Source organism: Neolamprologus brichardi, chromosome 22 (genome assembly GCF_056152115.1).
Source record: "Neolamprologus brichardi isolate AB-2024 chromosome 22, ASM5615211v1, whole genome shotgun sequence".
In the NCBI taxonomy this organism is placed as follows: Eukaryota; Metazoa; Chordata; class Actinopteri; order Cichliformes; family Cichlidae; genus Neolamprologus; species Neolamprologus brichardi.
In genome coordinates this window covers 28879740-28951828 of record NC_142124.1, presented here as the reverse complement: position 1 = coordinate 28951828, position 72089 = coordinate 28879740, and the positions used below count along the sequence as shown (strand labels likewise).

Below are 72089 nucleotides of genomic sequence, written 5' to 3'. Positions count from 1 at the left end.
ACCCTCAGATTTTTGGGGTTTTACTGTTTAAATTTTTAAAAAGCACTCGATACATTCTTTTTTTTTTTTTTTTGCTTTCAGTTATTGGTAGTACACGGGTTAGTGCTGAGACCTGAGGAAATGTGTTCTGGGTTTGTGGTTATTAAGACTAGACAAATGAGAGGCTGTTTCCAAGTGTATAAATTCTATTAATTAATGGACTGACATAACGACACTGAAAATCTTCTGGAGGAGAACCCCCACATCTCCTATCAATGTATTCTGCCCGGTGACCGATTAAAACCCACAAAAGGAGGTTGTGACGACTTTTCCACTGCCTCCAATGAAGTCCTGTCCTACCCTTGCTACTACCAACATGGTACTCATACAGCGCCTTTCTATTCTGAATACTCAAAGCCCTTTTTATTACAAGCCTCAATCATGCAATCACACACATTCACACAAGGGATTCCTCGATCACTCGACTGATAAAACACACTTGTGCCACCGTCTTGTCGCCCTCTCTCTCGTTTACCTGTGTTGTTCTGCCTCAGCTGACTGTGCTCTTATGAGTGTTGCTTTCATGTGTTGTTGTTGTCTGCTGTTAACCGAGCCTTAGATAACAAAATACCATCTAACTAGTGGTCATGTGAATTTTGTGGCGCAGAATTCAGATTTCTTAAAGTAGAGTCAGTGCCTTTGAGACGTGCTGCTGAGATCGAATTGAAAATGAGCTCATATTTATGTTTAAATATTTGATTTCTGTTTTCTATTGTGAATAAAAATTTTATGAGATTTGCAAATCATCTTACTCTGTTTTATTTTACGTTTTACATAAAGTCCCAGCGTTTTTGGAATGAAGGTTGTTGGTAGGGCATACAAGAATTTTTGAGTGTTAGCACTGTGCTTTGTGTTAGCATTAAAGATTGTGATTAAAAGAGGTTAGCACGTTGCAGTTACAGATGCTTATACAGCTTCAATGTCACATTCATGGGATTGGGTTGTTGTTCCTGGATTTAGCCACTAGGATACACAGCCACATCCATTTATATGTTTACATTGCAAAAAGCCGCTGCAGTATTCTTCGAAGCAGGTGTCGCCACTCAGACAAAACCTCTGGATCATTGCCGATACGGGACGGTAAGAAGTCCAGATTTGTTGGGGGGGTTTTTTTTAGCTTTATTTATGCCAAGGCACCATTAATGTTAGATGATAATTATTTTTTAGTTATATTTATAGGTGGATGTTTTCAAACTGTTGCAACATCTTTCTCTATATAATATGTCACTCTCTGAGCTTCTGCACTGATGTGTCATTAAAATGTCAGTAAAAACCAACACAGTCAAACGCTTGTGTGTTTGCAGGAGGTGCATGACTGGTAGAAATGGCGGCTCGCGACAATAGACGTGACGACAATTTTGTTGTATGCAAGGTGGGTATAACGGGGCCTTTTCTTAATAAAATAGAAGTAATCAACGCTCCTCAAAAGTTGGACATCGCTCTTCCAGTTTTATCCTATTTCGTGATCCATTGTCAAAGGATTGTAGTGCAAATGTGCGTCACACTGCCTGACAGAGAGATATGCTTGGTCAGGTGAGCGTGGGCAATCTGTGGTTAAAATCCTTGAAGCAAAGTTCATAGAGTTCATGTGGAGATAATGTGGAGGCCGGCATGCTCCTGTCCTCATACGTCATAGATTGTGAAGTGATTCACGCTCTGCATTACAGGAACCGAACTGAGTGTAGGTCTTTCCGTTTAAACACCCTCATTATTTTTTTCTGAACACAAAAGCTCGAGTCCAGCTCCACAAAACATTCAGCTGACGCAAAGACATGCAAGATAACTGAATTTATAACACTTCACACTTGTCACCTTGGTAAAAAAAAGTGTCCAGATGTGAGGTTGGAGTAATGGCGTTCTGTCTGAGAAAAGATTGCAGCTTTGAAGCATGCTCGCATCGCGTGTGGTAAAGAAGAAGAAGATAGCCTTTCAGGTTTTTGTCTTTTCGAACACCCTTTGAACCTCTCGTCATACTGTTTTCACTGCATTTTTGAGGTAATCAAACCTGTGCAAGAGTTCCAGTTTGCAGTCTTTTAAAGCTGTTCTTGCTCTTAGTCAAACTGATAGTAGGTGAGGTGTTTAACCACACTTTTATTTACACTCTGCATCACTAGTTAAAGTAGATTACTCTCAGCTACCAGGGTTAGACAAACATTTCATAGGAAGTAATGAGTGCGTGTGTTTGAGCAAAATAAAGGCTGACTACAACTTTATTTTTATATTCATGCTTATTTACTGTGAGTACTGGGACCAGGCCTTCACATGAAAGACTATATGTGTGTTTGTGTGTGTGTGTGCACTGGGCTGTACTTTAATGTGCCACAGTGTTCTGCACCTCGTCCCCGAGTGTGACAGAAGCAGATGTTAAACTGAGCTCCGGCCGCGGGGTTTAGAACAAAACTCCCATCACATAAAGCTATTTCCCCCTCCAGACAGTGGCTCTGCAGGCCAGTTCAGCGCTTTTATCCAGTGTTCACTCCCTTTGTTCATCATAAATCCTCTGCTGATGCCAGAAGGGGGAGGAAAAAATAAAAAAACAGGAAAATGTCAACGGCCAAACTGGGACAAAAAGTTCTACTTGCACTGCTGCAGCTCAGGGATTTCAAAAAGGCTGTTTTATTTATTTATTTATTTTTCCCCATCTTCTCTTGATACTGATGTCATTGCCTCCTGAATGGGCTGTCAGCACATTTAGGTCACTGTATAGTTTTTGATGGACAGGTGAGAGGGATGATGGGCAAACACCAGGAAGCCAGGATTAGCAAAGGGCGGACAGGTGTGCTATTTAAGCGCTTCACCGAGTGCTGTGAGTTTGCGTGCCATTGTTAAGTGACACAAACTCTACTATTCCCTAACCTCACTGACATACAGCCGCTGTAACCCCTGCATGCCGGTTTCAGACAAGGGTTTTGAACTAGCAACCCGGCAGACACTTTGAGAGCATATTTCGCTCAGAGGCATTCGGGTCCAGACCTCTTGGCAGAGCGTTCTGACGGAGAGCAAACACATGTAACCAGTGGGAGTCAGCCCATCTGTCTCTGTCTCGGCTGTAGCAGCACGCACAGCCGCGCGCACACTCGCAAACACAATTCTTCATGAAAGTGAGACATGAGCCTGTGCCGGCAGTGACAAACGAACTGCACAGCGTAGGAAAACCGGTTAGAAGATGAAGTGACCAATAGATCAGACAACCGAGACTCTCCCTTTCTCACTTGCTCTGCTTTCACTCTCTTGAGTCTCTTGCTAACAGGATCTTAGTTCAAATCTGCAGTACTTTCTGTAACACACAGGACCCATTTTCATGCATTCTTGCCTAGCAATATCTATCATGCGCTTTGTTTTTAAAGATTTCTAGCTTTACTGCAGGTTACAGTTACAAAGTGTGAAGAGCTAATGGCCACAAAAATGTTATGTCTTTTTTAAAGAAGATTTAATTTTGTAGTATTGCCCTCTGCACAGTTATGTGAAAAATAATCATATTGATCTCTATGATTCAATAACATGTAGAACCAACTTGAAGTAATTGATTTCTGTCTGACTTTGTCAGTCTCTCAAATGATTGTGGTGGAATTTTAGGCCACTACATTCATTGAGGTTTGCAGACATTCGTTTCCACATGCTCATTGGGATCTTTGTCCTGTTGCATGATTAAGTTTAGCCGAGCTTTAGCTACCGGACAGATGACCTCATACTTAACTGATGTTTTGCAGTCATCGAGCTGACCATGAACTCATCTGTATGTCAAAGTCATGTGGCTGCAAAACAAACCCAAATCACTATCCATCCACCACCGTGCTTGACAGTTGGTATGGGGTGTTTGTGCTATTCCTTTTTGATTTTTACCACAAGTATCATTATGCATTATAGCCCAGTATCTCCACTTTTGGTCTTTTCGGTCCAAAGGACATTATGCAAGTCTTGTGGTAGGTTCTGATACCACTCTGCAAACCTAACCTGTATTTCCATGTTCTTTTTAGAGAGGAGAGGCTTTCTGATGGCCACCTTTCCAAATAAGCCTTCCTTCTTCGGTTTTCCTCTAATTGTACGGTTACAGATTTTAGCATGCAAGTCTCAGTAATCATAGATTTCCATATTAAATTGCCCTGTTAAACACCATTACAACCCGGTATAACAACAGTTTGGACTTCTATCAATGATTCTATTCATAACAGCTGCACAGGGGATGTTTTAACTCTTCTATTGGTAAAGTTTAACAGATCTTTGCCGCTTTGATTGACGGACGTCCCAACTCCGGGAGTTGTCAATTTTCTTTAACACAAAAAAGTGATGTCAGAGTGCTACATCCACTCTTTCAATCCGGTCTTTAAGTCTGACGTCATTAGCCATGTCTGGGCCCAAACTCCGCTGCAGGTCCCTAAGTCAAATGATCACTGCAGCATTACTGAGAGTTGAAAAACTGTCTAAATTCTTTCATCTGTAATAAAAAGATCACTTTGGCTGCTCTACCAGGTGTAACAATTAAGTTTAACATCCAGGCATCCATGAAAACGGAATTTATGATATTTAACGGAGTTGGAAGTTGGCAGGGAGTTAGCTCGCTAGCTTCCATCTAAATATAATATAGGATGTTCTGACTGAGAGATTTATGAAAGAAATTAAAACATACAGCTATCACTTCATACATAAATGAAGATAAAGTAAACAGCAGTGACATTTGTAGGGTTACTGAAGTTTGGCTAGCTTGTATATAATGATGTGCTACGTGATCGCTAGCTATGTTAGCATAACATAAACAGTAAAGCTGGAGGATGAACGCTAATGAACAGAGGACTTTTTTCCAGTCAATAAAAGTTAATGTGAGGGTTCCCAATGGTTAGGGGCAAATGCAATCGTATGGCAGGATGCTGTAAACGGACCAAACTTCAGTCAGGAGAACCACCGACATAATCCACTGCTGTATGGGCTGGCTGTAGTTACATCGGAAGGGTTTAAAAACTGAGCTTTAAAATGACTAGCGGTATGGATGTCCAAAAAACTCACTGAAAAGCCTTCAGTTAATCCAAAATGCTGCAGCAAGAGTCCTGACAGGGACTAGAAAGAGAGAGCATATTTCTCCTGTTTTGGCTTCCCTTCATTGGCTTCCTGTTAAATCCAGAATTGAATTCAAAATCCTGCTCCTCACATACAAGGTCTTAAATAATCAGGCCCCATCTTATCTTATTGACCTTGTAGTACCATATTACCCTGTTAGAGCACTTCGCTCCCGCTCTGCAGGCCTACTTGTTGTTCCTAGAGTATTTAAAAGTAGAATGGGAGGCAGAGCCTTCAGTTTTCAGGCCCCTCTTCTGTGGAACCAGCTTCCAGTTTGGATTCGGGAGACAGATACTATCTCTACTTTTAAGATTAGGCTTAAAACTTTCCTTTTTGCTAAAGCATATAGTTAGGGCTGGACCAGGTGACCCTGAATCCTCCCTTAGTTATGCTGCAATAGATGTAGGCTGCCGGGGGATTCCCATGATGCATTGAGTTTTTCCTTTCCAGTCACCTTTCTCACTCACTATGTGTTAATAGACCTCTCTGTATTGAATCATATCTGTTATTAATCTCTGTCTCTCTTCCACAGCATGTCTTTTATCCTGTCTTCCTTCTCTCACCCCAACCGGTCGCAGCAGATGGCCGCCCCTCCCTGAGCCTGGTTCTGCCGGAGGTTTCTTCCTGTTAAAAGGGAGTTTTTCCTTCCCACTGTCGCCAAAGTGCTTGCTCATAGGGGGTCATATGATTGTTGGGTTTTTCTCTGTATCTATGAAGCGCCTTGAGGCGACATTTGTTGTGATTTGGCGCTATATAAATAAAATTGAATTGAATTGAATTGAATTAATAAAAACTGAGAGAAGCCGACATTGATCACTGACTGTTTTTAGAGGCTTGTTGAGATTAAATAGAACAAGATACAAAGCATTAAAACGTATTAAAAACACAACAGCCTTATTAAATGCAGACTACTTTGGGCCCAGAAGCAGAATTCGTCACGTCATCACTTAAAGACCGGATTAATCCTTGATATCCAAAAGGATAGCTGCTACATGGACAAAATCATTCTTTTCCAGAGGAACTTGCTTGCTAAGTAAGTCATGCATTGTTAGGTTTCTTTTTTTCTTTCTTTCTTTCTTTTTTATTCATGGAAAATAGTTCATCTGTCATGTGTTGTGAACACCACAAATAAAGTTACGCTTTCCTTTCATTACCATTGTATTAGTGACATCTCAAAACCTGGGGGCAAAAATGAAACCATTTGCATGGGTAGATACCAGCAGAGGTACGTGAGAAAATGTCTGCGTTTGTGAATAGTGTGAACCCTTTAATTCAAGTCTGGTGGCGATAAGGGTGGAAAGATAGGTGTGTGCATGTGTGTGACAGAAAAAGAAGGGGAAAAGAAAGCAAGAAAAAGGAGAGAGGGACAGACTGTGAGCGTGTGAGGAAAAGGCGGCGACGGGTTTCACCTAAAGCCGGATTCATTACCATGCATCTGTCAGAGCGTCGACGGAGGTCTTGTTGCCAATGGCAATGTGGAAAGGAGTTAAAGAGCATCAGCATCTTTTCCTCTCTCCTCACTCCCCCCCCCCCCCCCCCCCAATCCTCGCTGTCTGCTGCCACTGTCTCTCCTCCTTTCTCACTTTCCAAGCCAGAGAAGTTAAACACATCAGCATGTCTGTCATTGCTCTTGCTTCACCATCTGCAGACGCCAACACAGTGCAGACAAGAAAAGTCCATTATCGCTTCCCTCAGTGTGACTATTTATCTCCCTTACCATCTCGGCCTGTCACTTGCAAACCCACCCACCTACCCCACCCTGCCTGCAATAGCACACACACACACACACACACAGACAGCAGTCAACTAGGACTGTGACGAGCAAAACATTGCATCACTTGTCTTTCTTTCAGAGAGAGCTGCTGAGCACCCTGCTTTTCCAGAAACGTGTATGTAAACATAGTGTGTGTGTGTGTGTGTGTGTGTTTGCAAATGTCTGCATGTTGACACAGACTGAATAATGCCCCCAGCAACTATCATCCATGTGTTCTTTCCACAAGACATTTAACCCCAAACTGCTCCAGCAGTGATGCTCAGAGACTAACAGCTGAATCACAAGTTTTCTTGTGTTTCCCCAAGCTGAGAAAATATGCAGGGCTGATTAACAGTACAATATTTTTGCATGAAACGCCTGCTTTCTTTCCTAGAGCAAGGTAGCAAAACAAATCGATACTTAACTTGTTTGTGTGCCAAGTATGAAGCTAGGCTAGGGTACGGACTGGATCCCTGAACAAGATCTATAATGAGTATCTCTCACCAACTTTGACACTTGACCCTTTAAATGCTTTTAATGCCCAAACATGAGAGACATATATACTTTGGGAGCACAGCTGAAGTTATATATAAACCAGGGTAGGTCTGCTTTTTTAATAAAAGCAGGCTAGTTTCTTCTGGTTGTTTATATGCTAATCTAGGCTAACAATGCTTTTATGCTAACTCTAAGAAAGGATTTCAAGTTTTCTTGTGTTTTCTGGGGATCTGGGGGGAAAAAAGAAAAATTCTGCAACTTAGGGAATTTATATTTATTTGAGGTCTCAAAACATGGAAAGCACAGGAAAGTTCTTCATAATAGAAGACTTTTTTTTTCTTACTAAAAATGAAAAAGTCATGTTTTTCTTGTTTTGGTTCAGAATAACGGATGTAGCGCACTAATTAAATTATTTGTTTGTGTTTTTATCAGTGTGTATATTTCAACATGGACATCGTGTCAGTTAAAACTCAAGTTTTCCTTCATAAATTAAAAAGATTTCCAGTATTTACATGAAAACACAGAGGAAAGTGTTCACCAACTGAACAAATCAGCTTTAACAACAGAGTACACTTTACAACATAGACATTGATGTAGCAGCAGTACCATAATTTTAATAAAACACCAAGAAAACAGTTCCTTTTAATTGATAACACAGTACAATTAGCAGTGGCAGGAAGTATGCGTTTTTCCCACATTCAAACAATTCATTTTGTAGTACAAATCAAGTAGCAACACTTTTTCATAGTAGCACAATGATTTGTTGTTTTTTACTGCAATTCATGTACAGTTTCTAAATATATGTTTTAATTTGAAATGTAAAAATAAGCCAACACACAGTGCAACAATACATTTCAATTGTTAAAGAAAGAAAAATTTGATTACAGTGCCAATATAGTATAAAAAGGTATATTCATTCATATCAGCAGTCATTGATGGCTCTAATCATTTGGGTGCTTTGGGCAAGTGAGGTTTCTCTGACTTTTTGTAGGTGTGCCTATATGTTATTGTGTAATATTAGATTTTTTTTTTTAGTATTCCGAGTGTATTTTTAATGAAAACAAAAGTTAAAGTGGCAAAATGATATTCTTCATATGTTTAAACTCACCCACCTTACCTCATGAACCGCGTTAGCGGAGCTGTGCATGCCTTGGGCCTTATACTTCCCATTTCTTGCCATGTAGATATTGATTTCCATTTTTTAGATACTGTGAAACAAATTCACAACTTTTAAGACAGAATACCTTTGAAAATAGTTGTTCAGGTCCATTTGAGTATGCCAAAGTTTCTCCTTGGACTTTTGGCTATCTGTCAAGTTGCGTTGGAGCAAAGCAGTCACCTGCTGTGACCCTCATTTTAACTACAAAAACGCTCTGTAGTGGCAAAGCCAACCCTATTTTAGCTGCTGTCATCTCTTCAAACACGTTTGCCCGCCTACCTCCAACTGCTTTGTAGTGTTGAGGTGGAAGCGCCGTGTCTGAGTGGAATGGTTGACTGGCCAGGTACGATGAAATGTCGGGAAAAAGGAATATCCCATCAGGAAGAATCTCTGTCAGTGCTGCAGAGACCTCTTAGCTTTAAAGCTTCCAGCACACTGACAGGAAGCTTGAAAGGAGCTCTTTTAAAGCAAAGGCTATCTTTTGAAGCCAGAACACCCACATACACATATACATCTTTGGTCAAAAGTTTCCTTACGCTCATCACCAGCTTGAATGTGAAGGTATTTTGGGGCTTTTAATCATTTCTTTGAACTCTTCTTTTTCCAGGTTGTAATGATTGTACAGTATATGTCTTGAGTGACTTTAAGTATTCGGTTTGTTAGTTTGAATTTACTTTGGATTCTGCACAGGTGAAAGGTATAAATACACCTCCACTAACATTTGATTAAATATCCTTTAGAAAATTGCACCTCAAGCAGATATTTTTACTGTCCATGACCAAGCTTCTGCCATAATTCTGACTGGACATGTGACCTCTCCTCGTGGCAGAATTGGTAGAGTTTATTTAAATTGGTTGGGTTTCTTTGACGGACCCAGCTTTTAAGTATAGCCTACAATAGGGTTGAGGTCAGACCTTTGGTAAGTTTAATGTTACCTTGCTTTATACATTACAAAACTAGTTTTGATGCAAGTTTGGGATCATTTCCTGTTTGAACACCCAACTGTGTCCAAGTTTGAACTGTTGAGCTGTTGATTTGTGGTGAAATTATAGAATACTGAGGTAGTCCTCCTTCTTTATTATTCTAACCACTTTTTACGATGTATCAGTACCACTGGCAGTAAAACAGACCCAGAGGATGATGCTAACACCACCATGCTGGACAGCTGGTAGAGTGTTTTCAGATTTGAAAGTCTTTTTTTTACCACCAAACATGCTTCTTGCCCTCATGGCCAGATAGCTCGTTCTTAGTCTCCTCTGACCGTTACATTTTTCACCAGAAGGCATTTGGCTTCTAACTCCTAACTACTGTCCTGAAGATGTCAGTTTGGGTATTCTTCTAGACCTTGGCAAAGTGGTAACACAGAAGAATAGCTTGTACTTATGCACAATTGTTTTAATTGATGATCCTAGAATCTGCAGTTGTTTAGAAATAGCTCCATTAGGCTTCTGGAATGGGCTTTCCAAAGCCCTGACATCAAACCTATTGAAATAGGGTTAAAAAGTTTAAAAGCTTGGATCATACCAGGAACCCACCCAATTTAAATGAACTCTGCCAATCCAAAATTGTGCCCAATTTTTGGTCTTTAAAGACTTTAAAGATTGAAGACTCCAGCAATAAACCGACAAAAGGAAAAATCCGGTCAAAGAAAATCACATGTTCCTCCCCCACTAGTGGCTAAAAGAATATTTCTGAAAAAATTATGTTGATCTGATGCATAAGTGTAGATATTCAAAGTCAAGCTGAGGTCAGGTTAAAATGTCAAAACACTTGTTTGCACTCAATACTGACAAGAGGCGTGGGACCAGTCTAAAATGAAACCACCAAGACTTCTCTGGTGGTTTCCGTGCTGAAACATCCCCAAAAAGGAAGCACTGCCGTGTTGTCTCTGCCATCGAGGTGCACCCCATGTCGTGTTCCTCAACCAACATTTACTCCCATATTTATCTACATCTCACCAGACCCAGCTGCAGACCACTGATTGGTTTTGGCTGAGTAATGAGCACAATCGACAGAAAGTACAATTTAATTAGGAGCCTCGAACGGCAACACTGAGATGGAAGATACTGGAAGAGGACGGGGATGGCGATTAATGAAACAACGCCTACCCAGTGTTCCATCATTTCAATCTGATTTATTAATTACCCATGGCGATGGGGTTTTTATCTCGCTCGTCACGCAAATTGGCAAAAAGAGACACACACACATAGAGTAGAAGGCAACGTATCATGGAAAGGCTTTTCTTTCTTCCTTCTGTGTAATGTTGACTGGTGTGACTCACTGTAGGTTTATTTCAATATGTGCTTGAACAAACTTACCCGATCCACACAAGCACGCAACCGCACTGCCTCACATACGTGTCTTTTGTTTTGGGCTCTTTTTCTATTTTTTCTTAGGTGGCGAGGTCAAGGTTGGTGGTTGCAATGTATTTTCAGCCGGTGTTGTTGTTGTCAGCCTAACATTGCAGTCATGAGGCAGTCAGAGGGAAGTAAAAAAATAAAATCCCACTTTTAATATCCAGCTCCTGGATGCCCCTAGCAGGGATTAGGACCAGATTATGCTTGAGTGCACCGCACGTCCTCTGTGATGTACTGTATATCCACAAACACAATTACTCAGAGAGATGGGAATACAGAAAATACAGAATTGCAGACAGACAGATGTGGCACAAGTGTTAACACAGAGAAAGGGTTAATTTCTCTTCTACCTTTCTGTCTTTTATGCAAAAATCAAAGCTGCATGATGTGAAAAAAAAAGGCCTATATTTGGCCTTGTACGATTCATTCATAATAGTACACGTGGCTATTTCAACCTTTTCTAGTGCTTCTACCCAAAACCCCATCACATTGTTTCCCCAATTCCCCTCTGCTGCTTCCTATATTATCTTCTTTTAGTGAGTTTGATGGAAATTTGGATGTTTTGTTTTAGTCACAAGAAAAATGACTCAGTCAATGAGTCAGTGTTCGGGGGAACAAATTGCTTAGATTTTGTTTTGCCTAATTTTCCTCATGGATCTCTGGTCGTGCAGACCGCATTGTTTGCAGTTTCAAAAGACAAGAATTGATCTCGTGTGCATTCATTTCTGCTGCAATTATATCACTGTGGATGAGTGAGCTGCCACATGCTCACACTGTAGCCAACAGCTCCAGTGTAGTATAAGCCAGCCTGTAAGCTTTGTGTGCAAGGAAAGGAAATCTACCCACTGATAGTGGAGTGACAAACCACAGAAACAAAATGTTGGAGAGCCAGTAAAACCAAGGGATAAACATCTGCAAGAGAAAATCAAATGAGAAAAGTGAGAAAAAAAGAAACTCCAAAAGGCTATAAACAAGGGGCCTAAAAAATTCACAAATGCAGTATGGATTTTAAAAAGTACATAAATAATGAATGAAAAGACAATGATAGACAATGACCCACAGAGAAATGTTGTTAAAATATTGAATTCATTTTACATCAAAGTCAATTTTTTAATACACTAGTGTTCTCCAGAGGAGGGGAACTTGTACTTCCAGCCAACACTGTTCGTAGTTTGACTGGTGTCTGTTTGGATGGCCAACAACACCACATTAGGCATTTTTCTCACTGGCTGATCTGTATTAGATATCCATAAATTATATTTAAGGCCTCAGTGACACAGACTTAAAGACCAATGTCAACTGCCAGGAGTGAGAATTCCCCAACTGGTTGCAAGTTGTTGCTGGCAGTCACTGTGAAATAATTTGTTAAAGCCCCATTCAAGGAGGCCTAAAGACCGGTTAATGACATCTCTGGCAACCCTGTGACCCTTTGACTTGTCTCCAAACACTCACAAACAACTCACCAAGTGGTAGTGAAATTGAGAAAAGGGTGATTCAAACTAGAAATGAAGAATGTTCGCCGTGAAAGTAAAACAAGTTTCTGATCGTTGCAAACACAATTCAAAAGGTGCAGATACTACACTAAAGGTGAATGTTGTTTCCATCTTCTTTTAGTTTCTCTACAGCTTATGGTGATTCCTTACAGACAAGCATCAGAGACAGCATCTTTTATGCAACCAAAGCAATCGAAAGGAGGTTTTGGTTGCCAGCAAGGTTCCCAACCAGTCTCAAGGTCTTTGTTGAAGTAAAAGATGTCTGTAGCCAATATGATGTCACTCATAGGTTTCTGTACTCACATTTTGGAGTGTTCTGGCATTTGGGGGGTTTAAGGAGTTAGAAGTGCTAAATGAGAGTGCTAAGCTATCTGGGAACACATATAAGCTTGGTTATATGATATATCAGTGTAACACACAGGCATACGTACGTGCTAAAAGATCCAGTATACTAAAATTTAACTCAACAAAACTGAAACATAAACTTGTCAATGATCTACACTATAGAAAAAGCAGAAACGTGGTCAAGACCCCCAGTTCAGTGACGGAATTAGCAGAGGTGAGGTCTAGTGGAAAGTTCTTAAACTCAGCCTTTTAACATGACCATGGGGACTGACTTACTTTTGGAGCCAAAGGGTCTAAAGGAAACTCCTAAACTTCTATGTTGGCTTTGCCCCTGTAGCTTGTCTTTTTGTCAACAATAAAATGGAAAGACAAAGAAGAAAATGCAGTGACTTGCTAGGTATCATTGTGGTGTTACACTTCTCTGCGAAATAATTTCATAGAAGAGGACAGACAAGAGTGACAAGTTATGCTCACAAGTATGGGAAGGTAAAGATGGATTTGAAGGAAAATATTTCTTTCAGATTTCTTTCAGATTTTATATAAAATCAAACATTGTTATGATTCTTTTGGTCACGATAATCATGTTGTGAAAATCTGATACGTGACAGCCTCTGCCATTGCAGGAAATGTTCCAAATAAACACAAACACTGGGACGGGGCGATCGTGGCTCAAGAGTTGGGAGTTTGCCTTGAAATCGGAAGGTTGCCGGTTCGAACCCGGTTCGGACAGTCTCGGTCGTTGTGTCCTTGGGCAAAACACTTCACCTACCGCCTACTGGTGTTGGCCAGAAGGGCCGATGGCGCGATATGGCAGCCTCGCTTCTGTCAGTCTGCCCCAGGGCAGCTGTGGCCACAACTGTAGCTTGCCTTCACCAGTGTGTGAATGGGTGGATGACTGGGTGTGTAAAGCGCTTTGGGGTCCCTAGGGGGAACTAGTAAAAGCGCTATACAAATACAGGCCATTTACCAAACACTGCGTGAGTTTACATTTTTAAATCAAAAAGGGAGGGTCTTATATAAGTGTCCATAGATGATTCAAGGCTATGAAACTCTCAAGGTATGAATGCGTCAACGAGTCTAAAAGCCTAGGCCCCGTGTTCCCCAAACATATTCATAAAAAAGGTGTATCCTATCCAAAGAGGTACAATTGATGACATAAAATGAATTACATCAAGGGTGATGTCCATGCACGACCACAGCTTATGCTGTAACACACATCCTCCTTCCCCAAAACCACCCCCCACTTCTTCCATCTCTCTGCCTCCACGTGGAAGCAAAAGACCTTGATGTTTCTTTGAGGGTTTGCCACGGCACATTTCCACGGCAAATCTAGCGTGTTATGCCTGTGCCAGTGTTGCCAAGTCCTCATCACTCATTGTGATGACTCACAAAGCAAGGCCGAAACAGAAATGTCTCTCTGCCACCGAACCCTCCCCACCGCCCCCTGGTAAAGAGAGAGAAACACATCTTTATGTGCGGAGAAGAAAAGAAAAAGACTCGTACTCGTTGGCTACTGTTGCCTCCCCACTTTGAAACCATGCTCATGAGTGAGCCTGAGTATCTCTATCTGAAGAGATTAGAAGTGTCCTCATGGCTCATTTTACAGATTGTGGAAAATTAATTGTTCTTAATTACTCCTTATCTTAACCTTCATGTCGTTCTTTGTATTAAATCACACACATACACACACAAAAACAACTCATGAGTCAAACCACACTGATACGCAATGTGACATGTGGCGCTCACCAACTTTCTTATAAACTAGAATCCCACACCTCATTCAATACTCCCTCGTATTCCCCGGAGGTGATGAGAATTCACATCCAGCTAGCGCAAAATCAATGATCACTTGAGTTCACGGTACAAAAAGAGGCGGAACTTATGTTTGCAGTGATCAAACAGGGTGGCAAAACCGGTCCCCGAGGCATGCCATCTTTCCGCCCACTCGTAACAAACTAGCACACGCACGCGCTCACGTATACAAACACAGTCACACATACATACACTGCCTCTGAACCCGCGCAAGGCGGCTAAAGCAACATTTGATTTGAGGTGATGGAAACATGTAGGAACGCGAGCTTGTAATCCTGTAACGGTGACTCCAGCGCATTTGAAATGGGTCCCAGTGGCAGTGCGGTACTGGCCCGGGGGCATTGGTAAATGAATCTGTCTGCAGTCACGCAGCCAAATGAACACGGGGAGCTAAGTAAGAGAGCGGCGGGTGCGGCAGTTCATTTATGAAATGTATTAGGATTTATGAGGCAATGAAGTGTAAAGGTGCTTTATTACTCTCCCACTGCCGTCAGTCCACCAAGACGGGAAGCAGAAATGACACTCTTAATGTTTCAACTCCTGTTTTCTTTCCTCCTGTCTAATGGCAGGAAACCAGGATAATGAAGAAAATTGATAAATCAATTTTGAAAACTTCACATATCACGCAAACAGTACGCCCAGTATTTTCTCATGTTTTTCTGGGAATATCTCTGTATTTATATATTTTCTCTTGAAGGAAATGGCCCTTGCGTGGTCCCACTATCACCCAGTCTGACAATATACAACCTGAAGCCACATGTGACTTTTCCGAGACATACTCCATGTCTATAAACCACCATTAATATGCTACAGTGTGACCCTTGGTTGAACCAATGCTGAAAGCTGACCAGGTGTGGAGAGAGCGAAAATGGTGCTGATCTCCAAAAGTCATCTAATGCAGAATGAATAGGATGAGGTAGTGTGTGTGTGTGTGTGTGTGTGTGTGTGTGGTTGCCATGGGGCTGAAATGTGAAAGAGTGGTTTTGCTGGTTCACTGCATCCTTGTTGAGATCAAAATCATTTGAAAGTTGTGTGAATGGGGTCTCTAAGGAGGGTAATGGAGAAAAAGGCCAACTTGGTGGTTTGTGGTACATTGCGTGTGTCTGTGTGTGCATGTACACTCAGGAGACTGTCTTCCCGCAAAACATGACCTAGTAGGTTGTTCTTATAAGCAGCTTATTAGGATCTCTAGTTGCGCTGTAAAACTGACCGATCTTTAGCAACTGTGTGAGCAAGTGCCTGTAAAATTTACTCTAGCATCATAACGTTTGGATTGGGAACCCTACTAATGTGGAGCATTGGTTTTCCAGCTTGTTGTGCTCAGCACACACCAAAAAACATGCCAAAATTTTAAAGCTTAAGTTTATTCAAATCTGTGCCAAAACAAACTTCTAGTTCTTTTATGAAATTTAAAATTTCTTGGATTTGGAATGTAACTAATATGAAACAGTTGGAAAAACTGGCAGCATGGTCACAACTACAGCCATAGTTTTCTCTCACAGACTGCATATAAAAGACATGCGTGGCCTCTCTTTAAAAAATTAAGCCAAAGTGCCTTAAACCTACGTTCTTCTAAATGTCAGCAGGTCTGCCTGCTCTGGCTGCAAAACGTCCAAATTAATAGAAGTCTATTCCATAATTCAATTCGATTTTATTTATGTAGCGTCAAATCACAGCAACAGTCGCCTTAAGGCACTTTGTATTGTAAGGTAAAGACTCTGCAATAATACAAAGAAAACAGAAAAAACAAGTAATGGTTACAAGTAATTTTTTCTCTAATGGTTCAAATGTTATTTGCTGAAGAGAAACTTAGAGTTGTTCTTATTTCCTTCAATCAGCAGTGAATAGTAAGATGTTCTAGCTTTATGGAGGCTTTGAGGAAATACTTAGATGTTTAGTTTCTATGCCATATGTCAGAACAAGATCTAGAGTGTGATTAATGTGGTGAGTGGGTTCTTTTACATTTTGAGAGAAGCCAACTGAGTCTAATAATAGATTAAATGCTGTGTTGAGACTGTCATTTTTAGCATCTACAAAGATGTTAAAATCACCCACAACAATTATTCTATATGAGCTGAGCACTAAATCAGATATAAAGTCAGGTGGACAATAGATACCAACAAATAAAACTGTTTTTAAGTTTTCCAGCTAGGGTGGACAAGTATCAGGTTTTTAAATGAATTAAACTCTGTCTAGGTCTTTGGTTGATTGACAAGCTGGAGTGGGACTTCGATGCCCCTCTAAAGTTGGTTTTAGTGAAACAATAGTAAGGAGACCAATTGATGCCTTCATGATAGGTATACATCCATCTTTTTTAATAGTCTATTACAGATTTCACTTCTCAGTCTTTCCCCAAAACTTATTTTTCCCAGTTATATCTGTGAGGAGACAGTAGCATGTGAATTTTGAAGCAACCTACCAGCAAAGGGTAGGGGAGACTGCGAGCAAGTACATCTGAACCCAGGACACTAAAGAAAACTTGACTTTGCAAATGTTTTTAAGGAATGAGATTTATTCAGTGCTGTTGTTGGGCCCTGGGGTCCACACAGTGCACTTTGGTAAGCAACACTGAATGTAAAACAGAAACTTTGTTTAGAAGAAAACTCCATATCTTTAAATATAATCTTTAGATGTCTGATAAATAAAAGCCGGAGGGCATTAGATCATTTTCTTCATACCAAAAATCAGCAAGTATTTGCCATTTATTTGATGAAATACGACAAAATTTGGCATACTTGGAAACTCTTGCAAACTAAGAAGGGATTGAAAGTTTATTCATTCATTTGGTGAACAAAGTAATGAACAAAGTAAGAGGGCATATATCTCATATTTTTGCATTAAACTACTATTAGAAATTTTTCCAACAGATGTTACTCTAGGAAAATGGGTATAATTTGGGTTTCCAAGGATACCAGGTCTCCTTTGAAATGCTCATTTTATATTTGATGTATAAATCTACACATGCCATTTTTCTTGTGCAGTCTGCATTCATTCTGGTGTGAAGCATGACGAGGCTGTTGGTGTGTTTTCTTCCACAGCTCATGTGCCCACCATACTGTCTGGCCTCTTGACTTCCCACCCAATAGGGAGTATTTCATTAGCACCCGGTAAGAGAAGCAGTGAAGGCACAGTACCTGACCTAACACTCAAGGTCTGAAGATGCTTTCAGGGAAAAAAAAAATTCTCAAAGCCTGATTAGCTGTCGGCTCTTCTCTTCGACTGGGAACTACAAATATCACGGACATTGGGGTTTATTAAGTAATCGCTTACAGTCTGCGCACTGTGACACATTTGATCACCTAATGACACCTAATTATGCCACCACCTAATGTTGGGTTTATTTGAGGTCAGGTGTCCACTGTGCTGAGCTGAGAATGCTTTTTAAAAAAAAATACAGAGGTAATTATTGGCGAGAGGCGCACTCTCATTAGAAACGCTGTGTCTGAGCGGTGCAGGGAAAGTGAGAACAAAATCTAATTATCGCCCTCTTCTCACCCACCCCTCTGCGACATCAATACTCCATTATAGCCCTTTGTCCCTGGGGTGCAGATAAACTCTGACTCCCACACATGTGCCGTGTGCATGTACACATATACACACAGATACAATGCATCGAGTTATTAAAAACTGCTCTATTTGCTGCTTTGCCGTATGGTACGACAATCACTGTTTTCCTGTTTTTATTGAATCAGCTGTGGTGCATAACAACTTTGCTAAAAGGGGTTTTGTTATATTACCCAGTGTGCCCCAGAGGCTGAGACAATGTACAATTTTTTTTATTCAGATTTGCGTCATAAGGGATTCTGTTGTTTTGGGGAAACAAATGGGAAGGCTGATAGCGTTTCATGCGGCCAGATGGAACGGTTCACCATAACTGCTGCCTGAAATGTTTCTGAAATAATAACATACCCAGAATGAACTTGAGGAGGAGAAGCATCATCAGACATTGGAGACACAAGAAATATGGACTTTGTTTTTTGTACAGGAAGAAGCTCGTCATGATGACATGTACAAAACTCCTTCCAAGTGCAGTTTTCTCATTTTTCTGTAAAGCAAGGTTACTGGCTTTACTAGCTATACTGCAGCTTCCCTTAAAACCAAAAACAGCTTCTGGGCTTCCCAGTTAAACCCAGTACAGATTAGTTTTAAACCTGAATTCTTGTTAATGGCCCCCAGGAGTGGTACCTGTGGTTGTAAGAAGATTTCCAGTCGCTTGCAGGTCCCAAAAGAAGTGTATGAAAAATTGTCCCTCCGCTCTGACGTCTGTGAATATTTTTCTGACAGGTTTATGGGCCCAGGTACTTGTTTTGGGCCATACTGAATTAAATATTTGGTCCATTTTGTAAATTTTGGTGATTCCAAATAGATGCAGATGATAACAACCAGATGCACACCAATTAGTTAAACTGCAGGAATGTCTTAAAGACGTAAAGACCTGGATGGGTCTCTATAAAACTGTACTTGGCCCTAAAGACTAGAAACAAGGTGTCTAATCAGATAACAACAAACAAACAAGCTTTATTCATCACATAGACAATCATACAGAGAAATGTGTTGTGTCCCAGCTGCAGACGTAGCCGTGTGGCTTGGTTTTTCAGGATGATGGGTCTAGCTTACTAGATACAGGGGTGGAATCAAACTTGCAACCCCCCGTGCCAAAGGTGTGTAGTCTTACCACAGCTGCAGATATATAGTCTGGATGGTATTATGTTGGCCTCCAGTGACACTGAGGAATCTTGGAGTTGTTTTTGACCAGATATGTGCTTTAATGTGCATATTAAACAAATATGTCGGACTCCTTTCTTCCATTTGCCCAATATGTCTAATATCACCCCATCAGAGCACTTCGCTCTTGGACTGCGGGCTTACTTGGGGTTCCTATGGTATTTAAAGTAGAATAGGAGGCAAAGCCTTCAGCTTTCAGGCCCCTCTTCTGTGGAACCAGAAGTTTGAATGTACATGAATGTACTATTGCTGTGTGATTTATTACTGTTACTGAAGGTTACTCGCCATACCAATACCAACTAGATGTTTAAATCTTGATATAAAATGAGTAACAGTAGGGTGGACATTAGGTAAGGCTGCACTTTTTGCAGCGATCTTGTATAGAAAACTATTCCGCACGTATATAAAACAGGTCCGCGGCTCCGAACCGTAGTAAAGGGACCTCTGGCTAATACGTCGGATTCTGTGTCGGGCTCGTAGCCAAAAACTAGCTTTACTTTGTTGTCTGGGTCAACTTTGCTAGCAAGAGACAGCGAGGTGTTGAAAGGCTGCTCCAATGCAACTTATTGTTTCGGAGGAAAACACGAACACGGTGTACAGTCGAGTCTTAATAGCTTACTTACAACTGCCTGTAACACTCCACCTATTGGCTTCATATTAAATCATTTTTTGAATAACAATTTTTAAAAATATTTCTTCACATCATCATGCGGGCTGCAAGTAGAGGTGACATGGGCCGCAAGATTGAGACTCAGACATTAGAGCCTCTTAATGAGCGTTTTGTTTGGGTGTCCACCGGCGTGGAATTACCAAAACTAGAGGGGGACAGCCTAACTGTAACTGTATTCTGAATACCACCTTTTTAAACTGTAACGGAATACAGTTACTCATATTTTGTATTTTAAATACGTAACACAGGTACATGTATTCCATTACTCCCCAACACTGACTATAGCATATAACCACCCAACACTAGCCCTAACCCTGGACAGGTTGCTGATGGCTTGATAAATGTTAAAAGTACAAGATTCTATGTAACACCAATACTTACTATGTGTTTCCAAGAGGGCTGATTGCAGGCCATCAATAAGCATTGGTGCTGCGTGACAGGTGCAGACTAAAATCCAACATGCTTAAAAAGCCTAGTGTGTCTGTGATGGTTAAAGATTGTGTCAGACTTGTGTCTTGGTAACCTGCTGACATGGCATCAGTAGGACCGACACTCTGCACCACCGCAGCTTTGAGGTGATTAACTTTGATCTCACCAGCTGGTCCGTGACGGATAAATCCTGGCTTTGTCTTCTATGGTAGGTTGCTCCTGGCTTGAACTGCTCAAAAAGCACAATTTCTCCTGTACAGTTCAAGACCAGTCTCCAGTGTGGGATTTGTGAGAGGTGACAGTTCAGTTTATTGGACTCTATTGGTGCTTCAGTGACCAACAAGGTATCTGCTAGAATCTCAAAATACAGCAACTGAAACAAAAATAGAAGGAAAAACATGAGAAGTCATGTGATCAGATTAGTTGTGAAAAAACTGGATTAACTTATTTGGACTAGAATTAACCATGCGAAATAGGATACTTAGTACCCAGTTCCTGGTCAATCTTTGACCACTGTTGGTGGCACCATGTGTTCATTTTCATTATTAAACTGTAGCAGGGCTGTTTTTTATACCTTTGATGATCTGGCAAATCCCCAGTCGATGCCCCAGTGGAGCTATTTTTATCAGTGGGTCTATGTTCCAAAATCTCACCAATTACTTTGTTGATCATCAGCGCTGTGATGCTTTGAGAATACAATAATTTTCCTTTAACACAACGATGGCACTGATCAATGAACAGAGACAACCAGGAGCATCCCACCGGGCCCATGGCTGCGGGAACATGCTTCCAACAGGGTTTGCTGTGGGCAAAACATAACACGTGTTAGTTGGCGCTCTGGACACCTATTTTAAAAAGCTCTGTCTATGTTTTTATGAGCTAAAAAATGTATCGTATGTTGATACTGTTCAAATAATGATAAAACAGTGGCTGTCAACACTGTTGAAGAGGTAAAGCACATGTAAACACCCCATCTGCACAAACCCATTCTTGGACATAATGCCTGCTGGCCCTTTTATTTACCGTCAAAGCCAACAAAGATGCGATAGCAAGCATACACAAGGACACAAGCATTATAAAATGCTCTGCGCTGGCTGTTAGAAAATCCATATTTCACTTGGTCACACAACCACTGGCAATTTATACGCACAAGCAAAGCAAGTGCACTGGATCATCAACTAAAGTTAATAATGGGCTAATTAGCATTTATGCCAACTATATAGTGGATGAAAATTGGTTGGTCTTACCTAATGATAACTCTCCAAAACTGTTTTATTTATACACACTGATGATTATTCAGGTTTATAGAAACGTCTCGTTACATATCCAGTTACTCTCCTGCTCGGCTTGGCTGTTTTTGATGGATTCAAATCTGGAATTTGCTTCTGCAGAATCGCTTCCTTGAAATTGCGTGCACCCATTGAACCCATTGTTGCAAATGATGCAACAAAAAAAAAAAAAGAAATTCTTAACAATTCCTTTGAAATATACTCTCTTGTCAATACTTTCAAATTACAGCTAAAAGAGACATTGGTTTTTAAGATGTTCACCAATTTAAAAATCCAATATATCATCATGCGGGCTACATGTGTTTTTTCCTTCAGAACCACAAAATATAAACATTTTTCCCTGACATTTGCTATTTCTTTGTGCTCTGGCTGACTTCTCTCTGATCATCTGGTTGCAGTGCTTGTTGTGTTTCAAACACATTGTCATATTATGCAACAAGGGTAACATGGTAACATGTGTTTCTCCCATATCTTGTTTAATGCTTGGGAACAGACTTGACCTGTATTAATATACTCATTTTTGTAACTGGAAAAAGTACAAATCAATACAGTCCTCTTAAGGAGAATATTAGTATTCTTTATATGTTAGAAAAGTGCAAAGAAATAAACTTTTGTTACTGAATTTGGGGGACTTAATAAATGTAATGATTAAAAAGAAACACTTGACAATAAGACAATCAGAGAAACGCATTGACAAGCCAAAAAGGAGGCAAAGTGCATTGAAGACAAACTTCCAAACACACATTGTTTTACCTGCAGGCACTTTGTCAGCCCTCTAATGTCTGCTGTTGAACTTGGAAATGATATGCACCGGGTAAAGACTTCAGAACGACTGAAAACAAGTTGGTTTGGAGTCTGTACTTTCTCCCACTCAGCACTCAAGAGGAACTACAGCAGGTGGGCGTTTTTCTCCAACAAAGAGATAGAGATTGACCAGGGGACGAGTGGAGGGAGGGTGGCAGACTCAGTGAGGCAGGTGAAAGAGAGGGAGGAGTGAGAAGGCAGAGTGATAATTCTGTGTTGGAGACGGCATGTGGAGGAGGGAGAAAGGTTTGCGTAGGGAGGATATATTACATGCAGTTCCATTAGTGTGTGTAATGGTGCTGAAAGACAGCGTCCTGGTGCTGTTGACCGTGATGGTAGTAGGAGTTGAATTAAACAGCCCCTGTCAGGCAGCGCTAGGCACATAGTGGCCTATCAAACAAAAACACACAAGTCCTCTTATACAGCCCTATCGCTACATGTCAAATCAAACCTGGTTATTGACTGGTGTGTGCTCAGCGTGCGGTGCTGCTGACGCAGAGTAATTGCCACTGTGGAGTGTACAAATACATACCCAACAAAGTGCGGGTCCAGGTAATTGGACCACACATTACCAGCTCGATAACGGTGATAATGTGATAACTGTTAGATAATTATAGCACTGCAAGGAAAGTGGTTCCAAAGTTGTTCCAGCTTTATGAAAAATGTGGAAATTGTGTCAGGAATGAACGTTTTTCTTACTTAAACACTGATTTGTAACATTTCACTGAGATTAGTCAGAAAAACTGAGCAGACATACAGAGGTGAAAATCTGCATGTTAATGTTCACATCCATAGTCATTTTCATTGATTTATTTAACCTTACAGGTGATCTCACTGAGACTCAGTGTCTCGTTTACAAGAAAGAGCTGTTTCAGGCAAGCATGGTAAAATTATAATATTATTAATATAAAAACATCCAAAAGAGCAAAACTGTTGTTTGTTGAATGTCTATGAAGGTTCTCAGTCATCGAGGTCATCGTAGTCTAAGGATGGGGGTCACAATCAGCCGAGGTTTTGGGTGAACCTATTAGGAAATGGCCCAGGATGTGATCTATAAGGATCCATAATCCGGTTTTGAGATCCCTTCCCAGAGACACCTCAATCCTGGGCCATTTGACCTCAGTAAATCACATGATAGGGTGGGGCTAGGTTTCACAATGGGTTCACCCGAAACCCTGGCTGATTGTGACCGACACCTGTTTGGCTCATGTGATTAGGTAGAGGATCAATAGGGGTCCACAACCCTCTTTGGGACGCTCCCACAGGGATTAAAATCTGTGACTCTCCACCAGCTGCTCTTAGAACTGAAGAAGCTTCTCGCATGAGAGGTGAAACATCTTCAAGGAAAATTAAAGAATTCCTGACGCTTTTCTTTCCAAGCTCCTTAGACTTGTTTGTTGAATGTTTACACAATCATATTAAAAAGTGTTTCCAGTGATGAGATCATGAAAATTATTTAACGAGGCCAGAAAAGTAGAATGCTTTCTATGTGAGCTTTATATGAACTGTTGGACTGTATAACATAATTAAGTATGATGAAATGGAATGTAATGAAGTCCTGAGACGGAGACGGCCGATTATGACTAAATTGTTTACCTAAGATGTAATCTGATAGTCTACACCAGATCGGGTAACAGACCTCAAATGTAAATCAAATATAAAGTGAAGTCTGGACGACAGATCTCCTGGAAGTACTGAGTGTTTAAAATGTTCTAATGTGTTTTGTTGTTAATTGATTGCTTGCATGAGCCCAGAACTTCCTGAAAAGTAACATTGATACTGAGTGGCAGAAACAGAAACAGTAGAAAATGTCCACCCACATCTAACTGCACCTGTGGCTGCACAATGTCAGCGATCCTGATGTCTTGCTGCCTGTGTGCCCACATGTCTTCCTTTTTTAAATGTCAGCCTCTCTAGAAAAGTTGATATGATTTCTACCTTGTTGGCATTTAAGGATTTGTATGTTGTGTCAAAGGTAGACAAAGACAGACAAATCACTGCTGAAAACTGGAGATTAAGAGTGGGAGTAAGGCATTTGAGAAATGTAACATGGGCTTGTCCAATATTTATTAGCATGTAAAATGTTTAAAAAAACACACACACACACACACATTTGGGGCACTACATTCAGATTATAGATTAGTGAAAAGGATTGCTTTGTAAGCATGAGGTATTATTTTGATGTATTTCAAGATTACGCAGTTACGAGTTAACACACCCTTAAATTGATCTCTAATTTACACTCACCTGCCACCTCATTAGTTACATCTTTTACATTATATCTTATACATCTGGTCTTGGTGCCAGATGGGCTGGCCTGAGTTTTTCAGAAAATACTGATCTGTAGTGATTTTCCCAAATAAGCGTCTGTAGAGTTTACAAAGAACTCTACAGGACCCAATAGGTCGGCAGCCTTATGAAATTTCCCCTTGTGGGACTAATAAAGGTATATCAAAGAATGGTCTAAAATATGGGAAAACAGCAATTCTCTGGTTCCCTGGGTGAAAAAGCCTTGTTGATGTCAGAGGTCAGAGCAGAACGACCACACTGCTTTTAGCTAATAGGGAGGAAACAGTAACTCAAGTAACTACCAATGTATGCAGAACACACAACATGTCAAACCTTGAAGCAAATTGGCTGCAGCAGCAGAAGACCACTCCGAGTACCACTCCTGTGATAGAACAGAAGACTGGAAAGACGTTCTCTGGTCTGATCAGTCTCAATTTCTGTTGTGAAATTTGGACGGTTGGGTCAGAATTAGGCATAAATAATATTAAAGCGAATCCATCATGCCTGGTATCGATAGTCCAGGCTGGGAGTGAGGGTGAAATTGTATGGTGGATATTTTCTCGGCACACTTTGGACCCCTCAGCACCAACTGAACGCCAGATGAAGAAGATGTACGTTATCGGCAGTGTGTGACACCTCTTTTACCCACATTCTTCAAATCTCCACACAGGCCCTGCTCTAAAGCATCACAGACCACAGTCCTAACTGTACACTTGCTTGTCGGTATTGGCAACCCCATCATAGCAACTGTGCCAACAGTTGCAAAGCCAACAAGGTGTTAATGCAACAGTTCTTCAGAAATGCCCTTCATACTGAGGCTTTCTAGCAGGATGTGACTGGCAGAAGACCCAGTGCATCACTGCAGTGCGAGTAAGCTGAAATAAGAAGCTGCAGATCTCACCTTTGTTAGGAATTCTGATGCTTATGATCAGTCATGTGTTTTGGTGTATTTTCAGGATTTATTTATAAGGAAGCTGTAAAATCTGATAGCCCGCTGCTCTGACTTGTTTTCAATTTTCTTTTCTTTAGCTGGTGACACTTCTCACACTGAAATACATTGCTGGTGTTTGGATATCAGTTGTAGTGGAAGGGGACAGAGGAGCCAAATGAGTAAAAGCATCCACAAAGAGACAATTTGACATCAACATAGTGAGGACAGACTCAGCTGAAGACACAACATGAGGAGAAACATCCAGAGAACAAGGAGTAAAACCAAAGAAAAGTGACGATTCTGTTCAAATGTCCTTTAAAAGACTACAATATTACATAGCCACATGAAGGTGCTGTATATTAGCTAACAGAAATACCCTCATCCCAGGTGAGAACTGCAACTTTTAAGTCAAAACCAACAATCAATTCCTTCAACTCTTTTTCTCTCGACACCCCTGCAAAGATCTGATTGGACATTTCAAATGCAGCCACCTTCATCGGCATGACGCTACCAGCATTTGTCACAGGAAAGGAATGCAACACACAAATAAAACTGATGAATAAAAAAAGGCACCACAGCAGGTGCAAATAGCCAATGTAATGCAAGGGACTAAGATTAAGAGCAAAATAAAGCATAAATGAGCCAGAAAACACAGAGGTGCATAAACAAAACAAACCCCACAGTGGCTGCAGCCTTACAAGCACAGCACAAAGAGAGCACACACACACACACACACACACACACACACACACACACACACACACACACACACACACACACACACACACACACACACAAGGCTACAGAACAAAACGGGATGGTATCAGCAAGCTGTTGTCTGATCGTCGCTCACAGTGCACCACTAAGTCCTTCACAATCGACACTGATTCAGAGTGAAGTCTATCCAGCCCATTCAGCCTCTCTGGCCCACGGTCCTCCTCACAGTTCACATCAGAAAAGACCAATTATATGAGCTTCATTGGTTAATTACACTTAAAAGTAGATGAAAAAAATGGATGCACGCTTTGTTTTCTTAGTAACCAAATTTCATGCGTGTTTCCATTGTTGTGCAAATCTTCCTCCCTGCAGAGACCTTAAGGGATGCCAGCAGATGGACCGGGGTCACTGTGAATTATGGAAGCCTAAAGGCCTACTGATCAATAGAGGTTTTAAGTACTGTAAGTCTAACCTTCACAGCATATTGATTTAGCTGCATGTCTTCTTGGCAGCACACAAAATTCACTGTTACAGCAGCCGTTTTTTTTTTTTTTTCTTTACTGGGGTCTTGAACCCCTATTGTTACTTTATCCCTTTGTTTACGTTAACCAGTGTCACCGATCAAAACTGGAGACGACATGATATGGATGGAGTTTTTAACTTTTTTTTACCCTTTGTGAGGTTTCTTTTTCTCTCTGGTGGTTTTTTGTTTGTTTTGGATCTTTATCATTCTGAAAGGTCTGCTTTTATTTAAACTTTTAAAGAGATAACGCGACATTATGATTTGGTAAGATGCAGAAAGTTGACAAAGTTACTGGGTCACTCAATTCAATTCAATTCAATTTTATTTATATAGCGCCAAATCACAACAAATGTCGCCTCAAGGCGCTTCATAGATACAGAGAAAAACCCAACAATCATATGACCCCCTATGAGCAAGCACTTTGGCGACAGTGGGAAGGAAAAACTCCCTTTTAACAGGAAGAAACCTCCGGCAGAACCAGGCTCAGGGAGGGGCGGCCATCTGCTGCGACCGGTTGGGGTGAGAGAAGGAAGACAGGATAAAAGACATGCTGTGGAAGAGAGACAGAGATTAATAACAGATATGATTCAATACAGAGAGGTCTATTAACACATAGTGAGTGAGAAAGGTGACTGGAAAGGAAAAACTCAATGCATCATGGGAATCCCCCGGCAGCCTACATCTATTGCAGCATAACTAAGGGAGGATTCAGGGTCACCTGGTCCAGCCCTAACTATATGCTTTAGCAAAAAGGAAAGTTTTAAGCCTAATCTTAAAAGTAGAGATAGTGTCTGTCTCCCGAATCCAAACTGGAAGCTGGTTCCACAGAAGAGGGGCCTGAAAACTGAAGGCTCTGCCTCCCATTCTACTTTTAAATACTCTAGGAACAACAAGTAGGCCTGCAGAGCGAGTCCATCTCCATCTCAAATCAGCACTGGTCTTCATCTCCGATTTGCATACAAACGTAGTGGTCCAAAGTTTGAACATAAATAACAACTGCTGTGGAATTTTTGCTTTTTTCAGCAAATGCTTTTTTAAGATATATCCTTTTTTTTTCATGTTTCCTCAACCCACTTTCAGTCCTTATTTTCACAAATCTGCGGAAGTGTTTTAACATGAATATGTCAAAAACTACTAAAGATAAAATCCTGAATTTTTTAGGGGTCTTTCGTATCATCAAACTGAATCAGGATGTGTAATTTGGGAGCGATTCATTAAGAAATGATGTTGAGAAGTTAAAATACAAAAGAAATATCCAGTATTCAGTATTATGGGGCGACCGTGGCTCAGGGGATCGGGAAGCGAATCTGTAACCGGAAGGTTCCAGATTCGCCGGGCTCTCTGTCCTGGTCGTTGTGTCCTTGGGCAAGACACCTTACCCTACCGCCTACTGCCTACTGGTGTTGGCCAGAGGGGCCGATGGCGCGATATGGCAGCCTCGCTTCTGTCAGTCTGCCCCAGGGCAGCTGTGGCTACAACCGTAGCTTGCCTCTAGCACTATATAAATCCAATCCATTATTATTATTATTATTCGAGCAAACACTAGAAAATATGCCACATTTCAAAAGTAGTGACTGAATTGTGAATGATATGTAGTTGTATTTTACAATATTGCAAAACAAACCAGGAATACTTTTCATCTTTAGCCACAGAAATAAAGAAAAGCTTTTTTTCTTCCAGCTTTAATGCTGGGTTTAGCAAATATGACAAGCTGTGCAACAAAAACAGGGAACATATCCGGGGAACTCTGATTAAAACTCAGAAAATAGTTTTGTTAAATATGTACATGTTTTTCATTTTCCCATGACCTGGGTCATCCCATCTGATATCAGTAAATTTTTAGAATATTTTCTGCTCCACCATCCGAAATCTGCATAGAAATTTCATGGTTCAAAGTTTGAACATGCTTAATGATTGCTGTGAAATTTTAGCTTCTTATAACAAATAGTTTTCAGGATCTAGTTTGTTGAAATCAATCAGTCCCCCCATTGACTGTGCTCTCCTCTCATTATAGTGCCCTGGCCACTTCATAGTCCAGTTTCCACCTCCCCACTGCCTCAGCTGTTCACCTGCATCCTAGAGTTGTCTAGGTCACTCTTAGTTAACTTAGTTTTTACTGCGCTCCTCTAGTGTGGTGGCGTCATTTTGTTTTTGCTTGTGTTTAATTGTGGGGGGAAATAAACCTTTTGTTCACTTACTGTCTCGCTTCCGGTTTGATTTCTGCACTTGTGTCCATCTCAGTCACCTCGTGCCGCTGGGCCGTGGCAATTTCTTACCATCAAAATGAACCATGATCTGTAATTTGGGACAGGAATACCAAAAACTGTTGTCTGAATAAATCAAAAACACATATTTTGGATTTATTTGTTCAGAGAACATTATTCCAACATTATCATTGCCTCTCAAGTTTAATGGGAAACCATAACCTTACTCCAGTTTTCATTTCGAGAGTTTATCCCAGCAGAGCTCCTTGCAGGTAAAATTCTCTTTCTGGTTCTAGACGTATGAATTTTGAACAGCTGCAAGGATTACCCATAGATCCTACCTGCAGACAGATTTTTTTTATTTTTTTTATTTTTTCATCAGTCTGCTCTTGGCCTGAGTTTGCTGGGACAGCCAGTCTTGGACAGGCTGTTTGAGATCAGTGCCATTTGTAAATGATTTTCCTCATGTTGGAATAATTTATTTCACATCATTTAGAGAGCCATTTAAATGCCTTGCCAGACTCAGAGGTATCCACTAACCCAGCGGTCCTCAACCCCCGGGCCTCGGACCGGTACCGGTACCGGTCCGTGAGTCGTTTGGTACCGGGCCACGAGAGTTGAGGCTCAGGTGTGAAATGTATAGTTTTCAAGGTTTTTATCGGTTTTCAGTTTTATTTTGTTATTGTCGTTATCGTTAACTCGGTTTTCCTTGGTCTTTTCACGTGTGTTATGAATAAATCTTCTGGTCCATGAGTCGTTTGGTACCGGGCCACGAGAGTTGAGGCTCAGGTGTGAAATGTATAGTTTTCAAGGTTTTTATTGGTTTTCAGTGTTATTTTGTTATTGTTTTTATCGTTAACTCAGTTTTCCTTGGTCTTTTCACGTGTGTTATGAATAAATCTTCTTTTTTTCGGTACCGGTACTAGTTTTATTTTGTTGTATTTATCCGCGACACCTTCAAGGCCGGTCCGTGAAAATATTGTCGGGCATAAACCGGTCCGTGGCGCAAAAAAGGTTGGGGACCGCTGCACTAACCCTTTTCTTTCTGAATGCCTCAAATATTCCCTTTTATTTCTGTATTATAAAACTACACAATAAATTTTAGCAGCAAAGAGAACGCCAGACCCTAGAAGTCAGAATCTGAACTTACTATCACCTACTAGGCCACCGGTAAACAATCACCGGGGGAGGGGGCTACGTTATATGTCACATATTTCTCTTTATAAGAACTTGGCACTAAAAGTAACAAAATATGTGTTTCAGTGTATGTTGTAACAGTGCTTCTTGACAATAAATCTCATACTGTTGAAAAGCCAGTTTATTGTTTTAATTCAATTTTGGGTTGAGCAGCAGAGTGGAGTATGTGGGTTGCGTCCATTAAAAATTTGCCAAATCTTCTCTGGCAGTGACAAACAGCTTATTCTGCTAATGACTCTTGTTTTGACCTTCTGGTACCACAGGTGCTGACAATCAGGTGCCTGATTGGTAGGTGCTGCTAAACTGGGTCCATGCTTGCATGCTAGCTCCTCCATGCTAGCTGCTACTGCTACTACTAAACGGCTGTTTAACCCCCAAGTGCATATTTCTTGCAAACGTGGCACCATTTAAAGGGAAATAAACACATTTTACAATGTTTAAAAGTTAACACAAATTTCTTTACTTTTTTTGTTAAGTTTATGCATGACTGTGATTTGCACTAAGCTGTCATATTGCAAGCAAGGCCAGTAACCTTGTCATGTAGAAAAATTAGAACACCAGCAGGGGAAGTGTTGGCCAAAGCTAACAATTTGCACATCCCATCAAGTATTTTATTTTTTGGAGGTTAACTTGACATTACCTTGACGTGTTTTTGCAGGAGAAATGCAGATTTGATTTACAGCAGGCCAGTTTCTAGCACACTGTGACCCAACAATGTTGTGAAGAGAAAGCTGAGCAGAAATTAAAAGCTAATGCATTATTAAACACTTAATTAGCACTAACATCCAAAACATTGCCCAATTATTAAGACAAACTTAATGAAATATTTGTTTTGTTTTGGCTGAGGACAATGAGCTTGGGCTCAGGAGAGTTTGGTCGAATATGCTGCGAAAAGAAAGACAGAAAATAAAGTCAGATGCGGGAGGAAGAGTCAGTGGGAGAAGAGAAAAAGTGAAGCGAGAAGGACGCAGAGTTAGAAAGAGAGAGAATCTCATTAACGGTCTGAGGAGTCTTTGGCCTTGGCCTTTAATGTGATGCTATGTCTCTCAGCCTTCGCCAGAAGCTGCCAACTTTCCCCCTCCTCCCCCTGCTCTCCTCTTTCTCTCTCTTCCTCTCTGCTCTATACCCCTTCCTTTTTTATTACTCTTGGATCTCCTCTCCCCCGGCTTCCCAGCGTCTTTCTCCTGCACTTCTTAATGCTACGGAGCATGGCGAGATGGGTATTATTTATTTATGGCCATGCATTGTCTGTGTGCGTGGGCTTAAGTAATATTCATCTGAGCTGTGCTGCTATAATACAAAGCCTCATTCCTTCTCATATGCGAGGGATGAAACACGAGCACTGGAGCCTGTTACGGAGCCTGAGTCTGAATGCTCACAACTCAAAGTCGAAGGAGTGCAGGGGGGTAGAGGAGCTTTGTAGAGCTCAGGATGCTTTGTTATGAACTACAAAGAGAGCAAACTCACTCTAGCCCCTTTTGTTTCTCCTTTGCTTATATCTGTGGCAATTTGCTTCTATTTTTGTCCTCCTTTTTCTTTTTGCCCATGTATACGCCCTTTTTTTTCTTCTCTAGTCCGGAACTGTAGGGCAGGTTGTTGCTGTAGAAGTTAGGGTGCAGCGAAGCACAAGTGCTTTATTCCACTGTAGAGAGCAACTTTTCCCATGAAACCTGTCTGGTTGGTTCCAGCTGTCACAAAGTAGGTTTAATAGTTCATCACATTACTTTTGAATATCCTAGTCTATCTTTGCACAGTTTCTGGTTATGGGTGTGTGAAAGTAAGTGTTTTTCCTTTTTTTTTTAAGTACTCTGGGCAGTACAGTGATAAAATATATGACAATACTACACTATGTATTTGTTGAATGCATAATTACTTAGATGCACATATACTATAGATTGTATATAAATGCTAGACATAGCCTTCAGATTTGAAAAAGAGTCTAATGTGGACACTTTTTTCTGTGCCCAGTAGGGGGCAACTCCTTTGATTGAAAACAAAATCAAGTAAATAACAACCAATTTTGTAATCTTCTACAATACAGAATGATGATCATTTTTTTAATGTTGGTCAAATTTAAAGCTACTTTTAGGGAAAACAGCATTCTTTGGCTCTCAGTAATACCCACCCCTCGCTAATTAAGCCTGAGTTTTAGTCTAATAGAAAACAGCCTTTAAGAGTAGGCTGTTCAGGTTTGTCAGTAGTTTATGTATGGAGCCAGTTTTATGGAAGCCAAAACTAATATCCCAATTGGTATCACCAGGAATGAGAATTTTATATTTCCAATAGAGTTAGGTCTCATTTGGCCGTCAAATTGGCTGCGAACAGGTATCCACCAAAAACCCTCTTTGCAGTTTCTTTGACTGCTATCAGGTTGCCAGAAGTTGAAGTTGAAGAGTGTGACGCCAACTGGAAACAGAGATCGTTCACCTTTAAAGTGTTGTGCAGTTTGAAATGTGTTGCAGTAAAGTAATGCATAACTTTACTGACTGATCTATAGGCCTGTGTGATGGAGGCCTCACTTATCTAGCAGGTTACCTGATCAAGGACTCCCTACCAGTGGCTGGTAGTTCTCTGTGTGCGGGGCTCGATGCTCGGGTGTGTGCCGGCTCTCTCCTGCGGCTGCTTGGTGGGGCCTGGGCCCTGGCTATGTTGGGGGGTGGGGTGCCCTTGGGTCTCAGGCCCAGTGCTCGGTCTGCTCTGGAGTACCCAGCTGCCAGGAGACTTGTTGCTGCACCCCACTGGGACTTCTGCACTGTGACTGCTGCGTGACCCTCCTGAAGCTCTCACCCACCCAGCGGTGGTCCTCCTGCGGCTCTCATGCTCTGGGGGGCCTCTGGATGACTGGGGCCCTGGTCTCCTCCATGACTGCTTCAGGTCCTGTGGGGTGGGGCTATGGCTCCCTGTTGTGTGATTTTCAGTAATATTGTCATTGTTATTTATGCACACGTTGGTTGTTGCTGTGGTTTCTCTGCTGGTTTTGAAAGTAAATCTGTTTGGCATTTTTTGGCCAGACAACAATTCTGACTGCTACACTGTACACTGGACATGACGGGGGAAACAGACTGAGACGGGTTTAATGCCAAAACTGGGGGATTCAAAATAGTAGTCCACAAATGAGTAAGTGGCAAGGTCCATGTTTTGCTTACGATGATATAATTTGGATGTTATGATTTAAAGAAATTATCATTTTGTAATTTTGCACTGGCTATTGTATTGAGCAGTGATGCCATATGTATGATAATAATTGGAATTTTACTATAGTACACCCAACTGTGCAATGCACAGTGATTATGAATTATAAAAATCTGTGAAAGTATGGTAATGTTAATATTTATAGGGTTTTCTTCTAAAGAGTAAAATGCTGCAGAGCTGATATTGGCATGCGGCATGCACACACTCCCCACTGACTGTGAGAGACTGTGCAGAGGTAACTACTGCCATGCATTTGCTATCAATCAGCAACAATTGGACCTGGACCAATAAAAGAGAGACAGGTAATGCTAGCTAGATTTGCTTTTTTCTGTAACGTGGGACAATACACACACAATATTGAGCAGTAACCATAGCTCACCATCTTCCACATCCCAGTCATACCTTAATCTAATTATTACAACTGCGCCTCTTAAACATTGCCTGGATGCTAGTTTATGGAAGATGCAGCGTGAATGATATTTTGAAAAATGGACAAAAAAGGATGAAAATTAAATTTTCACTTCAACCTTGAGCCCAACCATTAATGTCTCTTGATCACTTCCTGTGTGGCTGGGTGAAAAAAAAGCAAAGGATGCCAGTATAACATAGTTAGGAGCTCGCAATCTGTTGCTAAAGTAAAAGTAAGTTGCGTGGGCGTGAAAGGAGAAGAGAGCAAGGGAGGAAGACTAAACTAGATACACTTGCTCACATATAAGCAACCAAACAAGCAGAGAGTCGACGATTCTTTCTGGAATTAGACAGCAGTGGATGCCGTTCTAATTTCCTTCGCCCCTCCTGCTTCCATCTTTATCCCTGTTTCTGTCGAGCGAAGCCTAATGATGTCCCTTGTGACAAGTGCTGGTTAACTACTCGCCATCAACACTCGCAGGCACACAGACACATGTGTGCTGCCGTGTACACACTGCACACGCTTGTACATTTCTGTCCAGCAGCTGCAGCTTTGCCAACTGTGTCCCCCTGACTTGAAGGAGATACGGGGAGCAGATGTGACTCTATTCTGCCTGACAGGTCTGGGAGAAGAAAACAAGAGCCAGCAGACTGTAATGGGGGGGTGGGGTGGGTAGAGTGGCGAAACAAGAGCTTGTCTCCACCTTTTAGTGCACGGAAACATACAACAGATTTATTTTTGCTTCGTATAAGCCGCAGTCACATCTTTTTTCTTAGCAGAACGCATTGAGCAGGCTGCATGCCATTACCCTAAAAATGCCTCTTCCTTTCCTTCACCACTTTCGCCTTTCCTTTCTGACGATGTGCCCTCGCCATCCTGACATTGTGGGAAAAATCTGTAAGCTGCTTCATTATCTCCTTTGCCGCAGCTTTGCTGGTGGAAACATGGGACTAGGCTTTCAGAAAGCATTTTTGCCGCCACGCCCAGCTATGTCTTAAGCTGACATCTGTAACAATGGGATGGGACACACGATTAAAGCTCCTACAAATACCACAAGTAAAAAAATAATAATACTAAAGGCATGTGATGTTGTAATAATGAGGCACACCAACATTTTTTATTGGCTGAATGTTGTGAAGATAGCAGCTTTCTTCAAAATCACCATGATCCTTTGTCTTCTTCATCCCCTCATCTATAGCTACACAACGCTGCAATCTAACCACAGCTTCACTCTTAACGATGATACACGCGACTCGCACACCTCGACCAGCGATAAAAATGCATCAATTTAAATTAAAGGTCTGACTGCTAATTCCTTCTCAGCTCGAGATTATTAAGCGACATTACACAAAGCACGAACCACATCCAGTACTCCGTGGAAGCTGCTGAGCTAGGCTGGAGTTTATTTGCAAATCACTCCTAAAATCTGCATTCTCAACTGCATTTTAAGGGAAATTCAATTTGTTTTGTCTCCTATAAAATACTTAACAGTGGAAAAGATCTGCGTAAGGAGCATACACACTGGAAGAAACAAGCAGGAATGTGATGTCTGGGAACATGGAATATGGTAAATGGACTGGTACATATGTTAAGTTGGGAATTCAAAACACTTTGCACACATTTTTTTTCATCCAATCACAAATAAATTCATGCAGCACTTTTTTCTAAGCACTTTATCTAACACTCACAAGGATGTGCTGGCAGCAACTTGGGCTGGAGTATTTATCCAAGGATACTTCAACATCCAGACTGGATCAATGGGGATTGATCTGCCAATTGGTAGACTACCTGCTCGACCACCTGAACCACAGCCAACCCATTGTTTTTGGATTTTCTGAAGTTTTGGTGCAAGAAAAGTTTGATTCAAGCAGGAATTAGCAACTTATAGCAATGACAGGTGAAATAACGTGTGGCCGGTACCAAGTTAAACTACTCTCAACTTTAATCGTCTGAGGTCTTATTCATCATGGGTGATAATCCTAACCTTAACTCCATCTAGGCCCTCTATTTTGGAGAAGGCCAATTCTTTTAGGTTTATCTTCTTGGTCCCTGATTTCCAAGACACAGGAAAACAATTTAATAATAACAAAAAGGACATATTATAATAACATAGGGCAACAGATAGTGTTAGGGTTCAGGCTGATAATTTAGAGCTCAGAGGGTTGTGATGAGAGGGATGGATGATAAATGGCAAATGACTTACAAAATGTCCAAAAATATACAAGAGATGTATCTATAAAAACAGAGCCTGAATAACGTATCGTAATCATTATCGTTTAAATCCACTTATATATATGTTTTAGACTTTTAAATGTATCTTTTCATTTCTTGTTTTGGTCAGGTACAAAAAATCGTGCTGGATATCTATACTGGAGCGGTTAATGTGTTATGAATAAAAAGACGCCACATTGTTTGATAGAAATAACAATGATCAACCTACAGAGGGCTGAATTCAAAGACACCCTGAAAAACAAAGTGAAAAAAATTATGCAGCAGGACATTTTGATTCAGTTTCATCCTAGCAACTCAAAATGGTACACAGTGGTTTGTATGGCCCCCACGTGTTTCTATGCAAGCCTGACAACATGGCATGCTCATCATCAGATGACAGATGGTGTCCTGAGGGATCTTCTCCCAGATCTGGAATAGGGCATCATTGAGCTCCTGGAATGTGTGAGGTGAAATCTTGCAGGGTTGGATGGCCAAAACATAAAAACACAAAGTCCCGGAGGTATTCTATTGGATTTCGGTCATGTGAGTGTGGGGGCAATCAATGGCATTAATTCCTTGATCCTCCATAAACTGCCTATATGCTCTCGCCACATGAGGCCGGGAATTTTCACGCACCAGGAGGAATCCTGGACTCAGTGCACCAATGTAGAATCGGACAGTGAGTCCAAGGATTTCATCCTGATACCTATTGGCTGTCATGGTACCGCTGCCAAGCCTACAGAGGTGTGTACGTCCCTCCGTGGATATGCCTCCCCAGGGTCAGTAATGGTCTAGAGATGATCTGGTCATACTGAACAATGTCACAGGTTGCTTACGTTCACTTTGGCTTCTTCTAACCCTTTTATGTCTTTCACATGTGCTCAGAGTAAAGCTCTCTCATCTTTGAAAAGCACAGGATGTTAGTAGTGGACTTGCCAATCCTAGCACTCTATGGCAAATGCCTTCTACAGCCCTGTCCAGCTCTACTAGAGTAACTATCTGACTCCTGGAATCTCCTCCAGTGCTGGTAGCACAGTAAACCTTGGTACATGCCATTGCAATATCTTGCAATGGCACATGTTGATTACTTTTTCACTTCCTTGGACTACCTGTCCTACCTCTGTAGGGTCCAGGTGTTGTCTCATGCTACCAATAGTGATACTGATCCAAGCCAAATGCAAAACTGGTGAAAAACAGAGTCAGGAAAGACGACACAGTGGTGTTGGGTGCAATCTCCAACAACGATGAGGAGGCCTACATGGACGAAGTGAAGAATCTGGCATCATGGTGCCAGGACAACCACCTCCAGCTGAACGTCGGCAAGACCAAGGAGCTGGTGGTGGACTTATATTGTCTATTCTATAAAATAGTCAGATGTCTATTCATATTAATGTACAGAATTCACCTGCTTGCTGCTACTACTGCACATTCACCCAATGTATATAATGTATATATATATATATATATATATATATATATATATATATATATAATGTTCTTCCTCTACCCCCCCCCCCCCATTTTTGCACATGTCGAGGACCGTGTCAGGCTACATTTCACTGTGTGTTATACTTGTATAGCTATGCATGTGACAAATAAAGAACCTTGAACTTGAAGGAAAGAGGAGGGGAAAATGTCAGTGCCCTCCACCTGTGAAACCATTCCTGTTTAAGGGGTTGTCTCGTTGTTTCATCTGTTGTTCATTTCATTGACACCAAAGTAGCTGAAACTGATTAACAACCCCCTCTGCTACTTTAGCGACCAGATCGATATCCCAGAAGTTTACTGACTTGGTGCTATTCTCTGATTAAAAAGTGCCAGCATATGATTTGTTGTCTGAAAAGGAGCAACTGGAGGGAACCAAGAAGAGAAACTGAAAGGAAATGTTGATTATATCTGTGAAATGTCACAAACTAAAGTATTTGTAATGTTATTAGTCCAGTTCAAGCTCAGTCACAATCACAACAAGTCTGTGGATATCAGTGGCGGCCCACAGTTGCTGCACATCTCCACCTCAGTCCCAGTGGATGTTCTGTTTTGTGCTGTTTTTTTGTCTTCCCTCCTCATCCCTCATCTTTGTGCCACCTCTGCACAGATGTAATTCTCAGACCTCTTTTGACTATAGTAGCCCTGACTTAAATATATTTCCCCATAACAGTGTGTTTATGAATGTATGAAAATGTGGCGAACATTTTCCCTTTCCAATCGAAGTTTGCTGCCATGGTTGCCAAGTATGCTATTTCCCACAGAGGATGGATTTGGAACCCCAACAGATGAAGAAATCCACAGGGGAGATGTCAATCACAGCCATGTTCAGACCAAGCTCAAGATGGCCGTGTTCAACAAGAGCCTGCAGTTGGAACCCTGCTGCAGATGAAGCCTAATTTAATCTTTACTTCACCATTCAGGCAAGATGTAGAGAATGAGGGATTAGACATCTCTGACCTTGAAATACTTGCTGGTAATGCAGAAAGTTCCCAACATCACGAAAATTCTCAGGCTGCTCTTCACCACAGAATACCATCGGCCAAATAAACTTGCAGTGATACATTTTAAACAGCTCTGTCAGATTCTGCTCGTATCAGAGCATCTTTGATATTTACCTCACCTGCATGGGAACAGATTTTTTGGAGACTGAGCTGTAAATTGTAGCCACACTGTTATTTAGAATGAGTTTTCCCCGTGAGGCAAAAGTTGAGAAAACACAGTGTAAATACTGAACAATCAAGCATTAGGAAGACATTCCACTGAAAACTCTAAATCCCTGTCACTACCCGCCATGGTCATATTGCCGCTGCGTGTGTGTATGTGTGTGATGTGTATCTGAGTAAGGATGAGTGTTTGTTGGTGGAGTGTGTATGTTGTTAGTCTAATACTAGTTTACTCACCATTCCATGAATCTTTAGGTGATGGGCTTATCAAGCAACCAGGCCCATTTCTTTTATATGGGGATTAAGGGGAGTAATTAATCTTTAATCTCATCAGATAGGGTGCTCAGCAGGATATGATGGAAGCTAACATCAAGATGCAGCCATAAACACATCACACACACACACACACACACACACACACACAGAAAGAGAGAGAGTTGGGCGATTAACGTCTAATTTGCATTGTGTGTGCACTAATCTGGGACAAGACCATAATTACACTTAGTGACAATAGCGCAGAATGCTTGTTGGGCTATTCATTACATGAGAAAGCTTGGGTAGCTGTCAGTATCCTCTACACACATACACCAATACAAGCTCTTAGCCCGGTACTATAAGGCTGCTCGCTCATGTAATCACAGAGCATGATGACACATATTGAACATTAGCTGAGCTGTGCGTTTAAATCCACCACAGTAAGTTTTATCCCTACAGTTATTTCAAATGCCAGTATCCAGTGAAATTTCCATAGCATACAATCAACGTGCATGTTTGCATTTGCCAAAACATTAATGATTGTACTTCATTTAACAATTAAGAAAGGATCTAAAATCTGTGGAGGACTAAAAATGCTTCAGTGCAAATGAATCAATACAGAAATACATATTTGGCTATAAAATAAATACAATTTTGTGATGGAAAATAGGACAAAGCACAAACATGGCAGACAGCGACTGGCTGTTATTGTGTTAGCACACCCTTCAGTCAAGGTAGCCATACCCCTAAAAGCCTTTTAAAATATGCGTTAATATGGAAATAGATAGATATTACACCTCAGACACTCAGCTAGATGGCAGGTCGATCAGCTCTCTGAAATGATTTCTCTGCCTCCTCAGATGTGGTATCCATTCTGCCAACAAGAGTTCAAACTGCCTCACTGACATCCTGAAATACGAAAGCTGCCATGATAAACCCATATGGAAAAGAAATAGTAAAAACTTATATGATTTAACTCATGAAAGTGGCCACTTTCATGAGTAAATCATATAAGGCTTACATGATTTACTCATGAAAGTGGCCACTTTCTCATTACTTTCATATATTGTTTTAGTAAGTATCCAAAACATACAAGTTTCATTATATAATTTTTCAAGGGATCTTATATCTGTTTTCACTCTTGTATGCTTTTCATACAAGTTTCACACAAGACAGATACAAACTTTATAAGATTTATATATATATCTTTTCCATATGGGAAGCTTCAACTCGGGGCTCAAACCTTGAAATCTTACCTGTTGCTGCCATTTCTCGAGAATTGTTCAGTGTTTGGCTTTATTTTTTCAAGCCCAAAGTTCACTGACCACTCAACAGCCATCGGGAAATACCTTATATGGATAGTTACTTGGAATTATTAGCAGAAATTTCGATTTCATTTGCTATCAGTTCTATTGGGTGTAATGTGTTACATAGTAACAAAGTAGCACACAATCACATATAAACATCAAACAAACTTTCTAGTTGTTTCTTTTTAACTTCCTGTGCTACAATCAGTTGATTTCAGCTCATGTGAGGGAAAAGGTGGGTCTACAGTGGAGATATGGAAACTGCACAAAAAGACAACAACACTATGGTGAAGTGAAAAGTGTATCCAGGACTGTACTATACAGCTAAATCTGCTGTTGAAAGAATTCTTGCATTTTTAGAAGCCTTGTATAAAACAAACTTGCACAAATATAAATCTAATTCCAATTTGCATGTCATTACTAGAACAAGTGAGGCACTGCAGGTAGGTAGGGTACATCAATGTGGGTAATTGGGTAACATTGCTATAAATGATGTGCCTCTCAGATACAATATTCACTGCTTTTCTTGGAATTCTGAGATAATAAATTAAAAGTAAATGTTCAGTATAAGTATACTAGACACAACTACAGGTATATGTGTGATGTGATGTGTTTTGCTGTTAATTAGGTGAATTTACCCTTTAAAGAGTCAGAAATAGCTTCAAAGAGCAGCTTCGCTTTGATCTTGCAAATTAATTAATGTGATTGCTTAATGGTTCACAAGCCCACTGTTCAAATAGTCTTTAAAATAAAGTACTACATTTGTGAGGTATTATAGCTTGGATAGAGACAAAGATGCAACATTAAAATGAATACAAGCTATTTCTATTTTTTATTATTAGTAGAAGTATAATTCGTATTCTGTTTGTATTTTTGTCCTGCTGTGGCTTTGTGCTCACGGTTGCTCTTATTGGCACGATCATGGTTGAAACGTGTATAGTAACTCCAACATGATTTCCATGCATGTTGAAATAGATGGCTGACAGGCAGCTGACACTGGTTTAGCTAAAACAGGCTTTTGTTAGGATGAGATTAATATATAAAGCACCCCCCTCTCCCCTGTCTGTAGGACTGAGGGTCCTAATGCACACACACAAACAAATGCACACACACCACCTTGTCACAACTCTTTTTTAGCTCTCATCTGAAATGAGAACATGCCCTGGGCTGTGCTGAGAGAATGGAAGTCAAAGACTGAAAAAGAAAAGGGGAAAAAAAGAGATAGAGGGACGGGGAAGGAAATAAAAGAAAAAAAAGCCAAAGGGGAGAACACAGAGTGATAAAAGGCCAAACCAGGAGAGGAGAAGGGGGGAGAAAGAGAGAGACGGAAAGTGAAAGAGAACACGACAGGGGCTGTGGATCAGCCTGGAGGGTCAGCGGTGTGAAAGAGTTGTAGTTCATTGTAACGTCTCGACCTCTTCCACCAGCCCCCCAAACCCATCCGCGACCACGGTGTCCAGCCCGCCTCCTCCCACCAGGTCCCTCCAGCAGCTATTTAACATGGAAATTGATTTAAACAGAGGCTGAGATATCCGCAGTGGGACCTGAGGACAGGTGCCTCCAGTCAGCAGAGAAGAAGCTAATGAGAGGTGAGAGACCTGAGCAGAGCTAACAAGGAAAGCAGAAAGCACAATGAGACGGGAGAGGAGAGGCAGAAATTAGAGAGGAGGGAGCGCAGAATGGGGAAGAAATTGAAGTAAAATTGGAGAGAAATGAGGGAGTCGAAATTTTATAATTTCCAACTCGAGCTCCCTGCAGCCAACTGCAAGACGTGAAATAAAGAAAGAAAGAAATGAGTGAGAGAGGTGTGTGTTTGTATGGGAGTGTATGTGTGGGTGCAGAGCTACACTCTGTAGGTTACCAGTATATTCAAGTCAAACAACACTTTTCAACAACAAGTCAAACAATAAGTCTTTTCCCATATTTTTTATATGTTACTTTGTTTTCATTTTCAAAGTTATACCTCCAATATTACAAAAAAATAAACAAGAAAAAAATATTGGCTGATGTAGGAATTAAAAAAATTCAAATTCCATATTTCTTAGTATGTATATAATATATTAGAGATAGGGTGAGGAGTTCAGCCATCCGGGAGGGGCTCAGAGTAGAGCTGCTGCTCCTCCACATTGAAAGGAGCCAGTTGAGGTGGTTCAGGCATCTGACAAGGATGCCTCCTGGACACTTCCTAGATGAGGTGTTTCGGGCATGTCCCACCGGGAGGAGGCCCTGGACATGTGGAGAGATTATATCTCTCAGCTGGCCTAGGAACGCCTTGGCATTCCCCTGGTCAGGTTGGAGGAGGTGGCTGGGGAGAGGGAGGTCTGGACTTCTCTGCTCAGGTTGCTGCCCCCGTGACTCAGCCCCAGATAAGCGGAAAAAGATGGATGGATAATATATAAGAATATACATAAACTATATTATACCTCTGGTCATTTCAATTATGTAAACTCTTCTTTTGATGTTGGACTTTACAGTTTTATTAAATCTGGACATTTTTGTTTATCTCGACATTTGTGTAGTGTTTGAACATATCTCACAAAAGTTTGATCAAGATAGCAATTATAATAAGCTGTGAAACAAAAACCTATTCTTCACTAAACTGCTCGCTAATGTGTATTAAACAGCATGCATGAATTTTTGTTTTGTAATGATAAAACTTGATAATAATTTGCTTTACTTTCACACCTGTGTTATGATTTTATCCCATGTAAAATGCTACGTTCAGATGAAGAGACTGGAGTTTTGATATTTATGCATTTTATGTCAGAGAACGCTAAGAGCTCTGAAACAATTTATTTCTGATAGTTCCTCCAAATATTTGTGATTATAATCTGTGAGTACTTCAGTGTACGGCCTTCTCTTTCACAGTCACAGCCTTCTTCTCCTTATATACTGAAACTGCGCCGTGCTGTACTATTTCTTTTATTAACAATTAACAAAGATGTTTTTCACTTCTGTTAGAAACCATTACATTGTCTGCATAAAGTAATATTTTATGTTCTTCCCAAGTCTGGTCTTGTCTTACTGCTCTCTTTAGGATAAATATTTCAGATGGTGTTCCATTAACTCTTACTCTAGCACTTGTCTGATTGTACATGTTGTTGTTTTTTTAATATTTAAGTACATTAACTACCTTTAAATACTTATGATACATAAGCATGTGATGAAAGCAGTATTAAATATAAATGGCCTTGATAGTTGATGAAATGCTTTTCCTGGAAGTCCCATGATTTAAGAATAAGCTGCTTTAATTAAATAAGCTTTAAATGTATGTGTGTGTGTGGGGGGGGGGGGGGGGGGGGGGGGGAGTTGGAGCCTATCCCAGTTACCATGGGACAAGAGGCGGGGCACACTCTGGACAGTGTGCCAGTGCGGTGGAGCTAACACAGACAGACAACCATTCACACTCACATTCACACCTATGGGAAATTTTGAATCACCAGTTAATCCCACTAATTCCATGTCTTTGGACTGTGGGAGGAAGCCACCCATGCAAACACGGGGAGAACATACAAACTCTACAAAGAATGGTCCTTCTAACCACCGTGCTTCCCTAATTCTATTTATTTTATTTTATTCTATTTTTTCCTGATATTTGACACTTGGTTTAGTGGTTACTTTTAAATAAAGTTGACTTGGCAAATATGTCAGCCATGACTTTTGGCTCTCCATTATTCCAACATACAGTATGAGCTGTACTTGCTGTAGTGTGGATCTTGCCTTCTTCCTTGACTACTTGCCAAAGGTAAAGATTATTCCTTGAAGGACTGCCACGAGAGGAATAAATAGAAATGCATGAAAAGCTCTCCCTGCAAATGTTAGAACACACTCCAGCATGAGGGACTCTTAGGAACAAGTGCTTTACAACATTTTAGGAACTGCTTGTAACTAAGTAGAAACATTTAACTCTGAGTTGCTTGAAGCTGCAATCACACCAGGGAAAACAGTGGTTGGATATCACTGCATGACAGAAATTAGTAGCATTCTGATGATTAACTGTCTTAAATCAGCCAAAATTGCTAATCTGCTGGGGTCTACACATGGAGAAATTCACGGTAACTACTTACCGTGAAGGTCCTGTGAAACCTTCAAATATAAAGTTTCACCAGAACCTCATATTTGAAACAGAACTCCAAAAATTTACCCACAACTAAGAATGTAGTTTCCATCCTGCAGCAACGACATCAAAATGCAAAAATGACAGCAAAGCGATATAGGCACAGGCTCGCTGCATTCATATAGGACAATAAGCAGAATGAAACTAGTTGGCAACCAGCCGAGGCAACCCCCTGTTGCAAAGCAACATGTTGCAACAGTTCAGATTGATTTGCAACCTGGTAGCAATCCGTCTGCCTTTGTAAATAGGATGGCCAATATTTGCAAACGGACTATCCATCACAGGATTATTGAGCAAAAATGGACAACGTTCAGTTTTTCAACTGTTTTGCTTATTTTGCCAAAAATTCCTTTGACACTGCTATTTTAAAAGAAAAGTAGTGTTACATTTTACAATTGCGTTGGTTTTCCCCTACTGCTATCTGAACAGATGGTCAGCCAGTCTTTGTAATCTGAGTACTATATGCTGGAGAGTAGTAGTAATTTCTAGGCTTGTGACTACAAGACGTAAAAAAACATAGTTCTTGAACAGTGAACTCACAGTAACATGGCTGACTCGCACCGTACCCTCCATCGGCCCTGAACAAAGTACGCCTGACTCTGGTTCGCTGTGTCTCGGCATCTCAAGTCCTCTCTCGTGCACTCTCTCATTCACACGGGCATTTTTGGCGAGTACAATGAGGTTTGCGTTTTTTGCATTTTGTCACTTATTTGGAGCAACTTTTAGAAACAGTGACACTGAATTCTCACATGCATTACAGATTTGTTAATTACTTAACACCGCATTTTCCACTGAGGAAGTGTTAGAGTTCTGTGCCTGGACGCTGTTAGCGATCGCACTACTTGTGTATGCTGTGCCTAAGTCCAAATGAAGCCCACCAGTTTAACCACACTCGGGCACAGAACGCAGTGATCACGCTCATCGAACAAGCCGGAAAATGAACCTCGCCTGGGCCCAGTGCACTCGCAGGCCATCGGAAACTGCAACCATGATAGCACAGCTAAATGTACAGGTTGGGTTCATGAATGTGTTAAAAAGGTGCAGGAAAAATTGCACACTTTATTGGATCCCTTGACCTACACTTGACACTTTGGGTAATAACATGTAATTTCTGTTAACTGCTGCACTCATTTAGCATTAATTGCAAAATAGCCACGAAGCCTGGTTTAGTTCATCAAAGCTCCTGACTCGCTGCCGTTTCAAACAAGTTTAATTTTCATTTTTCTGGTCGAGGAACTGACTGAAATGGCTAAATGGAGGCTGAAGCATTACTGGTACACTTTTGACAGCTCCAAACAGGGAAAAACATGAACAGGTCTCGTAATAAACAGTGACTTAGAGTTCTGAACACCCTCTTTTAACTTCACTTGAACTTACTTCACAGCGAGCTTCAGGCACGGATGCATCTGCACAATCGGCTCTGCTACTGGGCTGAGACAAAGCCGAGTAACTTCATTATTTTTGATTGAAATCAGACGTGACAAAGCAGCATGAGGACATGACAAGCTGTAATGGTTTGAGCACTCGCTGTTTCCCCTCCACTCCGTACCTGAGCTGTCTGTACATTAAAGAGAAAGCTGACTTCAGTAAAGCTTGAGTCTTATTGATCTCTGCCTGCCACTCGGGAAATGTAAGAATTCAACATGTGAACACGCCGCGCGAGCTTGCACAAAACACACGCGGGTTTGAATATCAATGGGATTAGTGAAAGGTCTGGCTGTCGCAAGCCTTCAGATTGTAAACTACACTAAAAGACGGCCATGCTGCTCTTTAGATGTAATGTCGCAGTTTGATAAATGTTCTTTAGGAAACACGACAGGTATGGCATTTTCTGAGGATAGCTTCCCCTGTAGAGAAGGAAAGGCGCTCTTCATTCTCTCTCTGTGTTCCTACAAAAAAAAATGATATATGCATACACACCGAGGCTGTTCTCTTTGGCTTTCATTAGTAAACAACCCAAGATGTTCTTCCAGGCTCTTTCTCACACACACAAACAGACATGCAGCCTTGCTCTTGAGTATCCCATCCTTCACTGCATCATCTTGTAAGTATTCCATGGCAACCATTTCAAAAGTAAGATTCATCCACTTTATATAGCTGGCCTAGTTTGTCTCCTCCAGCCCCCGCTGAGCACTGCCGTCCACGATGACGACTGGGCGCTGTGCAGACTACACGGAGCAGGAGAGAAGGGCGACAAAATCCCTATGCAAACACCAACATTTAGTCTTGAAAGTTCTGCGTTCTACTTAATAAAGCCTTTGAGAGACCTACATAAAAGTGAGTCTATTTTAATATGAAAGTACGTTTGAGTGGTGAAGCTGCGGATGCACCTAAGATGGGTTCTTTGAAAAAGAAAAATGAAAGCATTGTGAGGTGATGAGATAAAACTTGGATGAACCGAGCTTCCAGGTCAGAAAATCAAAGTCAGCGACTTGCAGGTTTCAGAAACATGTCCAGTTACGTAGTCTCCAGGAAAACTGACTTGGCTCGCTTTCCTGATCAGCTTATGATTACAGATGTTGTTTGCAACTGTTACTGGCTCCAAAATGATCTTTATTTAATAAATGATGATCCCAACTAGTGTCCAGACAGATGAGGACACAGGGTGTGTATGAAGGCTAACTGTCCTTAGTTTCTCGGTCAGTTCCACACCCTTGGTCATCATGTCCAGATTGAAAACAGCAGGACAACAATGGTGAAAATGCTCAGCTCAAGGCTTCACAACAGGTGGCCCATCACGGTTGTATACCTTATATAGACCCATCCGGCATAACATAATAAGCACTGATAGGTGAAGATAATAACATCGATTATCTCTTTATCATGGCACATGTTAGTGGGTGGGATATGTTAGGGGGCAAGTGAACATTTCGTCCTCGAAGTTGGAAAAATGGGCGAGCATAAGGATTTGAGGGCCAAATTATGATAGCTAGACGATCACACCGTCTCCAAAACTGCAGCTCTTGTGGGGTGTTCCCAGTCTGCACTGGTCAGCATCTATTAAAAGCGGTCCGAGGAAGAAACATTGGTGAACCAGTGACAGGGTCATGGGCACCTAAGGCTCACTGATGCACATGAACAGCAAAGTCTGGCCCGTGTGGTCTGATCCAACAGACGAGCTGCTGTAGAGGAAAGACTCAAAGCTGGTCACAAAGATTCCTCTTGTATCTGGTTCTTACATGCAGCTGTGTCTTGATGCGTTATGTCCACTTTATGGGTCTTTGCGTTTACATCTGTTTTAAGAATGCATGCATCTCAATTCTGTCACAATTTGATCCAATCTGAGTGCAAATGTTTGCAAGTTGAGGGTGAATGGCTGACTTATCAACAGAAAAGGTGCATGCAAGGTCAAAGGAAGCTGCTGTATCAACTATTTTTCTAGCACCTGGAACAGTGTGGCTACCACCATGAATGTTCATGTGTTTATAGACCACTTTGCATTTAATCATTAGTTATTATTAACCTCCTACTCTGCAGTGCAAAGTCTTATGTCCCATCCCCCTCCTCCCACCCCAGCAAATAGCTGCCCCTGCCTGAGCCTGGTTCTGCTGCAGGCTACTTCCTGTTAAAAGGGATGTTTTCCTTCCCACTGTTGCCAAGTGCTTACCCACAGGTTGCTTGACTGTTGTGGTTTTCTCTTTACAGGGTGGGCCATTTATATGGATATACCGTAATAAAATGGGAATGGTTGGTGATATTAAAGTCCTGTTTGTGGCACATTAGTATATGTGAGGGGGCAAACTCCTCCAGATGGGTGGTGACCATGGTGGCCATTTAAAAGTCGGCCATCTTGGATACAACTTTTGTTTTTTCAATAGGAAGAGGGCTTATTGGTAATGTCACAAGAAAAACAATGGTGTGCTTGGTGTCAACGTAACTTTAGCAAGAGCCCACAGCGTAGCACTCGCCGCATGTCACTGGAGAGTGGCATTAGTCAAACATCCCTTCGGCGGATATTAGCTACTCACAAATGGCACCCTTACAAACTCCAGCTACTGCAGCATCTCAATGAGGATGACCCAGATCGGTGCACAGAATTTGCAGAATGGGCAAAACAAAAATTGGAACAGGACCCTCAGTTCACGGAGAAGATATTGTTCAGTGATGAGGCAAACTTTTATGTGAACGGTGAAGTTAACAAACAAAACCACCGCTATTGGTCTGAAATTGCTACATGATGATGTGTTTCCCTCTTTATGCACTGAAGCTGGCACGTTCCCTGAGTTTTTCCAGCAAGATGGTGCACCACCACATTATGGGTGCCAAGTCTGAGCATTCCTAGATGAACAGTTTCCTGGAAAGTGGATTTGTAGTCGTGGGCCAGTTGAATTTCCCCCAAGGTCTCCCGATCTGACCCCCTTAGACTTCTATCTTTGGGGTCATCTGAAGGCAATTGTCTATGGTGTGAAGATACGAGATGTGCAGCACCTGAAACTACGGATACTGGATGCCTGTGCTGGCATTTCTCCTGCGGTGTTGCTATCAGTGTGTGAAGAGTGGGAGAAGAGGGTTGCATTGACAATCCAACACAATGGGCAGCACATTGAACACATTTTATAAGTGGTCAGAAACTTGTAAATAACTCATGAAAGAATAAAGTTACGTTGAAACCAAGCACACCATTGTTTTTCTTGTGACATTACCAATAAGTTTGATGTGTCACATGGCCCTCTTCCTATTGAAAAAACAAAAGTTGTATCCAAGATGGCCGACTTCTAAATGGCCACCATGGTCACCACCCATCTTGAGGAGTTTGCCCCCTCACATATACTAATGTGCCACAAACAGGACAAATATCACCAACCATTCCCATTTTATTACGGCGTATCCATATAAATGGCCCACCCTGTATTATTGTGGGGTCTTTATGTTACAATGTAAAACGCCCTAAGGTGCCTGTCAACTACCCTCCGTTGTATACTTTTGAGGCCCATCATCTGAGCCTTTTTCTACCCATTTAACATGAACGTGAAGACACAGACTTATAGAAACCACTTGTACACATCTTTAATTCCCCTGAAACATCAATGACCCTCAGGGGTTCATCCCATCTCACTCCAAGCACCATCAGTCATTTAGATTATTGCCTTTGCTGAGGAAACAGCAGCTGATGTGTATCTGGAGGAGGCTGATTGTCACCGTCTTCACAGGCATCAGCGTGCGATGTTCCTCTGATGGTGTGAATCCGTCAGGACCAGAAGATTCAATCCAGCTGTCCAACATATCTACCCACAGTATCTCCACCTCTAACACACACTCAGAGCATTTTAACACATCCACCCACCCTGAATAAGACAGGACGGTCTTGCCTCCTGTCTCTTGCTTATTCCATCCATCTTGTTCTCCCACATGTGATCACAGAGTGCCAGTTGACTATAAAATCGGGCAGTATCCACGGGGCTGTGTGTGACACAGACAGCTGCAAGGAGATCACAGATGTCCACATTTGCACATTTTGCTTGTGTATAATGTCGAGGAAATTCACTTCACTTCCTTTTTGGCAAATTTTTGTCTGCATTTTCTACACTCATTTTCACAGGTCACATATACAGACAAGGTTTGCTTTTCTTTCTTGTTGGGGTCAAAACAATTTGATGACTGTATTTTGCTTGGGTTAGTAAATGTGCTCACGTTACCTCCTCACATCAAAAAGGACAGTTGAAGGACACAGGTCTTTTTGTCTCACTGCCTTTCTTCCACTCTCAGCTTCAACAGTAATGTCTCAGTAACACTAGAGTAAAGGTAGGTTGGCAACATCTTTGCAATGAAAGGGAAAAAAATCGGTGGTTGTTCAGTGATTGCACTTTTGTTGTAGGAGACTGGTTGCAAGAAGATTGCCAGGTGGGAGGCAAGTTGTCTCCAAACAATCACAGTCCAAGTTGGACTGACTGCACTCTCAGATAAGCTGCCAAACCTTTGCTTTCTAATTTATTAATGCAGACAGATTACCAACATGTTGCAATTAATTATTTGGGATAGGGACTCAAGTGATTGCCAGATGGTTGTATTCTGGTTAAGTTGCTGTCCGGCAGCAGCTATGTCACCCTTTGTTTTGGGTGTATTCCATAGTGTGTCTTTTGTCCCGAGTCCCTCCCCTAACCCCCAACAGATCGCTGTTCCTCCCTGAGCACAGTTCTGCTGACGGTGTCTTCCTGTTAAAAGGGAGGTTTTCCGTCCCACTGACGCCAAGTGTTTGCTCATTAGGGTCTGATCTGATTGTTGGGGTTTCTCCTTTAACTTACAGTATAAAGCACATTGAGGTGACTGTTGTTGGGATTTGGCACTATTTAAGTAATTTAGAATTGAACTATTTGTTGAGTTATTTCTGTTTTAAATCTACAAGGTTCTAGTTTAAATCTGAGTGCACAAAGGTAATGGAAGTTTTTAGTTCCATCAGTCACCATGTTATTAAAAACAACAAGGAATTGCCATCTTTACCCAGTTCAATCATAAATTACAGACTGATAGCGGTTTGTCTTTTTGCCATTTTATCACCGTCTTGACTCACCAAAGTATGAAAAACATAAACGGGCAACATTAGTTAGGAAACTATCAACAGCACTCCTGAACTTGAAGAATGGAGTCTCTTAACTTACACAAGGTGAGGCAGCCTTTAAACAACAGACCTGCAAACTCGTATACAGCTGCAGTTTTGTCACCAATCAAAGCACAGGAAATGGTCAATGTGTGGAAGGCTTTATTTAATTAGGTAAAGTTAAAGTAATATAAAAGCACACTTGGCAATTTCTTCAACAACCACGCTCAAGCATCTATCTTAATAAAATTACCTGAGCTTTGTGAACTACACTATGTAGTGTGTATAGTCGTGATTATATATACTGATTTATGATGTAGTTCAGATCCTGTTCATCTTTGAATTTGCTATAAAACCTGTTGAAGTGGCCCAATGTTTAGGTTTAATGTCGTTGCTTCCTCTGGTGCATCTTACAACCCGTGTGTTGCGAACATGTTACCGAAGTGCAGCTGTTCTGGGTAAAAATGGACATCTCTCTTTCATAGTTTATTTCTTTCATTAAACAGCAACGTGATCCAAACGCCGCCTTCTGTCAGATAGCTGCCGTCCAGTTCTTCCACCCTGGTGCCGACACTTCTGCTGCTTCCTGGCTTCTCTCCATCTCTGGGCTAACACGCTGCTGCTTGACTCACAGGCGTCTTTACACCTTGAAGCTGGCATGACTGAGTCATTGCAGTTTGCCAGCTGTACTAAAGTACTGCGTATCAGTGACATTTATTTATGCTAGTTTAACCAAGTTTGGTTTGGTTTTGTTTTTAAAATTGCTTTTTACATTCGTATATAATTTTTAATTGCTATTTTTCCCTGATTTATTATTTATATAATCTGTGATAATATATATAAAAAAAGAGAAAATAAATTAAAAGGGCAACTTTGTTTTGTTTTTGAGCTGACAAACTGACAAAAAAAGAAAACTTAATTTTAGTTGACCCCTTCTAACTGTGGGTTATTTTTTTGGCAATTATTCCACCTGACGTTCGAGTTGAGGAAGTGTTGGAATCGTTTTCTCAACACAGGCAGCTGTAGCTGTTTGCTAGGTCTGACCTCGTGTAATGTGAATGATTTAAGTAGCTGTTGGCCTTTTTCTGACCATCTTCATGTCATTATTTAAAACAAAAGTTTGGGTTTTAGTGAAAATTGTATGCTCATGTTATTGGCCTGCTGCATCCAGAAGTTAGGATGTATAAATCTGTAGCATTGTACAGTTTATGGTAGCAGGTTGCTAACCAAGCTTGCTAGCTTCAGTTAACTGTTGTTCTACCTCTCATCCAAATCTGATGCCGTCTGACTCCAAAAGTCACCAAAGTTGATGCTTCAAAATGCAGACTTCAAACCCAGCAGGTGACAGCATCACAGAGACTTCCACTCTTCGTATAGTCTGTTGTTGTAACCACACTGCACCCAACCAGTTGAAGTGAAAACCTGATCCTGAAGTGAAAAACTTCTATGAAACGCTAGAAGAACAATTTTGACTGAAAACATTTATGGTAATTATAACCTGATATTGTGACATCACCAGATTGGGAATAAACTAGTTTGTTGGAGGGGGGGGGGGGGGAAGCTCCCCGTACTAGCGGGATGTGATGTCTGTGCCCACCCCTCCCTCCCAGAAGCTACACCTATGCAGATGACCGATACACAGCTCTTTTATATTCAAGTCAACCTTTATTGATCAATGCACAGTAGTATTTACTTCCAAACCTCACACTTTTGACAGTTCCATCGATCCAAACAAAGGAAGCGGCTTCCACACCATCACTCATCTTTCATTAGATTACAGGAGACGCAGAAATCATTATTTTAGACATAATGGCACATAAAGACTGAAAAATGGTCTGTTTTGGCTATGGCCCGTTGACATTTCATCTCAAATGATGGTTTCTATCCTAATATCTAATGTTCTATCCTCAGAGCTGCTGGCTTTTTCAATAAACGAAATGGAGCCTCTGACTTGGCTAATGCTGCCTCTGACCAGCGGATCGGGACAGAAATTTGTTTTTAATACAGGAAAGTACAGTTTTGACCTCTAAATGTAACTCAGCACCACAGGCAGCTGTAATATCATCAGTGATAATGGCAGAAAATGGCAGAGAGGGGAATCAAATCAACACAAGCATGATGGAGAGATGGATGGATGGCAGGGATGTTAGTAATGTCTGCCTTCACCCTCTGTCCCTTTCTCACATGCGACTCCATCTCGTCAAATTCTAATTCTTGGATGCTGAACTGCAAAGAACAGGCCAGCGCTGCTTATGAAAGCCTTTCACATACGCGGCGAGGGTACATGCAAGCACATGCAAATAGGAAACATTTGCATGTTCTTAGCATTAGCATTCATTATCCGCGGCGTCGCATGGGGCTCGTGCGAGAGGTGGCAAGAATGTGTTTCGCGAACTCGTCCTCAGCGAGACACCGATCATTTCTAACTCTTGAGCCTGGATTCTAATTCAGTGCCGGGATACAAAACTGCTGGCTGGTGAAACGGATACAGCTCGCCTTGGTGGAAAGCAAAAGTTTCCTTTTATGTTAAACTCAACAGTTAAAGGAAATTAAAATGATTTCACAGCCTGCTATAACAGGAGCGCTCATTTTATGGTAAATTAGGCTGTGACAATTACATTGCTCGGACCACGGGGTGGTCTACGGAAGCCACGTGCAAAAGTGTGCACAATCAGCGCGGGCTTCGAGTGGGTGTCTTCCAGACTTGAAAATAATTAACACGAGAATAATGTGCTCTAATTCGATAGTGACGAGAAATATATAAATAGGAGGAAAGCGTCCACGTGAAATGGGAGTCTCTCAGTCTGCTCGCTGACCAGCTGCAGTCTCAACCGGCTCCTTTCTCTTTTTCCTCATCTCCCCCCAACCTCTAAATCAACTGGCTCCTTTGGATGACATGGCAGACGGCCACCTCTCACCACCCATTTGCTCCTCTTCCCTTCCCCCACCCACCCCCATCACCTCCCACAACCCCTGCCAGGAACAGAACTGGGCCTTGAGGCCACTCCTTTTAGGCTCCGTCTGACCACGACACAATGCTGAGCTGCTCCCGTGCACGGCTTCAACTGCAGAGGAGACAAGAAAAAAAAAAGAAAAGATGTTGGCATGAGAGGACATGTAAATACACAATGCTGATTCTTCATGTCCCTAAGTCGTCCCTTGTTTCCTGCTCTGCGGCAATTTAGAATGAAAAAAGGGGAAAAAAAATACGAGGCCACTTTTCTAATTCAATTTTTAAGCATTGGCTGCAATAATTAAAAGGTCATTTTCCTGCCAAGCAGCACAGCTCTTCTGCTGTAACTAAGCAACATTTTAAGTGAAACATAATTATTGGCAAGACTGCCGATTTTGGATTAGCGCATTACCATTTCAATCAACAGCTAATGTGTTTGCAGCGCTCCGATTCAGAGTATTTTCCAGCAATTTGAAAGAAACACGGAGCGGAATCCAACAATTCTGAGACGCCTGGACTTGAAGCCGCTGGAACGAGAGGATTTTGATATATATATAATTTTTTTTAAAGAAAGGATTTTCTTCCTAAAAATAGTCATGTTGAGCACATTCTTCTAACAAGTGGGTGACCTTTCTGTCAAAACACCTCCTTTAAAATGGCCTTAAATGCTTTGTTATCCACTTTCTCTGCCAGCTTCTCAAAGTCTGAACACCGAGCAATACTTTTCCAGCCATCATTCAACTTTTCCTGCCTTCAAGGTGCAGACAGGACATCATAAGAAAAACACCCCCCGCCAAACCCCTCTCCCCCTCTCGTTCCATTTCAGGAATGGCCAGAGTCCTCATGCTGCTCCTTTCCTTCAGTCAGAGTGTGTGAGGCTACAGATCCTCATTAGTCACTTTTCCTGAGACCACCCCGACACGGGCATCAAGCTCTCCTCACTCGCTCAGACTTGCTGAAGGCTAGCCGCGGCCACACACCAATTCACAGGCATTGTGAGAAGCAGAGGCGACTTACGGGAGCCCGGGCAATCATCAGAATCAACCAACCTTTGAAATGCTGTGAATATCATGAACGTGCTGCTGCTGCATAATGTTACACCGGCTGAACGGAGCCAGAGGCAATTGCAGCAGTGCAGGGGGGTGGGGAGTTAAATGGCCGTACCAGTGCCTTTGAATGTTTAAGAACATTACCTACAAACTGTGTAGACACTCTCAGGCTAGTCTTACACTTACACTGATATAAAATATTATAAGAAGAGTCCTTTCAGAATAACATTTATATCCGTCATCAATAACTATTAATGACAACTGACACAAGTGATACACATGACTGCGGATTTATTCTTACTAAGGGTAAAATATGTTACCAATTAGCAAACTTAGTTATTTTGTAACAAAGGTTTCATTAGTTGTCAAATCGCATGAATCTGAGAGATACGCACAGAAGTGATACTGCTAATGAGCCTATTTTAACTCAAACTATGACTTTTCCTAAAGTGGGATTCATAAGATGGCCCCGCCCCTCCCTGAGCCTGGTTCTGCCAGAGGTTTCTTCCTGTTAAAAGGAAGTTTTTCCTTCCCACTGTCTCCAAAGTGCTTGCTCATATGATTGTTGGGTTGCTCTCTGTATGTATTTATTGCAGGGTCTTATAGTATAAAGCAACTGTTGTTGTGATTTGGTGCTGTACAAATAAAATCTAATTGTAAATTGAATACTTTGCATTAAATCTTTGCCATCAGTACTTCATGAAATCCTTCAGAAAACCAACCCTTTACTTGTGCACCTTATTAGAAATGTGTGTATAGAGTTAATGTAACCTGCAAAGATTTAAATGGGAACCACCACAAGACAAACTTAGAGGCTTTTTAAACCTATGAGGATGAATTCCAACTCTGTAACAGTCATTTAAACATGTCAAAAATGCACAAGTGTTTAATCAGCAGTTTACCTTTTATGGGTATCAGTTACCATTTCACAGTTACCCCTCCAAATAACGATGTAGGCTTCGTTAACAATGAATAACAAATCAATAAATATCTAGCTTCAGTCTTTGTCAACAGCAAAATAACCTTTAACTAAGGTGTATCTAGCCATTGATTTTTGTTAACTACCTATAAAAATCTGATATTCAAACACAGCTTTTTTTCCTCTCCACCTGTCAGACATTTGAAACCAGCAGACTTGTGTGCAGTCATTTGTTTTAATCTGGCTCTGCTCAGATCAGCCGTTTGCTGGCTTTTTAAATTTTGTTGTTCCGAACACCATAAATATTAGTAAATGTCTGCATTTAGCCAATAATATCAGTCAGTCTCCAAATACAGCATCTGCAAAGACGCACATTCCTGCTGTGATGTAAGAGCATCAACGGCTGTCTGAGATATACAAGAGAGAAAAAACAGGGCTCTAGATGATGCGTGCAGCAGCGCAGCTCTTAAATGGGTGAGGCATAGCAGCGAACCAACCTGACGTTTGTATGGTCTCTGTCCAGCCGACCGTCAGTCTCTGGGCACTCAGTGACCGATAGCCGTGCCTGAAGGAAGGACAAACCCCAAATCAATACCTTGTCTAAAAACACTGGGAGAAACTCGAGACAGATCATGCAACATCTACAGGAGAAGATATGCTCATGCAACTCAAGCTTTCTTTTTCAGATAACTCTGTACAGGCACAACCTTTTGAAATATTACAATAAGCAACTTTTACACAGCAAATAAAAAAGTAACAGCAGCTCAACTGTACAGAAGATGATGACAGATTTGGCTTTGTTCTTTTTAGCAAGAGTTGCATTAACACTATCCTATTATATTTTGTTAGTACACAGCACAGTTATTTTGGTACATGAAATCCACTACTGTATGATATTGGAAGTTACGTTTTTCTTACTTTTGAGTCGATTCTTTTTTGATGCCATGACTGTAATGATATTTTAAGAAATTGTACGCATTTACCAGAAAGTTTATGTCAAAGGATAAACACACTAAGAAATTAAACATTTAGGGTTAGGTTACCTTTACAGTGGAGTTCTCTAGGTTATAACCATCCTCTCCATTGCACTGCCATTACACTCTGTACTAAAGTAGCCATCGCGCCAGCTGTCATTCATGACAATGAAGCCTAGACCTGAATGGTGGTTTGAACTCAGTTAATTTTCAGATGCTATAAAAGCAATTCTCATTAAGGATTACGACCACAGGTAGGAGGATTGAAAAAGTCTTATACGTACCCAGGCATTCAATGCTTTAGAACTCTATACACATTAGGAAGCTATCCAGGTTATTTTAGAGGTCTTACCTCTGGGTCCTTTTTAAAAAGTATAGAAAGAGAGAGAAAGAATAAGTTGTGCTCTTTTGATAATCAATCAAGACATCATTTAGTAGGGTTAAAGTCTTCAGACGTCAATACATTCATTTAGATTTAAAAAGCGCTTTTGAATGAGAAACAAAGGAAAACACCTACATCTGACTGCTGGTTTAAAAAAGGCCATTTCAGAATTTTACTAGGACAGGAAACAAATAAAGCAAGTTAAGTTTCATAAAAAACAAACTAAGCTTTATTGACAAACTGCTGCAAAACATCTTTTGGACAGATTTAGTAACCTATTTAGGCAAGCTTACACATGTAGCATAATGCATTTTATGGAGAGGGTACAGATACTAGTGGCAGAATAAGTACAGTTAGGATGTTTTAAAATATGTACAAGAGTTCGGATTGAGCTGCAGGATCCCTTCTCTATAGAAAGAGAAGACCCATGTGGAGATTTTTGTCCCAATCCTTCTTTGTGTACTTTGTGCATGCAGTTTATGTAGAGTCAGATCACAAAATCAAGACCTGAACCGTGTGTTTCTTTTTTCTTTTAGCACAACAGGTGAGACCAGGTCTCGTCCGTGTTCTCATTAAACAAACATTTTGTCTTCAGTCTTAAAATTATTAATTTTTTTCTTTTTAAACATGACAAACAAATTGAGGATATGAGGACAGTCCATCTCAACAGTGTCTATTAGGGCTATATTTCAAAACTCTAAGTACAATGACAAATATTGCTGCCTAAGTCTAAATGGACAACGTTTTAGAACTATTTAAACAACAAACCATAATCAAGAATGAATTGTACTTGAGTTAGCCTTTGCTTCATTTAAGGATTTGGGTTTTTGTTTGTTTCTATATTACATAACTGAACGTTTAAAAGGTCTTTTATTTGGCTATATTAACAGAATTTTGAAATGTAGCCTAAATGGGAATCTGCAACTGACCCTCAACAGATTCTTTATATATATGTATATAAAAACAATTAAAATGGATTCCTTAGACAAGTGGATAATGAGCCACTAATTCAACTAGAAACGACTACTCCCACACAGTTAAAAAAATAAAATAAAAATAATTAAAAATTAACGATCAACAATGCAAAAAAGCCAGAGGAGGGTAAAAAGGGTCAGAGGAAAAAATGACAGCAAAACTTAAAAAAACTCAAAGAAAAAGAAAAACTATATAGAACGCCAACTTCTCATCTCTGACCCATCTAAAAGCCGCTTTGGTTGGTTGGTTGGTTGGATGGTTGGTTGGTGCGACAAAGAAGGGGTGGGGGAGGGAGTTCGCGGTCAAATCTCAAAAACCAGTTCCGATTTTCAGTTCCCAATTTGCTCTCTTGTATAAAGTCCGGCGTAGGAAAAGACCAAACCAAAGACAAAACAGACAATTACTTTTGTCGGGCTTCTTAAAGCGAGAGCTGCCGTGGTAGACAGGCGCTTGTCAGGGCGACACTAAGGGTGGCGAGTCCGCTTCAATACTGTCGATATGGGTGCTCCCGGTAAGTCGTCTTGCCGCCTCGAGAGGGGGGAGGGGCCTTCCCTGGAGTTGTCCGCTGGGTGCCGTTCCAGTCATCCTGGCCTGGAGAGGAAGCGGGAAAAAAATAGACACATAAATAATTCAACATTTCTAACAAAGAGCCTTTGGAATGAGCGCACATTAGAGCTGCCCTGTGGCACCGTTCAGTTTATCGGACATGTTGGAAAAGCACTAAATCCTACATCTGACCGTGCACGGCACCTACAACACGTCACAACACATCAACAAGAAGTCAAAAACTCTACAGTGTGACTTTAGCGTTAAAGAATATTTAACTGTGAAATACAGCCGTCAGTTTGGATCAGGGTGAAGAACTGTCCCATCACATTGTGGATGATCAATTTTGTAAAATTTTGTCCAATTTCAGATCTTTAAAATAACAATCTGGCAATGCCAATATTTTCCTTATAAGGTAGCTTTGTCTTTTTCAGCCTTTATTACAACATGTTTAACATTTAGGCAGCAGAAAATAATGTGACACAATGGCACTGGTGCCGACAGATCTCAGTATCAGTGCCATTCTATTAGCTGACAGTGATATCAATCAATAAAGTCAATATTAGCTGACAAAATGCACATTTTGGAAAATTTAATCTGGCTGATGATTTATTTATTTATTTATTTTTAATGTTTTTAAAGACAATCAGAGACATTATGGGCTGACGTGCATGCATATTTCAGACGCCAACATGCAATAACAAATATACAGAGGATCAATTCAATAAGGATGTTTGTCTTTTATTGTAATAAAAAAAATTGTTCTTTACCATAGGACTCGTACGACTCTGTGGTCTCCCCATGTCCATAGTCATAATATTCTGGCTCTCTGTTGGTCATAAACAGGGAAAAAAGAATAAAAAGAAAAATCACTTTTAATCTTTGAAAAACATCAAGCAGCTGACTGTAATGTCTAGGGGGACGCTAATTGGCTTCTACGAATAAGATCAAAGCTTGGCTCTCTACTATGGAACGTCTGAGTCCCGGCTGGTCCTTCTAAATAACACTGGCATCCACAGCATGAAACACAGAGTACTATCAACGCTAAATTTGTGCAGAGTGGCTAAAAAGTACTCTCAAATCCCATTTCAAGTGAAACTAGCAACTAGGCGATGTGTGTGCATTCTGTGAGAAGCAGGTGAAAACCAAAGAGACGTCTGATTCACTCACGCCTGCGGCTGACTGTAATAGCTGTCGTAAGACTCGTAGGCCGTGTCTGTGTAGCTCTCATCGTAGCCCTGGAGAGGGAAGGAAACAGAGAGGGAAAGAGAGAGAAGGGGGGGGGAAAGAAGAAAAAACAGGGTGAGATTTAAGGAGAGTCTTGTTCATGAATGTCAAGATGTCCCCAAAGAACTCCACTTGTACTAAAGCAGACACGCTCCCCTTATGTCTCGAGCATCTGAAATCACTTATTCCTATGACGACGGACAAGCAATTCAAAGTTAACAGAACGTCAAGAAAGATCTTATTGAGATGAGACGAGCAGTGGAGAGGTCAGATTTAGCAATGTCAAACCTGAAAGCATAACGTCTGCACAGACAACTGAGGCGTCTCTGCACATTTCTTATATTTAGCTCATCAAATACAACACTAGAAGTGACGTTTGTGTGTGATAATAACAAACCTACAAAATAAATGTGAAAGGATAAATTCATTTCCACTGGCAGTGGTACTTACATATTCGTCATAGCCTTCAGCAGCTGCACCGGGATTGTGCTGGTGTGGAGGCGGTGGTGCCATCCTCTGGGGAGGTCCTCCAGCTATGAGTCTGGCACGGGGTGCCACAGCTCCCCTGGCGGGTGCTGCGGGAGGTCCTCCTCTGCCTGCTGGGGCACCCCTCACTGCGCCACCTCTGGCTGGGCCACCTCGAGTTACACCTCCCCTGGCGGCAGCACCACGAGGCGGCATTCCCCTGCCCCTGGAACCAAGAACTCTGGGTTATTGCCGTGATGATCTACAGCAGGGCTCAAACTCAAATGAGCTGAGGGCCACTGCTGGCACCGTCATCTCATTGGAGGGCCACTTTAGTGTTCGAGTAGAACAAAAAAAAAAAGAACTACATCTTTGGAAATATTTGTGGTGTTATTTTTATTTTAAATATTGTATAATAAGACAAAACTGCGAAAGTGAGAACTCTTATCTGAAGCCTTTCAGTGAACTAACACATAATAAATTGGTACTTCCTATCTGACCAGACACATGGCGGCACTTCTGCTATAGTTTTTTTTTTAAACAAAATAAAAGTATATGCGTTAGTTTTTGTAGTGCAAATAGTTTTCTTTACAAGTAACTCCTTACTGAACAAACGCAGCCAATCCCTCAACATATTTGTGCTTCCTGCTCACATTGCCTTCATATTTAAAAATAAATAAATATTTAAAAAATAAAATAAAATAAAATAAAAGACCAGACAGGTAGGTTTGCATAAAGGCAGCAGCAGGGGCAAAAGGCAACCCAATTCTAGAGCCCAACAGGTACAGAATTTTTAAGGATGACAGAGAAACTTGGCAAAAATGTTAAAATCTGATACCAGCAAAGAAAATGAGTTTGTTTAAAATTTTTATTTATTTGTGATCTTTAAACTCCTGGCAGGGTGAGAATAGCTGATTATATGTTTCTTTTTTAAATACTAAGCTCAGCTAACTGGTAGGTGGTTGTAGCTTAATATTAACCATTAAGATGTGGTATCAAACTTAGGCTTTTGACGGCATACAGAGCCGGGCAGCCTGCTGGGCCTGAGATGACCCCAAGCATTCCAAATCATTGAGAATTAAACAACAACAATAAAAATGTATGTATGTACGTACATACATACATACATACATACATACATATTCAGTGATGCAGCAGCTGTTATGAGAAATTGTGTGTGTTTGTGTGCACTTCCTCACCTGTGTGCTCCTGCAGGGGGGACACCGCGGCCCCTGACTGGCAGGCCACCTCGGCCTCGAGCTCCGTGATCCTGGCCTCCGTTCAGGTAGCTCATCTCCATGAACTGCTCCTGGCAGATATCATCCATCATATCCTATACACACAAACACACACAGTGAGGACGATAATACTAAGACAAAAAAAAAGAGAAAAGAAATGGAAAAATGACTGTGCAAACACAAAAAAATAGAAAGGAAAGGAGACAGCGTGGAAAGAGGAGTGATGAATAAAAGAGTGAAATCATTTCCGAGCTGCTCAAAACACGCCACCCCTCCCAACGGCTAACAGAGCGACTGGAAGAAAAAGTCTCAGTGCCAGTGACTCAGAGTGTTAAAGAGAGGAGGGGGGGATGTGGATGTGGGAGGCTAGAGGTTGGAAAGGATCCATCCACACTCCGTGCCTTCCTGTGTCTCTCCATCATGCACAAAATGTAAATCACTTCTCTGCACACTCCTTGACAAGTCTGGTGTGACTGCATGAGCAGTTACCTTATTTTATCTGCAAAAACAATAACTTGGGGTGGATTAGCCAAGCTGCCTGTCTCGGCAGCACAAATCCTGCAGCCCAATCCTCCGCTTTTCTTCTGGGAGCAATCACAAGAGCTGCACTGTGACCCAATCAATTCTTTTTCATATCACTCCCCAGACTGGAATAGTGACAGAGCTCTAATGATGTCAAAAAAAAAAAAAAAAAAAAAAAAAAAAACTACTGGAATATGAGATGCAGACATCAGCTTTCAACTTATCTGCAGCAAAAGCAGGCAGAGCATTTGACTGATTAGAAATTCATCTGAAGGGAGGAGCAATCCAGCTGATGCTGCAGAGGATGCAAAGTCTTTACCCAACAAGGTGTTGAGTTTAATCAAGGATCTGTAGACGTTACGATCAATAGAAGAGAGAAATCCTTCTGCATTCACGTTGGCTGATGTGCAGATATACACAAATAAACAGGATGAGGAAGAACAAAGAAGACAAACCCTGCTGAAATCACAGGGCTGTGAGAGACTCACTGCCTTAGTCAAATAAACTAATTTTTTCTAATAAAACAACTCTCAAGTCTAAGATGGCCGATATTCAGCCCTCAGGCCACTAGCCTGGGCTGCAGCAGCAACCTCCTCTCTCGCTCTGACAGGAAGTTACAAACATACAAGGTGAGAAGTAAGACAGCTGACAGCCTTGTGGACCAGTATGACACCAAAACTGCTGTGATCTAAAACACAAACAGTTGCATGTCAGAGTAAACTGGCACACAGCCACTCCAATGCAGCAATGTGTTAACTGTGTTCTTTACATGCATGCGGCTTCGAACCTGCACGGACAGTGAAGCTGCTGTTTGACACATCTACATACGACTACACCTGCACCTGTGCCAATTTAAAATAATTATAGGAGAATGACATTTCAAATAAGGCTGGGCTATAATATACCGTTCACGGTAATACCGGTATAATGTTGGGCAACGATAAGAAAATGAAATATCGCAATAGAATATGGGTAAAACATGCATGTGTAGTGCCTTTGTTTTCATACGCACATGGCGGAGAATGAGAAGGGCTAGAGCAGTTCGTTCAATGAAACAGATGAACGAGAATTGGTTTGTAAAAATGCTGCAACTTCAGTGGTGTGGAACTGGTTTAGCTTTCGTCCGTCAGATACACAACAAAGCACTATTTTTGGTAGAGCATGCTAGCGGGCCGTCGTTATTACCGTGTTTTGTGGAAAATATGGCACACTTAAAATCAATCCTTTGATTTTTCTGAGGCTACGTCCACACGTACATGGGTATTTTTGAAAACTGAGATTTTCCGTTTTCGTTTTAAAAAATAATCCCGTCCACACGTAAACGCAGAAATGAAGGAAAGCGCTGCTAGGAACATGCCAAAGCAGCAGGTGGCGATATATTCCTAACTGTGTAGAAATGTAGGCCAATCAGAAGTCTAGAAGCGGGAAATAGTAAACAAGGATGGGGCATAGAAGCAGAACCGAGTCGTATGTGTGGAGGGACAGTAACTGTGTGTGTATATGTAAGCATTTAGAGAGTACAATTAACAGTAATAGTATTGTAGAAATTCATTTCACCGAAACAATAATGTGGCGCACAGCGTGACGTCAAAAAAGGCGCACACCTTTGACGCTGCGTTTTCTCCGTTTTTCTCGTCCACATGTAAATGCAAAAACTGAGTTTTAGAAAATATCCACCCGGGCAGGCGTTTTTAGAAATCTCCGTTTTCAGTGACCGAAAACGCCGTTTACGTGTGGACAAAAGGTGCAAACGCATAGAAAAATCTGCGTTTTCAAAAATACCCGGGTACGTGTGGACGCAACCTGAAAATAGACAGTGCCTCTTATAATCCCGTGTGCCTTATGTATGAATTCTGGTTGTGTTTACTGACCTCGAAACGATTTTATGTACACGGCACTCGACAATCTGTCAAATGTTTCAGTACGACTTTGCTAAGCTACGAACCCGCACCGCTTGATGGATTGTCGGAGCATTACGGCTATCGTAGGCAGGCGCCTCGCGGAGTGATACGTACCGTATTGTGTGTGTATAACCTCTTTTTAAGTTTTGTGGATATTATACATGGTTATGCTGAGGATATGTCGGCCAGTTTCCACTGGAAATGCCTTTTGGTTAAACTGTCAGCAAGGAATTTGCACTGTTACATTTTTATATAACTTTCATGCACATAAAAAACAGCTGCTTGTTTAAGTGAAAATACATTGATGTTTTTTCTTTTTGCACTAATCAAGTTGTGGAGTTGTAAAGTATTTTGTCTCGTGTCAATTATATCGTCAGTTATATCGTTATGGCAAATTTTCAAATGTATATCGTGATAAATATTTTTGGTCATATCGCCCTGCTCTAATTTCAAATGGCTTGTAAATCAACATGCATTCAGACACCTCCATGCTCCATTTTCCTACTCTAAGACCATTCCATCAATCTGAGCCACCCCCCCCCCACACACACACACACCCCCAAAGAAAATTTGTCACCAGGAACATCCCTGTGGAATACCTAAGCAGAAGTACAGGCAATACATAAAAGTTTTAGCAACAAATTACATCCACCCATTCTCCATCTGAGTCATTTATTAAAACACAGCCTTGCTCTAAATGAAGGCCGTCATGCCTGACAGATTATGGTCTTAAACTGTAACGACAGCTTCTTTAAGCGGCTGATTTTTACATAACGCAGCAACACCAACACCGCAGCTGGTTCATCAGCCCATTCATCTAGCCTCTGATCCAAATTATTCTTTCTATAGTGCCCTGCACACTAATTAAAAAAAATGTATGGCAGCTCACAAACCCCTGGGCCTATTGGCCTGCTTTGGTGAGAGCCATTGTGAGAGGACTGTGGGCTTCAGCTGGGCCCGACAGCAGACCAAGCTGGCCGGCACTCAAGAATCTCTCAGCATAAAACCAACAAAGCAGGCGTGGGCTGCGCACAGTGAATACGGCCACATATCTGTCTCGGAGCTCTACAACTCCAGGCCAATTCTCCTCTTTGAAGAATGAGACTCAGGTGAAAGCAGAAAAGTAGGCAAGCCACATGAAGGGGGCAACCCTGCTGACACAGTGAAAGTGGCCCAATTCCTCCTCTTAAGCTGATTGCTTTACGTGCCTGGACTGTGCCGCAGAGTGTGTTTGCTCCAGGTAAATACCCACTCAATCTCCTCTGGCTGTCCTAGCAGGCCCTCCTCCCAAAGCTTTGTCTAACCAGCACGCTGCGGCTCTCTCCACCTTTCTGAAACGGAATTTCACTCGATTACCACGAGAACACTTTCGGTGTAGCTTCACAAACTTTTCCCAGCTTGGCGGTGGGGAAACTGCATTTACAATTCAAAACAACTTCTAACCTCTGCAATTAAAGAAATCATGAAGTTGCATTAAAGTGGGTATGGGTGAGTGTTATTTTCAGATTTAAAGGCATTTGTGAGGATTTGCTCAAAGTTCAATCAATAATGAGCTTAAAAACCAATCTTGAATCAAAACCAAGCGGAAAATAAAGTCATATTACGAAACTGACATCTCCTACATCTGTGTGCAAATGGGCCTGAAGAAAAACTTGCTGACTGCGTGCATGCAGCTCAAATCAGAGCTGAGACGATTAGCCAATTACTTAGTTGAAAATTAAGAGGCAACTACTTTGTGATTCAATTAATCTCCTGTTGTTCAAGAAGTAATACCAATTAATTCCCCAATTCCAGCTTAACTGGGTTGACTATTTATATTTCCCTCTCTTGTATGGCGGTGAAGACAGTCATGTTAGGGAATGAGACAAAACCCTTTTCAAAGATCTACCTGGGATTTAAGACAGCAAAACGGCACAGTCATCATCTTCAATAGCATTTATTATGTTTAAGAAAAGAATGGGCACCCAGATCAATGAAAATAATTGTTTACTGCAGCCAGAGCTCAGCCTGTACAAGGGCTCAGATATCACTGAGAAAAGGAAGCGCTGTTTCAATTAAGTATAAAATACACTTATACAGGAGAGAAGAAGCAAATCCTGGATTCAAAACAGTGTTTGTGTGAGGTGATCTTTGGAACGCTAATCCATAATTAAAAAAACAAAAACAAAACGAAGCATCTTCTTTAAAGTTACCATGAAAATGCCTCTATTCTCATGGCAAAGTCATGTTTAACCTCAACTATTCTCACTCTGACTCTTCTGCGTGCACTCATCACCATCGACGAGGGAAGTTAAACAACGAATTAAAATTGAGAAATCTCCCGACATCACTTCCTCCTGTTAAGGTGCTGAGTGTTTTCCACATTGCTGACCTTTACAGGCTCAGTTTTGCAGTTAATAAACGGCACAAAACGCTCTACTAAACTCCACACAGGCAAGTTCACAGATGGCCAAAAGCAGAACTGGCAAACTCACCGGAAACAGGAACTTCTTGACCTCCTCCATGGCGTGGGCCATGCGCAGGTAAGCCTCGGGCACAGGCGCAAAAACCTCGATGAACACGTGCAGCTCCATGGAGAGGTGGGCATACTTGGGCTCACCGCTTTTCCTCAGCCCCTCCTCCTGAAAGAAAAACCATCATAGAGAGTGAGAAGAAGCCAGTTCAAACATTTAATGAATAATGCAAGGAGAAAAATCACATTTATTCCACCTCGGAGGGCAACAGGGGTTACATGCAGTATTCCCTTCCTTTGTATAGCTTGATAATTACATCAAACTGGTAGATAACAGGTTTAGTGGGCTATCCTGAAGACTCTGGAGCAGATGTGCAGTGTTTGAATGCCCTTGGCTGAGTGTTAATGTTCAGCTGAGCCATCCAGCAACTTGACTCCATCTGGGCTCACTAACTGTCATCCCGCTCAAGCAAAGGCCAGATGTGTTATTGCTTCAGGTAACCTTCCCACAGGTGCATAAGACCAGATGTGTGTAAGCATGTGTGTGTACCTTGGCTTTGTCTCTCATGGATCCTTTGCCCAGCACAGAGATCTTGGCTCCAGTCTCCTCCTGCAGACGTTTGATTGTGTTGCCCTGAGGTCCCAAAATCTTCCCCACAAAATTGAACTAACAGCAAAACAAAGCAGAACAAAATTAGCCTGACAATCACGGCAGAGGCGAGTTTAATACCAGGAGAGTGAGGGAGAGGCAATCACCGTCTGTCTGTCAGGGCTCTTGTTGCACATACTGCAGCCTTAAGTAGTAGATTTAACAGACAAAGTCGATATGAGCCCCCGAGGGCTGTAATACTGCCGTTTGCTATTCACTGCAATCATCCATGCAGTGAGCCAGAACTTTACCTCCTCGATCTTTCAACAAAGTAATTACCGTGTGTATGATGCGTCCCGCAATTAGCTGTCATTGCCAGAAACGTTTAGCAAAAAGCCGCCCCAAAGGAACCTCGCTTCAACCTGAAGTAGTAAAAGCAGCTCCAATAATCGGAATCGCTCATTAGCTGTGTCGTGCCCGACACAGCAGTGTGACGGAGCAACTAAAACCCAAGGCCGGTGTTAGGGATGCACCTGTCCTGCATTTGGAGTACATCAGTCCTATCCCACCTCAAAACCCTAAAGGGTCAGCAGACTGGATGCATTACACACCTGCAATGCCAATGTCTGAAATGCATGTTTGCAATTATTTTAAACTCAATCACAACTCGACTGGTCCAAAAAAAAACAAAAAACAAAACTGGGCTCTCTCTCCCTCTCTGACAGCTTCTGTCGCTCGCTGGCTCGGCTTAAAAGTTTGGAAGCTTTTGCTGCACTTGCAGGAACATAATGCGTTGAATAATATTATCTCACTTCACCTGCCTCTTGACTGCTTCACTGGAGTGGAGCAGACAAGAGTCCATCCAATTTGGTCCATCCCCATTCTGAGAGATCAGACAGTCATCAGACCCTCACAGAACAGGAGATGCTCCTACAGCTCATCGATCCGACGCTGAAAACGAAGCAGCACCTACAGATCTCATTCTTTATAAAGCAGTTTGCTCTATTCAAAAAGAGCACTGAACACCAGAAGTTACACAATGGGCCATAAAAGAGATGCCACACTGACTCTGGCAACTTAATCGTTTTATTTTTTTATTTTATTTTTTTTTTAGCAGCATGCAAATGATGCATTGTGCAGCTGCAGCATTATGCATTGTGCAGCTGCAGCATGCTCTCTGAGTTTTACAGGACAGATTACAGCCTTTATCACAAACACTCATCCTAAAATCAATGCAGCCTTACGTCTGAGCCAGATATGGATTGAACCGATATGGCTGAATGCACCTGAGGTTAAATGATAAACCTAAGTAAGGCTCGGGATGGAAACAGGAAAAGATCTGAGCACCAGTATGAATTACACTGAAATATAGAGCCATCCCAGCTATACTCATTTTAACATTTTGATCCCTTTTAGTGAGATTTTAGAAACATGCCAGTATCGGCTGTAATTATACTCTGGAGCTTAAAGATCAGGGTTGAGAGGAGTAATTTGAGACTCCCAAGTAACCCCGTGGCTTTGTGTAATTGAAACACAGCTGCAGGATAAATTAAATCAAGAGGGGTTTCGCTGGGAAGCGGGAGAGGACAGGAGGAGGAGGAGGAGAAAAGAGGGGAGACAAAGAAAGCTCACCTTCGGGTACTGTTTGACAGGTATGAGCACTCGCTCCTTGAGTTTGATGTTCTTCGTCGTGAAAAGGTCCAGGTATGTCTCAGTTTCCTTTTTAGTCTCACCTTTCTGGATTCTGTCAATTTCTGGAAGATGAGAGGGATCGTTTCAGGCAACCAAACAGTCAGAGTGGCAACATACAACACAATGATGAGAAGCACTTATGTGCGGTAACGTGAACCAGAAAGCACCAACTTTAGGGATTCAGCACCACCAGGATAGAGTTAAAACCTGATCTTAAAAACCAGTTGTGCATACACTCATCAGCTGTTTAGAGTTGGATTCATACAAATCTGGTCCCAACTGTGTAAAGCGCAGTAGCACTTCTATGATTTGTGGCCCTTTGAGGGGAAAACACGTCTGACTTTTTAGCCCGTTCCTATGGTTGTAACACACACCTCTGTAAGTCTTTGCAAAGCAAATCCACATTAACTGAATGCCAAACAACGGCAGTTTCCACTGAGTGCGTTGACTGCTTCACATTTGAATAGCAGTGAAACAGCTTAGCGAGCCATTAAAAGGCAAACACTTGATGAATAGTTTCGGCCGTTTATCAAACAAATCGTAGCCCATTCTCTCGCTGTTGTTCACTCTAAAAGACAATTTTGCTGTGATTATGTCACCCTAAACAGCTGATCAGCCAAATCATCTTGGACCTTGTTTATTCTTTAACAAAAATCAAAACAGTCCAACTCTAATCTGTACTGGAAACAAATCAACACGAAGTATTTGCGAGCATCCTCTGTAACCTCTTCCTTGTGACCGAGCACCTGGTTTCCCCCCTCCAGCACCCATTGCAGTACTCCCATCTCAAACCACCTCCGCACTCCTGACTGTGACAACTCCCGAGCCTTCAATGTGCAAACATGCCAGCTTACACCACAGTCTACCAGCTGCAGATCAGGAGAAGCCTGAGTAGATGTTTCACCGAGGGAGCCCATCCACACTGCACACCCTGACACACTTTGTCTTCCTGGTTAGTCCACGCTTCCAAATTTCACACACGTAGCCTAGATTCGCCAAATCACGTTTGCCAAACGGTCAACTTCATTATCACCAGGGCTACCTGAGTTAAGCAAATAAATAAAATAAAATAAAATAAAAAACAGTTTTAGAAAATGGCTCACAATTACTGACAGAGCACATGGCCAATGGCTGACATAACTAAATAATCACATTTGTTTATATAAAGCAGTCATAGCTAGCTTTTAACATCCTTTTTTGTATTAGGGATAGCTGACTAACTCACACAGTACTACTAGGTAGGTGTGTGTGTCCACTTGTCCTAGCTTCAGCACAGCTGCAAGGCAGCAGTCCCGGGGCGGCCATGGCTGCAGTTTTGTTGCTCAAGGACACTTAAGCAGTGGCCATCGGCAAGCATCGCGGTTAAAGGCTCTTTGTCACCTCTGCTAGGCCGATTCTCGGCTTTAAAGTACTGAGGTGACCCCCGCTCCTGGACACTAGCGCACATTCACAGGCTGCTGCGCAATAATATCAACAGGGACTCGAGAGCACACGACGGAAACAGCCCGCGTGCCCAAGTTTAAACTCGCACGAGCACCGACAGTTACAGAAAAGAGCAGGTGCGACAAAAGCTGCACGCGAGGAAGCGGATATTAGTCGCAATAACTGAAAAGTGTAGCTCCTCCGTGGTGTAGCGAGAGCCTTAAGCGGTTTACTCTTTCAGACGGTATTCGTTCACTAACTACAGATTTTAACGCCCACACGTATTTTTCTTTGTTTTTGAGCCATGAATAGGACCTCGTCTCCGCGTAGCGGTGAACGGGGTAGTTCACGTCCCGTCCGCAAACACATGGCGCCGCTCTCCTCAACTCCAGAGGATAAAGCGTACAGTGAAAAAAATCACAACAAAACAAAAATAAAGACAGTGTAACAGTACTTTACCCGCGTTTAAAAGTTTCATGGCATGCGTGAACGACGAGTCCAGGCTGTCCTTCTCTGCCAGAAGCTCGGGGAGATATTTGTCGTCGTTCTCCATTTTGTTGAGTTTGGAGGTGTAGGGGGGGGCAGTCAGTTTCGGTGCAAAAAATAAAGCGTGGAGAAAAATAAACCCAACAGTATACGGGGAGGAAAAAGTAGTCCAATTATGTAACTACGGAGAACCGCGTATCCTCTTTGCAGACCGCGCTTTGCATGTGGCGTTTTTGTGCGACCGACGGGTCCGTTACTCTTTGCCGCTTCCCAACTGGTTGATTCCCTCTTCTCAGCAGCGCTGGCTAGTTGGAAATGGGAGAACAAAAGCTGTGAGGCGCTGGAAGAACAGCCAACTCAAACCGACGGAAGTGAGCTCAGAGGGACGTACTTCTCCGGACTGACGCCGCCTACTGTGTGCTGTTCGGATGCGCCGCCTCCAGGAGCGACAATCCCACTATCAGATTTTCGATAGTGATATGGGTGTGCCCGCTCTGGAGCGAGTTACTGTCATAATAAAAACGTCTAGACTGCCCACAAGGTGTTCAATTCCCCCACACCCTCCACCCCATACTTTAAATTAGGGGAAACTTAGAGATACAATAGGGTGGCCTGCTGAACTAGAGGTGCTCAAGAGTGGCCACATGCTTTAAAATATGTCCTCATATGTTTGCTGTGATGTCTGCAGAAGTAAGCCACAATACTTCAATCTGTCTTGTGGATATTATAGTTTTCTCACATGAAGAATACAGTCTGTGCAGTTAAAGTCATACATATGTAGCATTAGAAATATTCTATCTCGTATGTGCTGTTGTACAGGACCTTTTAACATCGGTTGTATATTAAGTGGTGTGAGCAGGATAATAATAGATGATGACACCCACAGTGTTTAATTAGTAAACAGAATTTCAGTGAAGATAGTGTGCCCTGAAGATGTGCCGCGTTCATTTGAGGCTCTCTACTGCCCCTTAGTGGCAGTGACGACAACGACAAGGAGCGGGTCTCTGTGCAGCTTAAAGTGGGTCTGTCAACAGAAACCCTTTCTCAGTCGAATTACACGTTTTCCTCTCAGCTGTCTATTGATTCAAAAACACTTATGTGTGAGCGAAAAGCAGCCGTGAGCCTAATGTCTGGGAGAAACAGCTCAAGGATTGATTCTGGAAGCGGTAATGAACCTTGCAGTGCCATTCTGTGGAGCACATGGTGTCAGAGGGTACAGCTGACTGGTCCATGCAAAGTAAAAGAAGGCGGTTTCCTGTATATTGGTTATTTGAGTACATACAGTGGTGTGCATTATGCCTGGGTAGATCCTCTGAGCGAATAGCTGAAATTGCAGA

General features: G+C 41.6%; 1 protein-coding gene across 7 annotated transcripts; it reads right to left on the bottom strand.

Annotated features, from left to right (window-relative positions):
* Positions 1 to 52605: 52605 nt before the first annotated feature.
* khdrbs1b (KH domain containing, RNA binding, signal transduction associated 1b) lies at positions 52606 to 71141 on the bottom strand. Of its 7 annotated transcripts, XM_087834860.1 has the most exons (14): positions 70726 to 71141; positions 68785 to 68906; positions 67114 to 67230; positions 66586 to 66732; positions 61650 to 61783; positions 60436 to 60676; positions 59929 to 59996; positions 59529 to 59587; positions 57373 to 58803; positions 57140 to 57216; positions 56925 to 57036; positions 56800 to 56829; positions 56379 to 56446; positions 52606 to 54025 (listed from the first exon to the last, which is right to left on the bottom strand). In XM_087834860.1, exons 1-9 carry the CDS (start codon positions 70817 to 70819, stop codon positions 58697 to 58699), a joined length of 1089 nt encoding a protein of 362 aa, XP_087690986.1. In that variant the 5' UTR covers positions 70820 to 71141; the 3' UTR covers positions 52606 to 54025; positions 56379 to 56446; positions 56800 to 56829; positions 56925 to 57036; positions 57140 to 57216; positions 57373 to 58696. The 7 variants fall into 7 exon arrangements, with proteins under 7 accessions (XP_087690986.1, XP_087690984.1, XP_087690985.1 ...); XM_087834858.1 differs by having other exon boundaries at positions 56925 to 57216; XM_087834859.1 differs by having other exon boundaries at positions 56800 to 57036.
* Positions 71142 to 72089: the final 948 nt, after the last annotated feature.

Excerpts from the sequence above, each read along its gene's own strand:
- khdrbs1b (XM_087834857.1), bottom strand. The coding sequence starts at position 70,819 with ATGGAGAACGACGACAAATATCTCCCCGAGCTTCTGGCAGAGAAGGAC. Across the intron at positions 68,907-70,725 it reads CATGAAACTTTTAAACGCGG|AAATTGACAGAATCCAGAAA; the intron begins GTAAAGTACTGT and ends CTCATCTTCCAG. Across the intron at positions 59,997-60,435 it reads CTGAAGGCTATGACGAATAT|GGCTACGATGAGAGCTACAC; the intron begins GTAAGTACCACT and ends TTCCCTCTCCAG.